The 50871-nt window shown below is 47.3% G+C and overlaps 5 protein-coding genes across 5 annotated transcripts; 1 reads left to right on the top strand and 4 right to left on the bottom strand.

The window, feature by feature from the left end:
* Positions 1-9355: 9355 nt before the first annotated feature.
* Positions 9356-10291, bottom strand: LOC102448530 (olfactory receptor 5BS1-like). The gene has a single exon (XM_006135648.2). The coding sequence runs from the start codon at positions 10289-10291 to the stop codon at positions 9356-9358; it is 936 nt and encodes a 311-aa protein (XP_006135710.2).
* A 5074-nt stretch (positions 10292-15365) lies between these two features.
* On the bottom strand, positions 15366-16325 carry LOC102448297 (olfactory receptor 10C1-like). The gene has a single exon (XM_025191026.2). The coding sequence runs from the start codon at positions 16323-16325 to the stop codon at positions 15366-15368; it is 960 nt and encodes a 319-aa protein (XP_025046811.2).
* An 8456-nt stretch (positions 16326-24781) lies between these two features.
* LOC102448046 (olfactory receptor 5BS1-like) lies at positions 24782-25726 on the bottom strand. Its single transcript, XM_014579803.2, is given in 1 exon segment — positions 24782-25726. A coding segment is annotated over 1 exon segment (945 nt).
* Positions 25727-31417: 5691 nt separating this feature from the next.
* On the top strand, positions 31418-47691 carry LOC102447544 (olfactory receptor OR9H1-like). The gene is made up of 3 exons (XM_006135645.3): positions 31418-31438; positions 33698-33704; positions 46757-47691. The coding sequence occupies exons 1-3, from the start codon at positions 31418-31420 to the stop codon at positions 47689-47691; spliced, it is 963 nt and encodes a 320-aa protein (XP_006135707.3).
* LOC102447794 (olfactory receptor 11A1-like) lies at positions 38200-39189 on the bottom strand. The gene has a single exon (XM_006135646.2). The coding sequence runs from the start codon at positions 39172-39174 to the stop codon at positions 38200-38202; it is 975 nt and encodes a 324-aa protein (XP_006135708.2). The 5' UTR covers positions 39175-39189.
* Positions 47692-50871: the final 3180 nt, after the last annotated feature.

Raw genomic sequence — 50871 nt, 5'->3', positions numbered from 1 at the left:
CAGTTAGCTCATCGTGGAAGGCAAAGAGCCTGGTCATGCCCTTAGAGAATCCATGTTGACCAACTTCTTCTCTTTCAAGTGCTTCAAAATGGATTCCTTGAGTACTTGCTCAATGATTTTTTTTTCTGGGGAAAGTGAGGTGAGGCTCACAGGCCTGTCGTTCTCAGGATTCCCTTTCTTCCCTTTTTTAAAGAAGGGCCCTACATTAGCCCTTTCCCCAGTTGTCCATGGCCTCCCCCGATCACCACGAGTTTTCAAAGATAAAGGCCAGCGGCTCTGCAATCACATCAGCCAACTCCCTCAACAAGCTTCAGATGCAATAGATCTGCTCCATGCACTTGCGTACCTCCAGCTTTTCTAAATAGTCCTTAACCTGTTCTTTCTCCACCCATTCCCCATGCTGTGCTGCCTACAGTAGCAGTCTGGAATCAGAGAATCACAGATCCTAGGGTTGGAAGTCCAAAGCAGGACCAACCCCAACTCAATCATCCCAGCCAGAGCTTGGTCAAGCCAGGTCACAATCTGTTTGAGAACTGTTGCTCTAGGACATTCTTTGGTCTGATGGAAGTTAGATACAGAAATAGAGGGCAAATAAATGATGTGGAAGCATCCTCCTACTGGAAGCAAATCTGGTCTGAGAGTGTAGAACATAATCACACAATGAACCAGATTAAAAACAAGTGGAAAACATAGTGCAAACACCACCACAAGGGAAGCAACCAAATAATCAATTAAATAAATTGGTCAGATAGGGTGTGTCTAGACTACAGGGTTTTGTCGACAAAAGTGGACTTTTGTCGACAAAACTATACCTGCATCCACACTGCCTTTGAGTTATGTCGACATAATGTTGACAAAACTCAGCAGTTTTGTCGACGTATGTAAAGCTCATTCTACGACGAATAACGCCTTTTGTTGACAGAGTTCTGTCGATAGAAGGCATTATTGCATCTACACTGTCCTTTGCGTCCACACTGTGATGTCGACAAAGCGGCTTGCTTTGTTGACAGAACTGGCTGTAGTCTATACGCTCTTTGTCGACAGAAGCTTTGTCGACAGAATCAGTCGACAAAACTTCTGTCGTCAAAACCCTGTAGTCTAGACATACCCATACTGAGAGGAATGAAAAATTGGAGCAGTCATGAGAAGGGGCTATGAAGATGGATAATGTGTGGAAAATTTTGGTGGAGAAATAAAGTGACCAACTAGTTTAGCTGTCGATGTATCAGCATCTCTAAAGAGAGCCAAAGTGAAACCATCCTATGGAATACACAGTAATGAAGTAATTATCTATAAAAGCTCAGCATAAACGCTACTAATGCCTTGGCATCGAGAGACAGTCAGGATTACAAGAAAAGAAACCAAGAGAAAAACTGAAGAAAGAATATTATAGACATGTAAGACCTACTTTAAGGACAAAAAGTCCAGAGAAGAGCAACACAAGTCCAGAGAAGAGCAACAAAGTCCAGAGAAGAGCAAAACTATTAAAGGTCTATAAACCATGGGCTATGAGGGAAGACTGCAGGAATTGGGATTGTTTAGTTTGGAAAAGAGAAGATGGAGAGGGGACATGAGAGCAGTTTTCAGGTGTCTAAAAGGGTGTTACAGAGAGAACAAGGGGAGGGGGGAAATTGTTCTCCTTAGCCTCTGAGGACAGGACAAGAAGCAAGGAGCTTAAACTGCAGCAAGGGAGGTTTAGATTGGACATTAGGAAAAACTTCCTACCAGTCAGGGTGGTTACTTCTCATAGGACGAGATTTACAGGGACGTTGAATATCGAGCCTGAAATAATGTCCTTGCTGTTAAGCCACGGGATAGCTATTTTGGGATACTCTAGTATCTCAAAATAGAATTGCAGTGTAGACGTAGCCTTGGAGAGAAGACAGAGAATGTGAATAACTCCGTCTTGGAGGGGAGCAGTTGTAGAAAACCAGAACAAGGACAATCCCAGCAGTGACTAGAGGATGTGGAGGGACGGACAAAGAGCTCAAGAACAGCTGAAGAGTGCAAGGCATCATGGTCAGTGAGTTCCAGCAGATAGCATTCTTCAGCAGTGTAAGAATGTGAAGGAAAATGAAAGGCAGATGAACGAAGTTGAGGATCTAAAATTCAGGAATTGGGCAGCAGGTTTCACAAAAAAACAGAATGCCCAAACCTACCCGGTCGATTCAGCCGGGATTTAAATGCAACTCACGGGGATACCTTTTTAACAATAGCTTTCTCCTTTTTAAGCTGAAAGTTTTCATATGTTGTTAACAATTTTTTTTAAAATCCTCCTTATATAATACGGAGGAACAATAATACGAATTATAATAAAGGACTTTGTCCAGAAAACATCCTCTACAATGCTGATGGGAGTTTATGGGATTTTTGTGCCTAAATCACTTAAATTACTTTGAAAAAACTCATTCAATGGGACTATGGACGCAGTGTTTGGGAATTCTGAATGTACTATGTATTGTAGAGCGTTTGTCCGTTTGTCTCTTTTGATCAAGAACTCCTCCGAACCGGAAAGAACTAATACCACCAAATTCGGTAAGCAGCTTACTCCAATCACAGCTTAAAACAATATGAGGGTTTGCTTCTGCCAAGATAATGGGATGTGTCTGGAATGGGATTGCTTCTCAATGGACCTTACAGAAAAAAGAGAAAAAACAGAAATTTGGAGTAGCGCTCTGCTGTTTGGGGACAGCTGAAGCAAAGCTCACAATTTGAAAACTAGAAAAAAATGTTATTGGAAACCAAATTGGCTCTAGTCATTTTTTTGTTGTTGTTCAAACATAGTGAATGATAAGAGTTTATAGGACTGAAGGAAAAAAATCACTTGATGGAATTCCCATTTTAAAAAAATTACTAAAACTAAATGGAAAAATTTTACCAATTTTTTTAAAGAAATCAGAAATAACAATTAACTTCCTAAAATAACACTGTGGTTTTGAAAAAATGCAATCATTTAAATAAAGCATGTACATTTTCCCTTAATTAAAAAAAAAACTTAATTGTATTATGGACCCAAGCAATGTCAGGTAAATCTCCTAATTCCATATATAAGAGAATCTCTCCTGCCATCTGAAAGTGAGTGGCTGTTTTGATTTTTAGTGGAAATGGAAGTCAAGCCCGTGTGAAAACTACGTTCAGTCTCAATCAAAATCTTTTCCTAATTTTCACTCCTCAGACAAACACACCAGTGGCTGCGTCTAGACTGACAAGTTTAGACTTGCCAGCTGTCTACACTAGCCACTTGAATTTTCTGCTTTTGCGGAAAAGTGTCCGTGCCAATCTAGATGCTCTTTTCCGCAAATGCTTTTAACAGAAACTTTTCCGTTAAAAGCATTTGCGGAAAATCATGCCAATCTAGACGTAGCCCAGTGAGATCTTGAGCCTGAGGATCAACACAGGCAGAATTCCAATGTGAAGACACAAAAGGAATAAAATTATTAATCTACTCACCTGCCACTTAAACATAAAAACCATACACGAACCTATATTGAGACTCTTCCAATTGGTGACTTTCTCTCGGCATTCCTTCTCCACCTACATATTGATTTGTCTGTCTGGTCTCTTGGTCTGCGCCTGGAACACCCAATGCAGTATTGTGGAATATCATCTAATGAGTCGATGGATATAACCTCTACACCCTGAAGTGAAGCCAGTCTGGGTATGGAGGGCTATCTGTGGAAGTAGAGCCCAGAAATTGACTATAAGACAAAGAGTTGACTTCCTGAGAACGTTTTAGGTGCTGTTTTGGTCCCCCTGGGAGAAGATCCCAGAAGTTCATGCTCTATAACAAGTTCCCATGCACTCTGGGCTGGGCTCTGTAATGCGTAAGAATAAGAGCAATGAGACTTGGATTACCACAGGATTTGGTATCCAACCTCAGCAACAGCCAATAAGAAAGCATGTAGTTGGGCTCATTGGGCAAATGTATGTCCCTATGCACATTAGGCTCAAAACGGCTGAAAAAGCTAGACACCTCAACCTCACATCATGTCACCTCCCCTAAGGTACTTTGTACCTTCTACCCATCCTCTATATAATGGCCACAAGAAGGAAACAGGACCACCTAGGCTTAATCTTCACTTATAAATAAATGTGGCTTAAGGAACGGGGGGAAATGACTAAGTGGCATTTCTATGTCAGAATAAAAGCTTTCGAAACAAGGGAGAAGATTTTTTGAGGAGTAATGTTACTCCTCAAAGGGCTTTGGTTCAAGCTACCTCTTCTCAGAGCGCTCTTCCTGGTTCGAATCAACTGTGATTCGAGCTAGCGGGTGAGATCTTGCTAATGAAGCGTGGGATATTTAAATCCCCGCATCATTAGCTATTTCGGTACACTACATTTGCATCTCTATCACGAGATAGGGAGCAAGTGTAGACGTACCCTAAGGGGGATAGGATAGAGGTCTATAAAATCATGACGGGAGTGGAAAAGGTGAATATAGAAAAGTTAGGTGAGGTGCCTCGGCAGGTTTGCAAAAGCACATAGTGACCCCATTTCTAACGCTGTTGAGTTGCTCGGATGCCTTTAAAAATCCTACTGGGCTCTCGGTGCTTAAATCTGGTTGCTGGCAAATGAGAAAACCTCACCAGGCACCTACCGGCAACTTCCGAGACCCTCGAAAACCTGGCCCTATGCAACCTGGTGAACATTGCACAGCAAAGCCAAGAATGTCTCTTACGTCTCCCAACATCTTTCTAACTCTGTAATGCCCCTTCCTCTTCCACACCGCCTACGGATTCACCGTGGCGGTCAAAAAGGCAAATAGGATGCTAGGAATTATTAGGAAAGGGATAGAAAATAAGACCCAGAATATCTTACTGCCCCTGTATAAAACTATGGTACGCCCACATCTTGAATACTGAGTACAGACGTGGTCTCCTCACCTCAAAAAAGATATTTTGGCCTTGGAAAGGGTTCAGAAAAGGGCAACTAAAATGATGAGGGGTTTGGAACGGGTCCCCTATGAGGAGAGGTTAAAGCAACTGGGACTTTTCAGTTTTTCAGTTTAGAAAAGAGGAGACTGAGGGGGGATATGATAGAGGGCTATAAAGTCATGAGTGGTGTGGACAGGGCGGATAAAGAAAAGTTATTTATTCGTTCCCATAATAGAAGAACTAGAGGACACCACATTAAATTAATGGGTAGCAGGTTTAAAACTAATAAAAGGAAGTTCTTCTTCACACAGCGCGTAGTCAACCTGTGGAACTCCTTGCCAGAGGAGGCTGTGAAGGCTAGGACTATAACAGAGTTTAAAGAGAAGCTAGATAGCCTTTTATGGACCTAACTGCCATGAAATTATTAGCCAGGGGATAAAATGGTGTCCTTGGCCTCTGTTTGTCAGAGGCTGGAGAAGGATGGCAGAAGACAAATTGCTTGATCATTGTCTTCGGTCCACCCTCTCTGGGGCACCTGGTGCTGGCCACTGTTGGCAGACAGGCTACTGAGCTAGAAGGATCTTCGGTCTGACCCAGTACGGCCGTTCTTATGTTCTACCTTATGAGGAATGAGGAGAGGGAACTGTCCAGCGCGTAGCCCTGTTTGGGTCCAATTTCTGTCATTTGCCTCCCTTGGATACAAACTCCCAGGCTGCCTAAGCAAGCCTGCGTCTGTGCTTTGCTTTCCCTCCAATTGCTTATAAGCATCATCACTGACAGCAGTTAAAAGGCACCACGCCGCTTCCTAAGCAAGTACATTTATTTTGTAGATGAAAGCATTATGGAGAAAAACACAGAGAAATCAAATTTCCTATTTGTATGTGACAGACTTACCAAAAGTCACCTGTGGAGCATCAGTAGAACAAAGTCCTTCCAACTCCTGCCAGGAGTGATGGAGGCTCCCCTGAAACAGGAGGTCCTGCCTGGTTGCTGGACCAAAGGAATTCCCTGGGTTGATTTTGACTAAAGCTAGTTGTCCAAAAGTCCTTTTTCGGTCTGTTAGGGTGTGTCTAGACTCCAGGGTTTTGTCGACAAAAGTGGACTTTTGTCAACAACACTATACCTGCGTCTAAACTACCGCTGAGTTCTGTCAACGTAACGTCAACAGAATTTGGCAGTTTTGTCGACAGCGGTAAAGCTCATTCAACGAGGAATAACGCCTTTTGTCGACAGAGTTCTGTTGTCAGAAGGCGTTATTGCATCTACGCTGTCCTGTGCGTCTACATTCTCATGTCAACAAAGCGGCTTGCTTTGTCGACAGAACTGGCTGTAGTCTAGACTCCCCTTGTCGACAGAAACTTTGTTGACAGATACTGTCCTCTGTCGACAAAAGCCTGTAGTCTAGACGTTCCCTTAGCCTTTGGGGAGTCCAGTTTGAACCACTATATCTGAGCCTTTCCGGTTGAGGGTATTGTCTGGAGTAAATATGCTGAATTACCACCCGTCTTATTCTTAGCTCCTGGAGCCCTGCTGTGGGGTCCAGTGAACAGTGTTGGACGTCTCCACAGTGGTGGCTCGTGAGAGCAAGACCAGTGAGTGAAAGGCTGTGAGTTCCAATCCCACCAGAATCACTTTACAAACTTTACATTACGGGTTTGCTCAGCTGGCGGCAATTGGCCTTTTCAGCCAGGCTGGAATGGCAGAGCTCTGGCCTAGCCAGTCGTCTGTCACACGCCTCCCCCCTTATGAACCTCCAGGCTCGGGCCTGCCTTGGCCCTCTCAGGGCCCCCTACTCTGACGTCTCAGTGCCTTAAAGCTCTCTGTCCTTGGGGGTGGCTTGCCCCCTTTTTCTTGGGGCCACTGTGGACCTGTCCCTTGCTCCAGGCTGGGCGAGCCTCGGGGCCCTGCTCTGGGGTTCCCCCTCCCTGGCCTCTCTGGTCCTTGCTAAGGGGGCCCGTTCGGGGAGAATCCCTGCTCATGGCCAAGCGCTGCCTCTGGGCTCCTTCGGGAGCCTCCTTCATTTCCTCCCCACAAAAAATGACAGTGGGAAGGGCCTGACCCATAACGTTCAGCACTTGCCCACAAGTCCTCACACAAAACACACCCCGTGGGGGCCCTTCCTCCAATACCCCTTCCACCTTGGGGGTCAGGGTCCTGCCCCCCTTTGTGTGGTACTATCTGTGCCTCAGTTTCCCTCACCTCTCCATCCGGGTTGATGTCTCCTTTTCTGGGGGCTTCCCTGGAGAGCGAACCAATGGCGCCTCCTCTCCTTGGGAGGGGCTAGGGCTACCCATCGCCCCCAGACACCCTTCCCGTCTGTCTGTCTGCACAGGGTTAGGACACCGTCCCGCTATGTGCCCTAGTTCCCCACACCTGTAGCACTGACGGCTACGCTTCTGTCTCCCTCAGGTGCCTCTTTCTTTCTCTCTGTGGCGGGCCAGTCCCAGTGCCGACCTACCACCACAGGGGATGGTAACTAGTCCACTACCCTCACCTGCTTCCCCCGGAATCAGCTCCTCACTTCCAGCGGCACCTGGGCTATGGGGTAGGACCTCTTGTCTCCATTGACACCTTCTAGCATCAACTATCCAGTGTGGCCGCACCAGACCCTTCCACATGAGCGAGTGAGCTGATGCAGAGTCCATTAACCCTCGCCAGGCCTTTCTCCCCACCCGTATCGGGACTCTGGGCAGACTCTGCCTCTTACCAGGTCCCGCCGCCTGAGCCCACCCACATCACCCCACATATGCAGAGTCAATGCTGTCCGGACAGTCTCGCTTCCTATGTCCTGCCCTTCCACATCACCAGCAGGCCATTGTTCCAGCTCCTCCGGGTGTTCCTTGGGGGTGCCTTCCTCTCCGGGCCTTTCCCCGGAAGGGGCTCCTCCGGCTTCCTCCCTGGGTCCTTGTCCCTGTAGGGTCGGCCTTCTCTCCGGGGAACCTCCACCTCGGGATACTCCTCCGCCAGCCTGAGCACTGCATTCACCGTTACGGGCTGACCCACATGTGGATAGTCTCCGGCAGGGCTTGCAGCAACTGCTCGAGTACAAGCGGGTCCAGTATTTCCTGCACCGTCCGTGTCTCTGGCCTCAGCCAGCGGGTTGGCCAGTCTGCTAACTTTTTGGCAAACGCCCAGGACCTCACTGCTGCTGTCCATTGTGCTGACTGAAACTTCTGCCGGTACTTTTCCATGGACAGACTCAGCTGGTTGAAAAAGGCCACTCTCACTGCCTCATAGCTCAGGGCTTGCTCATCCCCCAAAGTCATGTAGGTTGCATGAGCCTCTCCTGCGAGGTAGGGAGCCAGACACAGGGGCCATGTAGCCCTCTCCCATGGCTACCCTTAAAAAGCATCTGGGTCATCTGCTGGCCCCATTTTACAGAGTCCCAGGCCTGGTGGTCGGGTGCCATCCCCTCCCCTGGGACTCACCACTTGGACCTTAATGAAGTCCCGCAGGCTTTGCTGCTGCTCTGCCTGCCGGGTTAGCAGGGCTGGTCTCTCCGCCCGGTGGGACTGCTGGAAACTATGCAGGGCCTGCTGAACCTGCTCTTGCTGCTTGATGAGCCACTGCAGGGTTTCTTTCATTTTGGGGCTGCCGACCACTTTTGCTGACCCTGGATCCCACTACTGACACCACGTGTGGCAAAGTCCTTGCCCAGGCCCCTTGTCCTGGGGTCACAAATCACCAGGAGACCCTCTCTTGTGCAGTCACCCATGTCTTTTTATTGCTTGTGGAGCATCCTACCACCTTCTATTAACAGAGCTTGGTTTTCCCACCAGCTAACTCAGCTACCTCTCCTTCTGGCTGCGGCGTACACACTCAGCCGCTCTCTGGCTCCTCTCCCTTCACTTCCCCTCTGGCTGCCTTATCTACCCCTCTAGCTAACAAGGCCCACAGCCACTTCCATTAGCCCGTCAGGCCTGGGCTTGCTAAGCTGGCTGCATTTGGCCTTTTCAGCCAGCATGGAGTGGCAGAACTCTGGCTTAGCCAGCCATCTGTCAGAGGAGTTATTGGCATTAGCCACTGTGGGCAGACAGGACACTGGGCTAGATGGACCTTTGATCTAATCCAGTCTGGCTGTTCTTATGTATTTATGTCACCCTCCCACATGGAATTACAGCCATTAACCTGGCTCTCAGTGGCGCATTAACTTACTACTGGCAGCTCTCCCCAAGTTATTTCAGAAAACCGTGATCTCGATCATAGACATCATTTTAAAAAATCTAAAGTACTTCTAATGATAACTGCATGAGTGCCCATTCCCAGTTCATTATATGAGCTCAACTATGGAAAGAAGAAGTTACTCACCTTCATGCAGTAACGATAGTTCTTCGAGTTGGGTCGCTACGGGTGCTCCACTCATGGTGTCGGGCTAATCCTGGAGCTGCGGCACTGGGATGAGCTCAACACCATGAGTGGTGCATCCACAGGGACCACTTGAAAAAGAACTCTAAATTCTTCTGTGCCTCTTTATTGGCTAGCTAGTGAACATTAATACTATGACTTGAGTATATTTTCCGTAAAGCCATTTTCATGTCTTTATTTTTCAGGCTGTAGATGATGGGGTTTAAAAAGGGAGTTAAGATGCTGTACTGGACGGAGAAGAGTTTATTTAGAACCACAGAGGATGCCGCGCTGGGTTTCATATACTGGCCGAGAGCCGTCAGGTACAACAAACCCACCACGGTGAGGTGGGAGCTGCAGGTGGAGAAGGCTTTCTGCCTGCCTTCTGCGGAGCGTATCCTCAGGATGGTGGAGATAATACAAATGTAGGAGACCAAAATGGGGACAAAGGAGCTCAAGGCAAATATCACCACGGACGTGAGAAGAACCAGCTCGTTGGTGACGGTCTCGGTGCAGGAGAGCGCTAGCAGTGAAGGGAGCTCGCAGCTGAAATGATTGACTTCATTCGGGCCACAAAAATGTACATTTAATAGAAAAAGAGTGTTGACGAGTCCCAACAAAAAACTCATTGTCCATGCACTGGCCACCAATTGACTGCAGACCCGCCGGTTCATAATGTTCATGTAGTGCAGTGGGTCACATATGGCAGCGAGCCGGTCATAGGCCATCGCTGAAAGCATGAATCCTTCAGTACACCCCGACAGGATAATAAGAAAAATCTGTGCAAAGCAGCCGTGGAAAGAAATTGTTTGCCGCCTTGATAGGAAGTTCTCCAGCATCTTGGGCAGGATGACAGAAGAATAGAAGACATCCAGGAAGGATAGATAGAAGAGGAAGAAATACATGGGTGTGTTAAGTTGAGAATTGGTCCTTATGGCCACCATGATCATCATATTCCCCACTAGAGTAAATAAGTAAATTACCAAAAATAACAGGAAGAGGAAAATCTTGAGCTGTGGGTCATTGGATAGTCCCAAGAGAATAAACTCGGTCACGTTGTTTTGATGTTCCATTGGCTGAACTCGATCACATTGTTTTGATGTTCCATTGGCAGAATTCGGTCACATTGTTTGGGTGTTCCATGGGCTGTCGCACATGAAGGGTTGAGCTGTGAGAAGGGGAGAAGTAAAATGAAATTGACCAACATCCTCAGAGAGGTGGGACAGCTACAGAATGGGACAACATGCATATCATAAGAACATAAGAACCTAAGAACGGCCACACTGGGTCAGACCAAAGGTCCATCTAGTCCACTATCTTGTCTGCCAAAAGTGGCCAGCACTAGATGCCCCAGAGGAAGAGAACACAACAGGTAACCCTCATGTGATCCCTACCCTGTTGCCCACCTCCAGAGAAACAGACGCTAGGACACCATTCCTACCCATCCTGGCTAATAGCCACTGATGGACCTAATCTATCCAGCTCTTTTTTGAAATCTGTTAAAGGCCCAGTCTTCACCACATCATCTGGCAAGGAGTTCCACAGGTTGACTGTGCACTGAGTGAAGAAAAACTTCCTGTTGTTTGTTTTAAAATTACTGCCTATTCATTTCATTTGGGCTGTGTCCAGACTCAGGGTTTTTTTCGGAAAAAGTAGCCTTTTTCCGAAAAAACTTCACCTGCGTCTAGACTGCAGCCGTGCTCTTTCGAAATTAAATCGAAAGAACGCGGCTTTTCTTTCGACAGTGGTAAACCTCATTTTACGAGGAAGAACGCCTTTTTTCGAAAGTGCTCTTTCGAAAAAAGGCATTCTTGAATGCAAACAGGGGTTTTTCAAAAGAGAGCATCCAGACTGCCTTTCGAAAAAGCGGCTTGCTTTTTCGAAAGTTCCGCTTGCAGTCTAGACGCTCTTTTTCGAAAGAGGCTTTTTCGAAAGTATCTTTCGAAAAAGCCTCTTTCGAAAGAGGCTTGCAGTCTAGACATAGCCCCGGTGACCCTTGGTTCTTATATTGTGGGAATAAGTAAATAACTTTTCCTTATTCACTTTTTCCATATCTGTCATGATTTTATAGACCTCTATTATAATATCCCCCCTTACTTTCCTCTTTTCTAAGCTGAAAAGTCCCACTCTTTTTAATCTCTCTTCATATGGGACCTGTTTCAAACCCCTAATGATTTTTGTTTCCCTTTTCTGAACTTTTTCCCATGCCAAGAGATCTTTTTTGAGATGAGGCGACCACATCTGTACTCAGTATTCAGGCTGTGGGCATACATGGTTTTATAGAGAGGCAATAAGATATTCTCTGTCTTATTCTCTATCCCTTTTTTAATGATTCCTAACAGTCTATTTACTTTTTTGACTGCCGCTGCACACTGAGTGGATGTTTTCAGAGAACTCTAGACAATGACTCCATGATCTCTCTCTTGAGTAGTTGTGGCTAAATTAGTCCCCATCATATTGTACGTATGGTTGGGGTTATTTTTTCCAATGTGCATTACTTTACATTTATCCACAGTAAAATTCACTTGCCATTTTGTTGCCCAACCACTTTGTCTCATTAGAGAGATTTATGAAGCTCTTCACAGTCTGCTCTGGCAATTGAGTTGGAGGCAATTGAGTGTCTGTGCCACTGTTGTTTTCTTCCTTAGCACCCCCTTCCTCTTGATTACAGCCTCCTTTCATTGGACTTCATGCACCGAAACCCACCATGCCCAACTGACCAGGAATCAGAGACATACACAATATTAACAGGAAACAATGCAGACATTTTCCTGATTTGTCATGTATGAGAAGCCCAGCTAAGGGCTACGATGTAAGAAATGAATATAAGGTTGTAAACCATTGGGCTTGTGTAGTTTGGGAAAGAGAAGACAAAGGAGGGACATAATAGAGGTTTTCAGGTATCGAAAAGGGTGTCATAGGGAGGAGGGAGGGAAATTGTTCTCCTTGGCCTCTGATGATAGGACAAGAAGCAATGGGCTTAAACTCCATCAAGGTTGAACATTAGAAAAAACTTCCAACTTGTCAGGGGACTTGAACACTGGAATAAGTTGCCTAGGGAGGTTTTGGACTCTCCATCACTGTAGATATTTAAGAGCAGGTTGGAAAGACACTGTCAGGGATGATCTAGATGGTGCTGGGTCCTGCTGTGAGGGCAGGGGACTGGACTCGATGACCTCTCGAGGTCCCTTCCTGTTCTAGTGTTCTATGAAACCACAAACCGGTGACTAAATACCACTCGTCAACGACAGAGTCAGGAACCCACCCACCTGTCCTTGACTCCCATAACTCCTTAATGAAATGCCTTTGAACAAGGGAAACTGCTCAGCTGATTAAAAAAGTCTCAAACTCACCTGGGCTCCCTATGAGGATTGATGCCAATGGGAAGTTTCACCCAGACCCGTAAACGCATCCTCTGTCTTCCAAATCCGAAAGGAGACCGAATGAGTATGAGGCTTCCTTTCTCACGGTGAACGAGACACAATTTATACCAGAATAATGGCTCAGGTGAACAGCTGAAGTGATGTCCAGGTTCCTTGGGGTGTAGCTCCCTCAAGTGTCTCATGCGTCATATGTATTTTCACTCAGTAACTAATCACACCTTTTAATCTCCTCTGGTTTTTGGCTTGAATTAAAATTCTAGGAAAGACACAATTGGATTTTACTTACATGAAAGTATCACTGCTCAGATCCTCAGAGGGAGAAACCCAGTGTAGCCCCATCAACTTTGTTCTACACATGGCAGTCAGCTCCCACGTTAGTCTTTTCCGTCTACCTCCCATTTCCTAGGTAGTGTTACCCTCTCTTCACCACACCGTGCTCCTTATATTGCAGTGGATGGGGGTGTCTCGTTTTTGGGGGGATTAAGGGCTGCCCCTTAATGTATCATTTTCCCAAGGTCCACTTGGATGAGGCTTGCCCCTTGTTATCACCTGGATGCCAGGCAGATGCTGTTGCACATTCTTCCCAGCAGACTCGGCAAGTAGGAAAAAGGCGACATTGGTTGCTAATGTTTGCAGAAATGACCTTATCTCTCTCCTAACCTGTCCCATGAATGTCCCTGACTCTGTTCATCTGCCACTAACCTTAACTCCTGGCCTTAAAAAAGTCGCTCTGGGAAGCAAAGGATGTGAACAGTTTAATGGTGCACATGTGTGAACAGGGCATTCCACACATATGTGACCCCCATCCAGTCAACCCCCGCTTTGTGTCTGTCATTACAATACAGGTGGCTGCTGACTTGCAACGTGATTGGTTCCCGGGGAAGCATCACAAGTCGGGGGTGTTGTAACTCCAACTGTCATTTACAATAGGCATCATGAGCTGTCGTAAATGCGGGCCGAGGACATAAGTCAGGGGTTTTCAGTCCTTTCGGCACTTACAAAAATCGTTGTACGTGTGGGGGGTCACAACTCGGGCAGTCGCATCTCGGGGGTTTCCTGTAGTCATTTCCAATGCATAGAAAATTGTGGGACATGGTAAAGTGAAAAAACAAACAAACGGACTGTTGGTCTCTGCCAAGGAGTCTATATTTTATAATTAAATACACAGCACTTGAAAAGAGCTATAAACGGAACACTTTTAAATGTTTATTACGCTAGAACGTGGCTACTGAAAATGTTGCAGTATTCATTGTAAGTATTTGATATCATATTATTTAAAGCCATGCATCTTGTCAATTACCCCTGGTTTTTGGTATTCTTTCTTCCATAACATTTCAACATATATATAAAAGGTATTTGTGAGTAACTGGTGGGTGGCTTGGTGGCATACATCTGAAGAAGTGCACCTGACCTCAATATCGGTGCACAAGACAGAACTCACTCCGCTCATGGGTGGAAAACCTTAGAGGGAACATTGCTGCTGTTCTAATGCAACCTGCCAGCACGGACCTCTGTGCTTGTTTAAAAAGCAATGCAAGTGAAAAGCCACCTCCCATAGGGCTACGTCTAGACTGCAGGCTTCTTTTGGAAGAAGCTTTTTCAAAAGAGATCTTCCAAAAAAAACTCTTCTGAAAGCGAGCATCCACACTGAAAGTGCATCAAAAAAGCAATCTGCTATTTTGACAGATAGCATCCACACTGACTAGACACTATCTCGCATGTAAGCTGGGATTACTATGGGTGGAACGGCCACCAGGGCACCTGTCCTTTTTCCTCTTTCCTCTTCTCGTGAAAGAACTGCCTCTTTCCTGTCCATACGTGCCTTCTTCTGAAAGAGCTTGTGTGCAAAAAGGCTTCTTCCTCATATAAAGAGGATTACCAATGCTGGAAAAAACCCTCTGTTCTTTCAATTTTCTTTCCAGAGAACACGATTACAGTGTGAACTTTACTCAGGTTTTGTCGGAAAAATGGTTGTTTTTCCGACAAAACTCTGTAGTGAAGAGACACTTCCTGAGTAGTTGTATGACCCAGTCAGATGAGGAAGGCAAGCTCTCTGAGGGTGTGTCTAGACTACATGCCTCTGGCGACAGAGACGTGTAGATTAGGCTACCCGGCAGAGGAAAATGAAATCAGCTGTTTGTCAGCTCAGTGCGCTAGTCTGGATGCTCCACAGTCGACATCAAAGGCATTTGTTGACCTGCCTGGTATGCCTCATGGGATGAGATTTACCGGGGAGATCGACAAATGCCTTTGATGTTGACCGCAGAGCATCCAGACTAGTGCGCTGAGCCAACAAACAGCTGATCTGCACAGCACGGCAGCCATTTAAATTTAAATGAAGCGGGGACTATTTAAATAGCCATTTCATTTTCCTCTGCCGGGTAGCCTAATCTACATGTCTCTGTTGCCAGAGGCATGTAGTCTAGACACACCCTCAGAGACTGACTTAGGGAGACCTTCATAAGTGCCAGAGAATAATATTGAAATCTAGGCCAGAGAGCACTCTGGGAAAATGCATTCGACAGATAAAATACTCAACTCAAAGCAAGATGAAACCTCAAATGTGCACTGGGCTGACAGAACAGCAAAAAGCGAAGCCCAATGGACTTTCTGCAGACCTAAAGGGTTTACAACAAGTGAAAGTTTTGCAAAAGGCAAAATAGTAGTTAATAAAATAAGCATCCTCAGGAAAAATTCAGAAAATTGTAATGTTTCCCTCTTTTCCATTGTTTCAACTAACTTTCCTTTTCATTCCCTAATTTCTCTAGCTGTGGGAACAGATGCTCTTCTCCAGAGTTTTTCTGAAGGCTCCTTTCACCTCTTTGTTCCTCAGTGTGTATATTATGGGGTTCAAAATGGGTGTCACAACAGTGTACATGAGGGAAATCCAGTGATCACTCTCTGGCGTGTAGCTGGATATGGGTTTTAGGTAAGTTGAAAGGCCTGTTCCGTAGAACAAAGTCACCACTGTGAGGTGGGAAGAACAGGTGGAGAAGGCTTTACGCCTCCCCTCTGCTGACGGCAGCTTGACGATGGTGGAAATGATGAGGATGTAGGACAGGAGTATCAGTATGAAAGGGCCCATGATGAACAGCGCTGCCACAGTCAAGCCCATGAGTTCATTTTTCGATATGTCAACGCACACCATCATCTCTACTGGCCGGATGTCGCAGAAGAAGTGGTGGATGCGGTGGGATCCGCAGAAGGGCAGGCTGAAGAGCCACAGTGTCTCAGCTCCTTCTGCCAAGAGACCGATGGTCCATGACGCCCCCGTGAGCTGTACACACACCCGGCCGCTCATGATGGTGGTGTAGTGCAAGGGGTGGCAGATGGCCACGTAGCGGTCGTAGGCCATGGCTGCGAGGAGGCAACATTCTGTGAGAGCCAGGGTGGTGAAGACAAACATCTGGACCATACAGCCCGCAGTGGAGATGGTCTTTTGCTCCACCAGGAGGTGAACCAGCAGCTGAGGAACCACATTGGTGGTGTAGCAGATTTCCAAGAGAGACAGGTTGACCAGGAAGAAATACATGGGGGTGTGGAGAGAGGAGTTCAGCTTTATCAGGAGGATAATAAGCATGTTCCCCACCAGGGCAACTGGATAGGTGACCAGAAGCATCAGAAATAGAACAATCTGCAGCTCGTTAAGATAGGAAAAGCCCACCAGGATGAACCCATCGGCGATGGTCTGGTTCTCGCCAGGATCACTCACAGAATAGGTCATCTGCAGGGGTGAGAAAGGAAGAGACGCTGGAGCTGAATCTGTGGAACACCAAACACGTGACCCTGAATTGAACAAGTCAGGCTGGGTCACCATCCCTTGGGACCCTCCGCAGTAAAACCAGCTGCAGTACAATATGGGTCCTGGGGCGCTCTGAGCAGCAGGTACAAAGGGGTGTCGCTGTTATGATGTCAGTCTTGATCAGCCCCAGACGTGACCATATTGACTGCAGTGGAATTACAGCTGATTTACAACAGGTGGGGGATCTGATACATTGACTGCAAAGATCCTCATCAATTTCTACCAGCCAAGGAGTTTTACTATTTTCCTCTGCCCGGGAACGTAGTCTACCTCCTCAGACACAATTTTATGTCTAGATGAATGCTCAAAAAAAGGGATGAGTCTTTCCTTTTGTTTCCTTGTCCTTCTGGGAGTGTTATTCTGCTGTCAAGTTTGCTTAATGGCTACGTCTACACTGCAGGCTTCTTGCACAAGAACAGTTTTGCGCAAGAGTTCATGTGCAAAAGATCCTGAGCAAGAGCGTGTCCACATGGCCATGTGCTTTTGCGCAAGAGTGTCCATGGAAGCATGAATGCTCTCTTGCACAAGAAAGCTCTGATGGCCATTTTAGCCATAGTGGTTTCTTGCACAAGAAACTCCTGTTGCCTGTCCACACTGCCTTCTTGTGCAAGAGTTCTTGCACAAGAGGACTTATTCCTCGTGAGGAGAGGAATAACTCTTGTGCAAGAAGCCCTCTGTTCTGATGCTTTAATGTACATTTACTTGCACAAGATGCTCCACAAGTTTTTGTGCAAGAATGGCTGTCCTTGTGTAGATGTAGCCAATAAGATTTCTTCATACAGGGCAAAATTATCATCTCACACATAGGAGCCATGCTATGGTCCTGCAAATATTCCCACTGAGGGGGGCTGCTCCCAGGAGTAAAGTGTAAGTAGGGAGACCAGCATAGTTAAAGCCCTCCAGAGAGTGAAAAAATGCCAGGCCAACTCCATCTCCGATGGGCAAAAGCTGAAACCCAGGGAGGGCTGCTGACATTTCTGGCACTGACATTCTTCCCGAAATGAGAGAGGTCAATTTCAGTCAATTCTCTCATTCTCAGAGTGACATGGGACATGCATTGGCTTCTCTCAGTGACGGAAAGAAGAGGTCAGATTCTCATCTGGTATCAGTCTCACAGGGATACAGAGCCTTAGTGATTTACACCCGTTGAGGATCTTTTCTCATTCCTTGGCTGAAAAGGGTTTGGAAAAGGAAAGATCCTGCCTCGCAAGATGCGATTTCTTTTATACCAGATGTTTTAGTTTTCACAAGGAACTTCACAATAATGGGTATTACCCTGAAAACAACAGAGTTGAAATAAAAATGAGCAGTAACACATATAAACAGTTTGGATGCCCTTATCGCCTTCAATATGCATGAAATAATAACAAATTACTCAGGTGGAAACTGAGGATGAAAGAATGAAGATATTTAGGCTACGCAGTGAGTCAGCATTCCCAGAAATAGAAGTGGGGTCTCGTGAAACCAGATTTTGTGCCACAACCGTAAGAACAGTCTTTTGGAAATTCAACACACATACACAATCACACACATACACATTCTCTCTCTCTCACACACATACACACACACACACACACACGCTCTCAAAGGAATCAAACAGAGAAAATTGAATCAAACCATCAAGGCACTCTCGGGAGTAGCACAGTAGTACAATGGGCCCAGCACAGATCCAAAGGGAAGGGTGATCTCTCAAGAAGGAGCACTGGAGAAGAGGTGGAAATTCTTCTGCCTCTCTTTGGGGAACTTACATTGACATTTCTGAGCACAACCACAAAAGCCGCTTCAGTTCTGGCTGGAAAATGGAAGGTCTGATGGAAATTCCAATATTCCAATACATGTGCGGCGCGGAGTCCTGTGGCACCTTATAGACTTACTGAAGTGTTGGAGCATAAGCTTTCGTGGGCAAAGACCCACTTCGTCAGATGCATGTCTTTGCCCACGAAAGCTGATGCTCCAGCACTTCAGTTAGTCTATAAGGTGTCACAGGACTCCTCACCGCTATTGCAGATTCAGACACACCCGGCTACCCCTCTGATCCAATACACGTGCTCACCCTGAATCGCTAGGGAACTTTGGAAGAGAGAAAACTTTAATTCTGCTGCAGAAGAGTCAATATGAAACCTCATGGAAAATACAAAGTGTCCTCAACATCAATGTTTTCTCATGGAAAACATCAGTGCTGAGGAAACATTTATTGAGGTGGGATTTGTTTAATTGATGTGTTGGCTGGCAGTGGGAAAAGCTCTTTATAAATGGAGCAAAATACAGGACTATGTAGCCTGTATTTTGCTTCAGCTACACCAGACTACATTTTTATAAATGGAGACATTTACTCACCGTGCGGAACAGGGTCTGTGCAGGTTCTGGCCCCTAGGGCGTGAGTGATATTTTCACAGCTCTCCAGGGCGTCTGGACACTCCATGGAAAGTCAGGAGAACATGGAAGGAACTAAAGAAACACACATTAGCGGGAGGGAGGGATGAGATATATTAAACACCTCTTCACGCTGGAGCAACGGGTGCAGGGCATGCTAGAAATGGACTGTGTGAGAAGGGTTCACACTTTGCCCACCCACCCGACTGTGTCCAAACCAAAGAGAGGACCCACATCAAGGAATATCATTTCCCTTTGGATTCAATGAAGGAGGAGGAGGAGGGTTGGGGAGCAGAGGGGAGTAAGGACGAGAGGAGGAGAAACGAGAAACAAACACCCACACCACCACCACCTGCACCACAATAACACGACTAACACAAACCTTAAGTAGACGCAAGACAAGCGGAGGTGCCTGTTTGGGGTTAGCTCTCACTTTGTGGGGCAGTCAGGTAATATGGGGACAGATCTTCATATAGTGTAAATTAGCCTAACGCCCCTGAGATGTAGCTCACAACATGACCCATGATGGTTAATACGGCTGATTTGACAATAATAGATTCAGAGAAAAATAGATCAACTGAGATCTAATAGAGAGACTGTCAGCTGGATTTGAATAGATAGATAGATAGATAGATAGATAGATAGATAGATAGATAGATAGATAGATAGAGGGGGTGTGTGGGGATAGATAGATAGATAGATAGATAGATAGATAGATAGAGGGGGTGTGTGGGGATAGATAGATAGATAGATAGATAGATAGATAGATAGATAGATAGATAGATAGAGGGGGTGTATGGGGATAGATAGATAGATAGATAGATAGATAGATAGATAGATAGATAGATAGATAGATAGATAGAGGGGGTGTGTGGGGATAGATAGATAGATAGCTAGATAGATAGATAGATAGATAGATAGATAGAGGGGGTGTGTGGGGATAGATAGATAGATAGATAGATAGATAGATAGATAGATAGATAGATAGATAGATAGAGGGGGTGTATGGGGATAGATAGATAGATAGATAGATAGATAGATAGATAGATAGATAGATAGATAGATAGATAGATAGATAGAGGGGGTGTATGGGGATAGATAGATAGATAGATAGATAGATAGATAGATAGATAGATAGATAGAGAGGGTATATGGGGATAGATAGATAGATAGATAGATAGATAGATAGATAGATAGATAGATAGATAGAGAGGGTATATGGGGATAGATAGATAGATAGATAGATAGATAGATAGATAGATAGATAGATAGATAGATAGATAGAGAGGGTATATGGGGATAGATAGATAGATAGATAGATAGATAGATAGATAGATAGATAGATAGATAGATAGATAGATAGATAGATAGATAGATAGATAGATAGATAGGGTATATGGGGATAGATAGATAGATAGATAGATAGATAGATAGATTTGAAAAGAACCCATGCATCCAATCTACTCAGACACGCCCTCATGTTCTCAGCTCATCTGTGCAATGGTGACACAGCGAAGTTGTTGACAGGCAGGCCCCTTGGAGGCAAAGCCTCCGCCGTGTGAGCGAAAAGCCAACTTACTCTAGTGCGAGCAGAGCCCCTGGATTACGTACAGAAAAGTGACAGGAAGAAACCAGTAGCCTGGTCTTTCTCCCATCGCACAACACCCGTGGACTGCAGCAGGAGAACGACGGAGGGCTTGGATCACTTACTCGTCGTCTAGCTTGTGTAAGAAGAGACGTTGTGTCTCCTCGCTGAAGGGGCTGTGTGTGTGGAAGGGAGCAGGGGTGGTTTTATTTCATTCACGGGCTTCTGAGACCATGTCCCCGAAGGAAACTTCTTGTCCTATTCCTCGGAGGAAGGGCAGCGCTGCCTGAAACGGCAACAAAACAACCTTCATAGATGCAACAGCGCAACACTGCTGCAGAAACAGGAAACGCCATTCTGGGATGTATTAGCAGGAGTGTGGTGAGCAAGACACGAGAAGTCATTCCTCCGCTCTGCTCTGCGCTGGTTAGGCCTCAGTTGGAGTATGGTGTCCAGTTCTGGGCTCTATATTTCAGGAAAGATGTGGAGAAATTGGAGAAGGCCCAGAGAAGAGCAACAAAGATGATGAAAGGTCTAAAAATCATGACCTATGAAGGAAGGCTGAAGGAATTGGGTTTGTTTAGTTTAGAAAAGAGAAGATTGAGGGGGGACATGACAGCAGCTTTCAAGTACCTGAATGTTACAAGGAGGAGGGGAAAAATTGCTTTTCTTGACCTCTGATAAGAGGACAAGAGGCAATGGGCTTAAATTGCCTCCCACCACCACCTGGAGTGAACAGCTGTGTTCTCTCTAACCTTTTCCATCCATGTGTGGAATAAATTTTGTTACATGCACCAAAATATGTGTGGATGTGCACCACCAAAACCACATGTTGTTGGATGTGGACATTTTGCTAATCAGTTGTGACTCTCTCCTGGATTGCTAATTATATGTTTATCTTTCATTGGTGAGCAGAATAGGGATGAAATCAGAGTCCGGGTGCTCGCATGATGCAGCCACATGCATGATCTGAGGCAGAAACTGAAGTACTCTGGGGACTTTCACAGCAAAAACTGAGGTTCTGATGAGTTGAACCACCTACAAAATGGGGTGACAGACACGTGGGGGGTTTATTACTCACCCTAGGGCCAAAATTTGGGATTTTGGCTCCTAAATCCCTTTATGGTTTTGGGCCTATGCACCTCTAGAAAAAATGTTGAGAATATTGGTAGCCTGAAATGACCTTTAGGCTGGGGTTCTTGAAGGTGTCTAAACCACTTAGGCCCCATTGAACAGTCCAGCCTAACGATTATCTTCTGAATTTCAGAGATCCTCCCTTAGCCATTGTTCCCTAGGATACAATCTGAAACAACAGTACCTTTGTCCTCATTGACACTTGCTTTATTCAGAGGGACAAATGGACCTCCACCTTCGGGCAGTTGGGTTCCTAACTCCTTTCGTCTCCTCTAAAACCACAGCACAAGAGATTTCATGTATGTGATCAACGATGGGATCTGGGATACTTACTGGAAGTTCACTGACAGTAGGTTAGATGGGTGAGGAGGTCTACGTCATGGGTGGCCAATAATTTTTGCGGGGGAGGGGGCACCTCATGAATTTTGGTTCATGGTTGTGGGCTGGTTCCAGCCCCCAGAAGGGGTGGGGCCTCAGATGGAAGGGGTGGAGCCTCAAGCAGAAGGGGCGGGGCTTCCGGTGGAAGGAGACAGGGAGCACATGAAGGGTCAGTCGAAGTTTGGAGTGTCTCCTCCCCCCATCCCTACCCTGGTCTAAGTCATCGGTGAAATAAAAGTTGGGTCTCCAGAGTACCACTAGAGTCAGTCCCACGTTTTTTTGCTTATCCAATGCCTACATCTGGACTTTTGTGCCTAAATCCTAGTCCACACTGGTCTAACTCCCCTCCCCGCTAGCGTGAAAAGGGTTCCTGTGGATTTAGACAGGAATAAATAGAGGTCTAGATTCTGGACCAGCATCTCATAAGCCTCTGCCCAAGATTTCTGTAGCATCCCTCAAGGAGTTCCAGTTTTCCTTTCAAAGGAGAGGTGCTAAGATACAATGGGCAGCACGTTCAGAATGAACAGAATTTGAGCTCCATTTCTTCTCTGCAGTGCAATGTGATACTTATTGGGGTTAATCGAACAATCACCTCTCGCTGCCCACTATAGACCATTTCCTGGGGTCCCCTTTATCTTTTCTAGTAGGTATAATTATCCCTGTGGTACCTGCCAGGCATCCTATCCCTTTACAATTTATGGTCACGTTCCATTTTGGAGCATTTTGGATTTGCGGTTTCAAGATCACCTCTTGTGTACCTCATGGGACGGGCGAAGAATGAGGTTCACACCTCAGCTCTGTCTCTTCTATTTTTCCCCCCATCTACTGGTGGGCAGAGGTGACGACACAGTGTCTTTGGACTTTGCCCACACATATCAGTAGGGCTATAAAAATATCAAAAGTCCAATGGGCAAAGAAGACCCCCAAATTCTACCTCAGGAAAATAAATGAGGCTGAATGATGCATTATCTTTAGATCTGTTTCCTCCTCTGTAACAGCCAGTCTCAATTCATGTACCTAACTCCCTTAGTCCTTTTAAGATCATAGAATCATAGACTACTAGGACTGGAAGGGACCTGAGAGGTCATCGAGTCCAGTCCCCTGCCCCCATGGCAACCAAATAATGTCTAGACCATCCCTGATAGACATTTATCTAACCTACTCTTCAATATCTCCAGAGATGGAGATTCCACAACCTCCCTGGGCAATTTATTCCAGTGTTTGACCACCATGACAGGTAGGAACTTTTTCATAATGAAAAAAGATTAAGGGGGGACATGATAGAGGTTTTCAAATATCTAAAAGGGTGTCACAAGGAGGAAGGAGAAAATTTGTTCCTCTTGGTTTCTGAGGACAGGACAAGGAGTAATGGGCTTAAAGTGCAGCAGGGGAGGTTTAGATTGGACATTAGGAAAAAATTCCTAACTGTCAGGGTGGTCAAATATTGGAATAAATTGCCAAGGGAGGTGGTGGAATCTCCCTCTCTGGAGATATTTAAGAACAGGTTAGATAGACATCTGTCAGGGATGGTGTAGACGGAGCTTGATCCTGCCTTGAGGGCGGGGGGCTGGACTCGATGACCTCTCGAGGTCCCTTCCAGTCCTATTATTCTATGATTCTATGATTCTATGAACCTAAACCTCCCTTGCTGCAGTTTAAGCCAATTACTTCTTGTTCTATCCTCAGAGGCAAGGAAGAACAATTTTTCTCCCTCCTCCTTGTGACACCCTTTTAGATACCTGAAAAATGCTATCATGTTCCCTCTCAATCTTCACTTTTCCAAAGTAAACAAGTCCAATTCTTTCAGTCTTTTTTCATAAGTCATGTTTTCTAGACCTTTAATCATTCTTGTTGCTCTTCTCCGGACCTTCTGCAATTTCTCCACATCTTTCTTGAAATGTGGTGCCCAGAATTGGACACAATACTCCAACTGAGGCCTAATCAGCACGGAGTAGAGCGGAAGAATGACTCCTCATGTCTTGCTCACAACACTCCTGTTAATGCATCCCAGAATCATATTTGCTTTTTTTGCAACAGCATCACACTGTTGACTCATATTTAGCTTTTGGTTCACTATCATCCCTAGATCTTAAGCTTAAGATGTAACATCAGTTTTTTTAGAACCAACTAAATTTGACATTTTTCTGAATATAGAAGGAGGGTAAAAATCATGTTGCTAGGTTTATCTGGTTGAGTTATAGATCAGTTAAGAGGCAAGCAAAAATGTGGGTTTACCTAGCACGCCTTAGCTCAAACTTTACTCAGCGACATTTCAAAATCAGTCAAAATCCCATGTGTTTGGGTCTCTTGGAGTGCATCTACACTGTACCATACCCTGTACGTTGAGTATCTCATTTCAATGCTATTTTGAAATAGTTTATTTAATCATTTGGCTCTATTTACACAGCACCAAATTTTGAAATAAAGTGCTATTCCAAAATGTCTCTTACTCCTCGTAGAATGATGTTTACAGGGATGTTGGAATAGCGAGCCCAAAATAACGGGCTTGCTGTGAAGACGCGGGATAGCTATTTCAGGATACTCCGGTATCTCGAAATAGCGTTGCAGTGTAGACATAGCCTTCAGCATACCCAATCTTGATTTTCAAAATAAATGTTACCTGAACTCCAAAGCTTATATTACCTTAAGAGGAAATAAATCAAGATTGGGTATCCCCATAATGAGCCATCTCCATCTAATATAAAGTCACGTTGAAGCCAACTGGGATACTCCCTAAAATTTTGGCCCTAAATACTATGTTTGCCATTGTGTTTTTATCTTAAAAAAAACTGGCTGCCAATTTTGTACCAGCATAGACCAGTTGCATGAACTTAGACTAGCCACACTATCTGGTCCCCACAACTCTTTGACTGATAATTTTATTGAAAACGAAAGAAGCTAGAAATGGTTACATTGCACGAGAACCTTGGATTTTCCCTCGTATTCTTGCCAAAGCTGTTTTCACGTCTTTGTTTTTCAGGCTGTAGATGATGGGGTTCAACATGGGGGTCAAGATGCTGTACTGGATGGAGAAGAATTCATCTAGAACCGGGGAAACGACCGAGCTGGGCTTCATGTACTGGGAAAGGGCCGTCGCGAACAATAACACCACCACCGTGAGGTGGGAGCTGCAAGTGGAGAAGGTCTTCCATCTTCCCTCTGTGGAGCGTATGCGGAGGATGGTGGAGATGATGTGAATGTAGGAGACCAGGGTGAGGAGGAAGGAGCTGAAACCAAATATCACAGCGGAAGAAAGAAGAGCTATTTTATTGGCAAAGGCTGCCGTGCAAGACAGTTGCAGCAATGGCGGGACCTCACAGCTGAAATGCCTGATTTCATTGGGCCCACAGAAGTGCAATGTTAACACAGGGAGCGTGTTGATCAGTGAATACAAGAGCCCCATTGTCCAAGAAGCACCCAACAGCTGTCGTCTCACTCGTTTGTTCATGGTCCCCGCATAATGCAAGGGGTGACAGATGGCAGCGTATCGGTCGTATGCCATTGCGGAGAGGAGGAAAACTTCGGTACCAGCTGAGAGGAGGATGAAGAACATCTGGGCCAGGCAGCCACGCACAGAAATGGTTTTGTGCTTTGCTAGGAAATTCTCCAGCATCTTAGGGACGATGGCCGAGGAATAGCAGATGTCGACAAAGGCCAAATGGGACAGGAAGAAATACATGGGGGTATGAAGGTGACCATCAGCCCTTATCACCAGCATGATCAGCATGTTCCCCACCAGGGTGACTAGGTAAATAACTAAAAACACCAGGAAGAGGAAAAATTGAAGGCCCGGGTAATAAGAAAGTCCCATCAGTATAAACTCATGCACATTGGTTTGGTTTTCCATTCACATTTAGTGAGCTGCAAGAAGAGAAAAAGTATTGAAATTAACCAACATAATAACAGGTTATGAAAATTCAGATAGATAGATAGATAGATAGATAGATAGATAGATAGATAGATAGATAGATAGATAGATAGATAGATAGATAGGGATGTATGGGGATAGACAGATAATCAGACAAAAAGAGAGAATGGATGGATGGATGGAGAGGGAGTGGATGGAGATAGACAGATAGGCAGACAAGAAGACAGACAGATAGAAAAAACCCGTGTGAATTTTTGAAAATCCAGTGAACTTGAACAAATTCATATTTCTTGTTCAACATTTTAAATTGGATACAAATAGTGCGTCCTTTTCCATGTGTATTTACACAAACATTTTTATTTTAAAAATGACAACACCTTGTCTATTTATTTCTCCCATTTCTCATGTGAGCCAAAGCAGACAAATCTGTTTTTTTTTTGGTGGTGTGTATACACTTCTTTGTAGGGAAAACACACTTCTTTAAATGACGTTGAATGGACCACTCAAGGTCATCTCCCCTCAAGCTCATCTGAAGAAGTGTGTTTCCCTACAAAAGCTCATGACACTCTGTATATTTTTATTAGTCTCTAAGTTGCCACAGGACTACTCTTGCTTCATATTATTGTTATTTTTATAAGCACCAGGGGTCACCGAATGAGAATAAGGCCCTATTGGCCGTGCACTGCTAGTACTTTTCCACCTGCCTTTCCGTTGCTGGAGTCTTTCCTTGTGCCGTGCACCACAATTACTCCACAATCTGCCTGCCACTGGGGTGTGTAGCTACACAAGCAGAGCCTGACATACAGGGCCTGCCCTAGAAATGTGTCTGCTCCTGCCCTCAATAAACAGAGAAGGAAAATGTTATTTGACACACTTGGAATTCCGATACCTAGCGAGGTTGATTTCAGCATCAGACCGACCTTCATTACCAGGCTGAGGAATCTTGCAAAATGACAAGCCCTCGGCTAATAAATCCAAGCGTTTCTGACCAAGAAACTTCAGGCTGTGTAGCTGGGTTCCATCATCTGAAGAGGCCATTTGTGTGTGTGTCCTGTTATTCCAACATGAATTGAACCCTTCTGCAATAGCTTTGCAATTCCAGCTAGGTCCTTGGAAGGGTTCATGGGCTAGCGATCCGGCTGGTTGCCACTAAGAGAGGGAGATTCTCAGCCTCTCTCTAGGAAAGGTTCAGTGTTTGCAGCTAACAGGTTTTTTTGAAAGGAGCACACGTACAGAGAAGAACATCAGAACGGCCAGACGGGGTCAGACCAAACGTCCATGCAGCCCAGTGTCCTGTCTGCCCACAGTGGCCAATGCCAGGTGTTCCAGAGGGAGTGAACAGAGCAGGGAACCATCAAGTAATTTCTCCCCTGTCTTCCATTCCCAGCCTATGACAAACAGAAGCTGAAGACACCGTTCCTACCCAGCCTGGCTAATAACCATTGATGGACCTAACCTCCATGAGGAATAAAAGAAAAGCAAACTCACCTGTCTTCCAAAAAGAGACTGCAGACCTTCAGAATTGTAAAGCGTGCTCCCCAACATAGATAGGAAAATGGATAGATTGAAATTAATGTTTTATCACCATATAGCCCAGAAAGATAAATATTTATCTCTCCCTCTCTCAATCTATCTATCTATCTATCTATCTATCTATCTATCTATCTATCTATCTATCTATCTATCTATCTATCTATCTATCTATCTATCTATCCCCACACACCCCCTCTATCTATCTATCTATCTATCTATCTATCTATCTATCTATCTATCTATCTATCTATCCCTACACACCCCCTCTATCTATCTATCTATCTATCTATCTATCTATCTATCTATCTATCTATCTATCCCCACACACCCCCTCTATCTATCTATCTATCTATCTATCTATCTATCTATCTATCTATCTATCTATCTATCTATCTATCTATCCCTACACACCCCCTCTATCTATCTATCCTTGCTCTGTCTCCTTCTCTCTTCTTCTCCCTGCATCTCACAAATACAACATGTAACACTGTCTGCTACACTTGATTCTGAAGAAGCCAGCTCCCACAAAGTAGAGAGGCGACGCATGGCTATTGATCTCACTTATACCATTCTCTTCTCCACCCCTCTCCTCTTGCAAAATAAAATCTTTTCTTCCTCCCCCTCTAACAGCAGGAGGAGTTAATTGCGTCAAGGGGGGTTAGAATACTTTTTGGTTTCCTCTGGGGAAAACATCTCATGGGTAGGAATTGAACAGGGTTCTGGGTCAGTATTGAGTGAATGTTTTGCAGAGGTTTATAGGACAGATCCAGAAAGCTTGATATGCTTTGATTTATCGTATTTAATGGTTCATTTGTGTGTTCTGCACTAGATCTTCAGATAGGCTGTGTCTAGACTGGCAAGTTTTTCCGCAAAATCATCTGCTTTTGCGGAAAAACTTGCCAGCTGTCTACACTGGCCGCTTGAATTTCCGCAAGAACGCTGACGATCTCATGTAAGATTGTCAGTGCTCTTGCAGAAACACTATGCTGCTCCCGTTCGGGCAAAAGCCCCCTTGCTCAAATCATTTGCTCAAGAGGGCCAGTGTAGACAGCACAGGACTGTTTTGCGCAAAAGAGCCCCGAAGGCTAAAATGGCGATCGGGGCTTTTTTGCGCAAAACCGCGTCTAGAAAAAAAGTGCTTTTGCAGAAAAGTGTCCGTGCCAATCTAGACGCTCTTTTCCGAAAATGCTTTTAACGGAAAACTTTTCCGTTAAAAGCATTTCCGGAAAATCATGCCAGTGCAGACGTAGCCTCAGTGATGAGCAAGGCCAGATATCAATTGATACGTTTGATTTTTGGCGATTTTCTACGCTGCTCCCAGGGAGAAGCAGAGTCCTCTAACCAGCGGGCACTAGATTCATTCTTATATTGGCCATTTTTCTCGCCGCCCAATGACTCTTCTATTCCTTGGCCAGCGTGGAACAACTTTTAACTGGGGAGAGAGGAGAAGCCAGGCACACCCGACTATCTCACTGCACAGTGGAGAGGCAGTCACAATGGCGAAGGCAGAAGGCAGGAATCAAACGCCCGTCGTGGAACGGATCCTCTTAGGATTCGGGAACGACCCTGAACTGCAGCCCCTCCTCTTCTTGGTGTTCTTAGTGATCTACATTGTGGCTGTGGTTGGGAACCTCCTCATCATTGTGCTAGCGGTGGCCAATCGGCACCTTCACACCCCTATGTACTTCATCGTGGCCAACTTGTCCGCTGTGGAGACCTGCTACGTTTCCATCACCCTGCCCAGACTGATAGGCAGTCTCGCAACTGGGGACAGAACTATTTCTCTTCACAACTGCATTGTGCAATTCTATGTGTATATTATCCTGTCCAATGCAGAATGCATGCTGCTCACGGCCATGTGTTACGATCGGTATCTAGCGATATGTCATCCCCTCCGCTACGCCGCTCTGATGAACGGCCGGGTCTGTTGCCACATGATGTCATCATTCCCCTTTATTCGTCTTTGGTGAGGCCACATCTGGAGTACTGTGTCCAGTTCTGGGCCCCCCACTACAAAAAGGATGTGGACGCACTGGAGAGAATCCAGCGCAGGTCAACAAAAATGATTCTGGGGCTGGAGCGCATGACCTATAAGGCGAGACTGAGGGATTTGGGTCTGTTTAATCTGCAGAAGAAGAGTGAGGGGGGATTTGAGAGCAGCCTGCAACTTCCTGAAGGTGGTTTCCAAAGAGGCTGGAGAGAGGCTGTTCTCAGTGGGGGCAGGTGGCAGAACAAGGAGCAATGGGCTCAAGTTGCATTGGGGGAGGTCTATATGGCATTGGATATGAGGAAAAATGATTTCCCTCGGAGGGTGGGGAAGCACTGGGATGGGTTCCTAGGGAGGGGGTGGAATCTCCATCCCTAGAGGTGTTTAAGTCCCGGCTTGACCAAGCCCTGGCTGGGATGATTGTGTTGGGTTGGTCCTGCTTTGGGCAGGGGGCTGGACTCGATGACTTCTGAGGTCTCTTCCAGCCCTATTGATTCTAGGATTCCCTTCCCAGCTCTGCTCTGGATCTGATGAATCACTTTACGCTCTCTATAGCTCACATTCCTTGTATGTAATGAGGGGATAACGTCAACAAAGCCTCTGTTGACAAAGAGCATCTAGACTACAGGCAGTTCTGTGGACAAAGCAAGCCGCTTTTTCGACAGAGAGTGTAGATGGTCTCTTTACAAAAAGCACAGTGTGGATGCAAAAGCGCCTTTTGTCGACAGAACTCTGTTGACAAAGGCGTTATTCCTCGCAGAATGAGGTTTACCGCCATCGACAAAACTACCGAGTTCTGTCGACTTACTATCAACAGAACGCGGCGGTAGTGTAGACGCGACAAAACCCTGTAGTTCCTGTATGTGTCTGCACGGCCAGGAAACACCCCTGGGTGGCAGGAGTAGCCTGGAGCGGTGCCTGGGCCTCGGGCTGCGGGCATGTTTCACCGCAGTGTAGATGCCTCTGAAAGGCAGAAAGGTCCTAGAGCTTGGGTTGCACCTGGGGCCAGAATGTCTACACGGCACCGAGCAAATCCCTTGCCAGAGTCGGCCGGCCTGGGTCAGCTACAGGCGTCTCCTGGCAGTGTAGAAACAGCCTTGGAGGGCTGGATGCAGCCTCAGGGTGGGAACACAAGGGGGCGCTGCAGCTGTGTTACTCTGGGACTGGGGTAACTCCGGGGCTGTGGGGCAGGATGAACGGGCACTGGCAGAGGTGTGGGGTGGGTCCCAGAGCTGGGCTGGGTAACACAGGGGCCGTGGGGCAGGATGAATGGGCACTGGCAGAGGTGTGGGGTGGGTCCCAGGGCTGGGTAACACAGGGGCCGTAGGGCAGGATGAATGGGCACTGGCAGAGGTGTGGGGTGGGTCCCAGGGCTGGGGTAACACAGGGGCCATAGGGAAGGATGAATGGGCACTGGCAGAGGTGTGGGGTGGGTCCCAGAGCTGGGCTGGGTAACACAGGGGCCGTGGGGCAGGATGAATGGGCACTGGCAGAGGTGTGGGGTGGGTCCCAGAGCTGGGTAACACAGGGGCCGTGGGGCAGGATGAATGGGCACTGGCAGAGGTGTGGGGTGGGTCCCAGAGCTGGGCTGGGTAACACAGGGGCCGTGGGGCAGGATGAATGGGCACTGGCAGAGGTGTGGGGTGGGTCCCAGAGCTGGGGTAACACAGGGGCCGTGGGGCAGGATGAATGGGCACTGGCAGAGGTGTGGGGTGGGTCCCAGGGCTGGGGTAACACAGGGGCCGTGGGGCAGGATGAACGGGCACTGGAAGAGGTGTGGGGTGGGTCCCAGAGCTGGGGAACACAGGGGCCGTGGGGCAGGATGAACGGGCATTGGCAGAGGTGTGGGGTGGGTCCCAGAGCTGGGGTAACACAGGGGCCGTGGGGCAGGATGAACGGGCACTGGAAGAGCTGTGCGGTGGGAGCCCAGCGCTAGCATATCTGCACTTTGTACCAGTAAACTGTGTTCCCATTTCTCCATATCCACCTGCGCACCAATGTCCCAGCAGCGCTAGAACCTCAATTGGCCTTGGATTTTTATCCAAACAGAACCTTGTTCGTCTGTCTCTGCAAAGCCAGCGAGGAGCCTGGGACACCTTAGAGACTCACCGATTTATTTGGACACAAGCTTTCCTGGGTAAAACCCACCTGGTCAGATGCATCTGCCGAAGCGGGCTGTTCACCCACGAAAGCTCAGGCCCAAAGAAATCAGTTTCATCCTCGAGGAGCCCCTGGACTCCTTACGATTTTTATGGCTGGTGTGGAGAAGGTGAACGAGGTAGCAGGTTTAAAACTTCTTCCCATAGCACAAGAAGTAGGGGTCACCACATGAAATGAATAGGTAGCACGGTGAAAACAAACAAAAGGAAGTTTTTCTTCATGCAGTGCACAATCAACCTGCGGAACTCCTCGCCAGAGGATGTGGTGAAGACCAGGACTTCAATAGGGTTCAAAAAAGAGCTAGATAAACGTATGAAGGCTAGGTCCATCGATGGCTAGTAGCCAGGATGGTGTCTGTAGCTTCTCTCTGCCAGAGGCTGGGAATGGGCGACGGGAAGGGATTCCCTCTCCTGTTCACTCCCTCCGGGACATCTGGCATTGGCCATTGTTAGAAGACAGGAGGACACTGGGCTAGATGGACCATTGGTTTGACCCAGCCTGGCCGTTCTCAAGTTCTGTTCATACAGCCCTGCTCACTTATGCCAAGTCGCCCACAGCCCCCGGCACTCAGGGAAACACGTCTGGAGGGTCCAGCGGTCCGGACGGGCGCGTAACCAGAGCAGGCCGGGAGTTGCTCCCACAGCCCCGTCCGGAAATGTCCCGCGTGTGGAGGGGAATCCGTATGATTGTTCTAGGCCTGCTACAAACCGACATCTTTCTGCTCCCGCCCCCTGAAATTCAAGCCGCCCCAGCAACGCGATTCAGGATGCACCGAGGTGCCAGAAGAGGAAGAGCAAGAGGTGGATGGAGGACCAGAAACTGCCCCTTGTCCTTGTCCCTGCCCCCCAGGGTGCCAGCCTGGGGCTGATGAAGGGGCCTTGGCTCCATGCTGACCCCCCACACACCCCAGCTGTGTGCTGACCCCTTTCTATGGCTGTGGTGCGGCTCCGAGGCCCCGCTCAGATACAGGGAGCCAGGTTGGGGATGAAGCCGCACCACGGCCAGGGGGCAGGTGGGGTCTGTGCAGATCCCCCCTGCCCGGCCCCACACTGGGCTCGTGGTGGGGCCTCGGGGGAAGAGGAAGGGAGGGAGAAGGGTTTTCTATGGCACCAAGTGGACAGACCAACTCCCTCCTGTTTCAGCGCTGCTGGTTAGCAGCGACCAGCCTGGCTCGCAAACCTATTTCGTACGGCACCAAAGTGGGGCAGAGTCACCGACGGCCCCACGGATCCCAGGCGCTGGCGGAGCAGGAGGGTGTGGGGCAGGGCTGGGCCAGCAGGGGTCCATGGGAGAGGATGGAGGGGCAGCGGTGGAGCTGTGTATGGGGTGGGTGTGGGCCCAGAAAGGGGGCACAAGGCGGGGGCTGCAAGTCAGGATTCATATTAGGGGGCAGGGAGGAGCCTAGGGCTGGGAAAAGGGGAGGCTGTGGGTCGGGACTGAGGGGGACTGGCAGAGAAATGGGGCAGGGGCAGTGCAAGGCTGTGACAGGCAGGGGGACTATAGGGTTGAAATGTGTGTTGGGGGGCAGAGATGGCAGAGCACTGTGGGTAGCAGCTGTGGGGCAGGACTGAGGGGCACTGGCAGCTGTCTGTGGGGAGGAGGGGCGGAGATGGCAGGGCACTGTGGGGAGGGGCTGTGGGGCAGGCCTGAGGGCAGAACTGGGGGTCAGAGGCAGCCAAGCAAAGCCTGTCACGACCCAGGCACACTGGCTGATCTGGCACTGAGGCCTGCGAGCCGGGCGCTGCCTCTCTCCCTGCGGCTGGGCCAGGCTGCCTGGCGGACCCAGGGGGACCCTCCGGTGTGTTTGCACGTCCCTGTCCCAGCCTCCCTGCTCCCCCCGTGTCCCCTCCCTCGCTGGGATGCGGAGGGATTGATGAGCAAAGGAACCACCTGTCCCAGGAGCAGCGCGACCCCTGTCACTGCCCACAGCAGGGCGACCGGCCACAGAAACAAATCAGCCCCTTTCCCAGCCTAACTCTGCTCAGCGCCTGTGACTCTCCTCTCTAATCAGCCCCCCTGGACCTGCCCCCCCCCTGCATCTCCCAGCAACGCTCCCGGCTAACGACCTCCTGCGGGACCCGCACAATCACCCGCAACTTTGCTTCTGCCACCGGCCGTTAATTGCTGGTGAGGTTTGTCGGCTCCCTGGCCAGGCCCGGCTCTCAGCCGAGCATGACTGTCCTCAGAGCACCGACTAAGGCAGGAGACGTTCTAACGACCTGCGAGGGCCTTTGGGTCAATCCCTAGAGAGTCCCATTGGAGAGATTTCATTTTAGGAAGAGGGTTGCTCACAGGGATGGTTTTAACGAGCCCTTAACGAAGCGAGGAGTGTGTATGTAGTTAATTCTTGTAATGCTAAACGAGAGTCCATGAAATTCCAGCTGTACTGATCAGGTGGACAGCGGTGATCAGACCTATAGAAACATCTGCCCCCTTCAAGTCAAGCCCCTCACGCACCACGGACAGACGGGTCCTTGCCACGTCTCTGAGCTGCCACAGGGGACGGAGACAGCTCTGGTCCCGGCTGCCCTTAGCAGCGTCACCCAGCCGGCTCCAATTCCCACCTGCTGGGCCTCTGAGATTGGCAGCCTAGAGTCAGAGGGAAGAGACAATGGTGGCCTGAAATCGCGCTGTGTGTTAAAATGGACGTTAAAGTCCATAGTGGTAGAAATGCAGCCGTGTTAGTCTGGTGTAGCTGAAACAAAAGGCAGGACTAGGTAGCACTTTAAAGACGAACAAGATGGTTTATTAGGTGATGAGCTTTCGTGGGCCAGACCCACTTCCTCAGATCCACTATTTGATCTGAGGAAGTGGGTCTGGCTCACGAAAGCTCATCCCCTAATAAACCATCTTGTTAGTCTTTAAAGTGCTACATAGTCCTGTCTTTTGTTAAAGTCCATGATTGTAAAATGCGCCCACCCCGCCCTACCTGAGAGCACAAGAACAGCAGCATTGGCTCAGACATACAGTCCCTCCAGCCCTGGGTCCTGTCTGGTGCTGGATGGATCAGAGGGACTGAACAAACCAGGGTGATCACTGAATGACCCATCTCCTACTGTCCAGCCCCCGTTTGGGGCAGTCAGTGGCGCACGGGGCTGCATCGTCTCTGCGAGGAGAGATGGAAAACATGGCAATGGTTCAGCGTGGCAAAGAGACAATGAAGGGGGCCAGGACAGAGGCCTAAAAACCCCTGATTGGTGGGGAGAATGTGAACCGGGGATTGTTATCTCATCCTCCCCATCACACAGGAACTAGGGGCACCCCCTGACATGAACAGGTTTGCAAGTAACAAAAGGAAGCGTTTCTACAACCCACATACAGTCATCGGGGGTGTCACCGGCAGGGGCTGTTCTCCATGCTCGTGTGTGAAACCGGCTATAACTGTGACTTCACGACCCCCCCTGCCGGTGACACCCACCCACTGATTTCTAGACGATCCCTGATGGGTTTCTGTCCATCCTGCTGGGGAGCTAACGGAACATCGACTTTTTTAAAAAGGTCGAGAGGAGATCCTGGAAATTCCAGGTCATAAAGTCTGGTAAGCTGATCGAACCAATGATACAGACCAATAATCAAGCATCTTGATAAACATGATTGGCTGGGGAAGAAGGAACCCTGCTTTTGTAAAGGGAAATCATCTAACCAATGGGTTAGAATTCCCTGAGAGGGGCAACAGACACGAGCCAAAGAGTGAAGCAGGGAGAGGGTTGTACTTGGACTCTGAAAGTTGTTAAAAATGCACCTCGCTAAAAGCTCTTCACCCAATTAAATGGCTCTAGGCCTTCATAGCATGACCATGTTTTTTTGCATGAGGAGCAGAACAAATGTCAGGAAGAAGGGCTCGGACCAGGTGGCTACGCATGTGGGTTTGTCCGGGCTGGTGTGGAGTACAAGAAGGGGAGGTCAGGGCCCTGGCTCTGAGCCCCCTCTCCCCAAGGTGGATGGTACTGACTTATCCCGGTTCCTGTGCGGAAAAATCTGTTCTACGCTGTGTCCTTGTGAACCACTAACCCTCCTGTTCTCCCTGCCGACTGGGAATCACGTCTGGTTGCAGATGGGAGTTCAGACTTCTGCCTTTGTGGGGCTGGGGTAGCTTCCCTCAGTGGGACTCGCACCCAAAATTACCGTTCCCATCTAGGTATCAGTGTAGTGGGCCGGGAAACTGAGGCACACAGATGGGGTCACTATAGAACAATAGAACTGACATGCAATGTAACAAGGGGAATAAAACTCCCACCCCAGCAAGATAAGGTTCAGGGAAGAGCCTTCAGAGCTACAAACAGATTGAAGAGCTCGCCCAATGGTGTTTGACCAAGTCAGCCTTCTCGTTGATCTCCTTGAGTCTAAGTCTCTGAGTTCCCAGACAGGGTAAAATATTTGTAATGAGTCTTCAATCGAGCCGAGAAACGTCTAATGCGAGCCAATGGCTGGAAGTTGAAGCTAGACAAATTCGGCTTGGAAACATGGGGTTCGTTTTTACAAGGCATTTAATACGGCTACGCTGGACTCTTTGTCAGTGGCAATTAAAAAAAAAAAAGATCGGATGTTTTTCATTGATGATCAGCTCCAGGAATTATATGGGGGACGTTGTCTGGTCTGTGCTACATGGGAAATCAGATGACATGATCAAATCGTCTGGCCTTAGAATCTATGAATCCGTGATGTTATGAAGTGGTGCTTTGCCCTGTTACAAGAATGCTCTGTAGCTGAGTGCAGGTTGAACCTCTCTAATCCGGCAATACCTGTGGTCTGGCATGATGTGAATTAGCCAGATGCCCTCTTATCATGGGTGTGGCCAAGTTTCCTGCAATCCCATAAAGATTGTTTTCAGCCACCAGCCCTGGCTTTCAGGGTACGTCTAGACTACAGGCTTTTGTCGACAGAGGCTTTGTCGACAGATACTGTTGACAAAGCATCCGTCGGCAAAGAGCGTCTAGACTACAGCCAGTTCTGTCACCAAAGCAAGCCGCTTTGTCGACAGAAAGTCTAGATGCTCTCTTTTAAAAAAGCAGAATGTGGATGCAATAGCGTCTTTTATCGACAGAACTCTCTCGACAAAAGGTGTGATTCCTCATAGAATGAGGTTTACCGCCGACGACAAAACTGCCACGTTCTGTTGACTTACTGTCGACAGAACTCGGCGGCAGTGTAGACACAGGTATACTTTTGTCAACAAAAGTGGACTTCTGTTGACAAAACCCTGTAGTCTAGGCACACCCTCAGCGTTCTGTGCTGTGATTTAGCTCTGATTCACTCCTCAACAATGTCTACTCAGAGCCCAGTAAGCTGTGGAAGTGTTGGTGAAGCTGCTAGACAATACGGATCTCCCATGCTCAGGCAAATTCTCAGGATCCGCACCGGTCAAGTCCTGAGGGTGCCAGATTAGAGACGTTCAAGCTATACCTGTTAGTAGAGACTAGATTAGGTGCTAGTGGATTGCAATCAAGTACAGGCAGCTCCTTAGCCATAACCAGACCTCCCAAGGGGGGGCATAGGAGGCAGGTTCCCTGGGACCCAGAGACTCCAGGGGGCGCCGGAGCCCTGGTCTCCTTTGAATCACCACCGGAATGCCACATCGGGCGCTCTGCGTGGCTCTCAGGGCAGTGGGGAGGGGCATGCTTTGGTCTGGGTGGCACAGAGGGTTGGCTTCCCTTAGCCCCGCCCCTTCCACGCAAGGCTCCGCCCCTTCCGGGGCATGGAGCCTCCCCCTTATCCTTGCTCTGGACTGGGGCTTGTGGTGGCTGTCAATCCTACTGCCCATATCACGCCTAACTGTGAATTCTTTGCCGAGCTCTTTGTGGCAAAACGATAGCTCTGGCCGACATTTCACAAATGGGGGAAAAACAAGGCAGAGGAAGGGACTTTGGGGTGACATCGAAGATCAGAAAAGGGGGGATGCCTTTGGAAAAGGCAGCACTCGTGTGCCGGTTTTGTAGTAGCTAGTACTGGTGCTTTAAGCAGGAGACAAACTGGACTTAGCAGAATGTCCCATTTCAGAGGGGTGAGTCTGTTTCGGCCAAAATAACCAGGAGTCTGGTGGTACCTTAAAGGTGAACAATTTTGGCTTATTATGAGGCCATAATAAGATGGTTAGTCTTTAGGGTTGTTTTAGCACAGTGGTTCTCAACTCTTTTCAGTCCACGGACCACCAGGCCAATCAAAACATTTTCGTGGACCACCTCCTTTTTGAGACATGACAAAAAAGAGCAGACAATGACCATTTTGGTTTGAAATCTATTTCTTTCTAAGGGTACGTCTACGCTAGCCCCCTAGTTCAAACTAGGGAGGCTAATGTAGGCATTTGAATTGCAAATGAAGGTCGAGATTTAAATATCCCGGGTTTTATTTGCATTTTCCCATCCGGGCGCCATTTTTAAATCCCTCTAGTTCAAACTAACTGCCCGCGGCTACACACGGCAGTCAAACATTAACTCGAACTAAGTCCTTAATTCGAGTTAACTGTTACACCTCTGGAGAGAAAATGATTTGGAATAAAGGTAATTTATAGCTTAGTTTCTGTTATTTCCACTCCAATTCATCTGATGAAGTGGGTTTTGCCACAAGACTATTAGTTGTTTCTAACCACACCGGTTAGTTCACACACACAGCTTGTACCAGTTTCCTTATCTCAGTTTACTTGATTCCATACATGGATTCATCTAAAGAATAGAGTTAAACTTGTATTTTCTTACGCCTGCTTTCAACAACAGCAGGACTCTGAAAACAAAGAAGTCCTTTCTGCCCTCATGACTGAATGTCACGGTTCACACACACCATTTCATTTCACCCTACAAAAAGAATTGGTGAAAGTCAAAAAGTTCCTAAGAGTTTTCTCCAGAGCCTCCATGACCTCTTTGTTTCTCAGGCTGTAGACAAGCGGGTTGGCCAGAGGAGTCAGGACCGTGTAGAAGATGGAGAAGACTTTGTTCAGCTCTTGCAGCATCTTGGTTTTTGGTAAAATATAGACAACGACGAGCGTCCCATAGAAAGTGGTCACCACAATGAGGTGGGAGGAGCAGGTGGAAAACGCCTTGTGCCGTCCAGTTGGGGAAGGGATTCTCAGGATGACCGCTATGATGAAAGCGTAGGAGGTCAGGGTTAATAGAAATGGTGGCAATGTGAATAGAAAGGAACCCCAAAAGGTCATAAGTTCCATCTCGTGGGTGATGCTGCAGGCGAGTTTTATCACGGGGGCGACATCACAAAAGAAATGGTCCAGTTCATTGGGGCTGCAGAAAGTTAATTGTGACATTAAAAGTATGATAATGGTAACAACCACAAAGGCACTTAGCCAAGACCCCACTGTGAGCTGAAGGCAGAACCTGTCACTCATATAGGTTGAATAATGCAGGGGTTTACATATGGCTAAATACCGGTCGTAAGACATCACAGCTAGCAGGTAACATTCTGTACCTACTAGAGAACCAAAGAAATATAATTGCACCAGACAGCCAACAACAGAGATGGTTCTATCTCCAGTCAGGAGACCGGCCAGCACCCTCGGCAAGATGGTGAAGCTGTAGCAGGTCTCCAAACAGGACAAGTGCCCCAGGAAGTAGTACATGGGGGTGTGAAGGTGCTGATCGGCCACCACCAGCACCACGATGAGGAGGTTTCCAGCGACTGTCACCATGTAGATCACTAGAAACACGAGGAAGAGAACAACTTGCAGCACCGGGAGCTCCCCAAATCCCAGGAGGATGAATTCGGAGACGGGCGTTTGATTTCTCCACTCCATGTTGGCCATCATCATATCTAGGGAAAGACAAGCAAATCCCAACTTCAACCACATCTAAATTCCAGAAATGCTCAAAAGTTGTGAGTCACTGCTATATACCTTTGGCGAAGAGAAGAGTGAGGGGGGATTCGATAGCAGCCTTTAACTACCCGACGGGGGTTCCAAAGAGGCTGTTCTCAGTGGTGATGGATGGCAGAGCAAGGCGCAAAGAACTCAAGTTGCCACGGGGCAGGTCTTGGCTGGATATTAGGAAAAGCTATTTCACTAGGAGGAAGGTGAAGCACTGGGATGGGTTTCCGAGAAATATGGTGAAATCTCCATCCCTAGAGGTGTTTAAGTCCTGACTTGACAAAGCCCTGGCTGGGATGATTTAATTCGGGGTGGTCCTTTTTTGAGCAGGGGGCTAGACTCCATGATCTCCTAAGGTCTCTTCCAACCCTAGGAGTCTATGATTATTCTATGATTTCTTGGCCCGGTGTCCTGAATTTTGGAATAAATCATGCATCTTCTGCCAACTAAGCACCACCGGTAGGAGATCCAATAAGATCTCAAACATCTCAACTGAGAGGTGGTTTGGCAATCACTTTGCTTTCTGCTTTTCCTGAAAAATAAAAATTATGAAAAAGAAAATTATTGTTTGGGTCCACATTTTTTCAGGGCTTGTAGTTTGGGTTCTTCAAGAGAAAAAACACCCCCACCAAATGGAGCGGAATATTGGACATTCTCAGAAAATGTCCTATTTTAGTTTAAAAGGCCTTTTGCATCAAAAGGTAGGAAGAAAACCCTTGGTGAGGATTTTCACAATCAGTCCTCTGAGTGTTGACACAAAAGTTCAGGCGATTTGCTTCCCCTTCTGTCATACACTAAATCCAGGAGCGGAAAAATCCATGGCTGCTCATGGATTTTTGTGATGGGGGTGGAGCATTTACCTCAATAGATCAGAGTAGAATAACCCCAATTACTGTGGTAACAACATTCTCAGGGATCTAGCTACGCTTCCCCTGAATCACAGAACATGGGGGCTGTCCTGACTTTGGGACTCTGGAAGTAGCCTTTGTGTCTGACACCCCTTCTTCCCTATGGGAACCACCAATTCAGTGGCCTGGAAACTCATGTCATCTCCCCAAGACTCCTGCACAGCTCTTGGGCATTCTCCAGAACGCCTCTAGAGGTGTGGGCCCTCTGGTTTGCACCGAGAGCCAACACATGCATAGATGGAGCTCGTACGAGGTTCTAAAACCCCCTTGGCTCTTTACTTACTAGCAGAGTTCCCTGTCAGCTATGCTCTGGTGTGGCCACTCAGGAGAGCTTCAAATGCCACCCAGATAATTAACAGAGAGCCCACCGCTAGGTTTTGTTGCTCATGGTGGTGCACATTCGCACATGCCTCAATGCATATAAAATTATTCTGCACATGGAGGGACGTCTTGTCTTAACTCATGGAGAAGGCAGTCATAGAGCTTCCCAATTTAATTTCTGCCACCCCCCCATGGAAAAAAAAAGTTTCTTTGCGCGAAGAGTGTGTCAAACATTTATTGAGCTGAAATGGAAAGGTAACTGGATTTTCCAGAGAGATGTGTATATGGTCGCAAATATAACAATTGTATTCACAGTAACCCCATCGTGATCTAAGGCTGTGACCTTCCTTCTCATCTCATGGCAGCTTAATTGGTAGGGGGAAGAAATGAGCTGGTGGTAGCAGAAACAACTTTCTCCAGATTGTCAATGATGCAGGGTTTGGAAAAACACCAGGAGCAGAACAAAGGAACCAGGTGTTGGTAGGGGGACATATAAACTGAAGCACTCAGGGTGTGTCTAGATTTCTTTTAGGGCCTTTTTTCGAAAAATCTTTACCTGCGTCTAGACTGCTGTTCTTTTGAAAGTAAACAGAAAGAATGCGGCAGTTTTTTCGACCACGGAAAACCTCGTTTTACGAGGAAGAACACCTTTTTTCGAAAGTGCTCTTTCAAAAAAAGGCACTATGTGACGCATACTGTGCTTTTTCAAAAGAGAGCATCTAGACTGGCTGGGTGCTCTCTTTCGAAAAAGTGGCTTGCTTTTTTGAAAGTACTGATTGTAGCCTAGATGCTCTTTTTCGAAAGAGGCGTGTAGCCTAGACGTAGCCTCACTAAGCCAGGAAGACAAAGATTTGGGTATAAGAGGTAAAGCGAGAGAGGAACTTTTCTAGTGGGGGTCCTGGTCAGCTGTGGACCAGCCAAGTCAGAGAAGGCTGGTTGAGGTAGAGAAATCATAAGCGGCCAGCAAAGGATCCCAGACATCCAAGTTGTGTCTCGTACTCTGGAAAACTCTTTGGAGTGGAGAGAAAGCTGAGGCAGGAAAATGTGGATAGGTATGGTCATTATTTGGTGTAGCTTGATCTATCCCTCGTGGTAGTAAGCAATGTTCCCCAAATCTATTCCTTCCACGTAGCCACGTTCCAATAGACAGCTATTTTGTTACAGCATCATCGCATCAATCAGAATTTCATACATCGCTCCAGGGTCCCTTCTGGCCTTGGAATCTAGGAATATCGGTATTGTTATTTCCCAATCTGTTTCTATCATTCCAAAGCAGAAGAGGGAGAAAAAGGTTGCTTTACCTTGAAGACCGACCAGCATGAACGTGAATCTCTGATCTAATCTCTTCAGTCAGCGTTTCGGAGAGCAGAATTCAGGTTGCACTCTTGACCATCCATCACCATCTTCATTCTCTCAGCTGTGGTCCTGATGGTTTTCCTGATGCAGCACTAAGAAGCCCGTGTCTCTTCTCAGTCAATATTTATCCTTCACATGAGAAGAAGGCATCTCCCTGGGCACTTCGCTGGATAAGTGCTTGAAATAAGTCAGTGGGGGCGGGCGGGAAGCTAATCATATCTATAGTCCCTGGGCAATATCAGTAGAGATGGGACTGGAGTTATCATCTAAACTCAAAAAGAAAATTAAGGAGTGAGAAGAACTTCTAACTCAGAGGATGACTTTGTATTTATTAGGTAGATTAGAATAATAGAATACTAAAAAAGGAAAGGCCTTTGAGAGGTTATTAAGTCCAGGTCACCAAGCACCAGATTATCCCTGATAGATGTCTATACAACCTGTTCTTAAATATCTCCAGAGATGGAGATTCCACAACCTCCCTGGGCAATTTATTCCAGTGTTTCACCACCCTGACAGGTAGGACTTAATGTCCTACTTAAACCTCCCTTGCTACAGTTTAAGCCCATTGCTTCTTGTCCTACATGACAGTTTGGGTAATTCTCAACCAATAACTCAAAACCATGAAACTACATTTAATGGAGGGCTTGTACATATTTTCTGATCATGCATTGATTTCTGGGTCAGTCTTTCCAGTCTTTCTGTGGACATCTGCTTTCTCCTCTCCTTGATGCTTTCCTGGGCTGGGATGCACAGCGCGCCATCGCTTGGTATCACAACCTTTTACTCCTGCTGACTCTTCATATACATGGGGTGATATTTCTCATGCTTGATGACTTTCTGATTTACTAAATCGAACACAGAGGATGCCCCAGTTGGCAGCCGGTGCTCCTGCTCCTACAAGGAGTAAGGGGTGTGTTCGCTCCCATCTACCTCCTTCTGTCGGGTTGGCAGGGAAAGTTGAATCGAGGTACATCGACTTCAGCTCTGTAAATTCACATAGCTGGAGTTGCGTCTCTTGATTCGAACCTTCTCCTTTAGAGTACGTCTAGACTACATGCCTTTGTCGCCAGAGGCATGTAGATTAGGCTACCAGACATAGGAAAATGAAGCGGCGATTTAAATAATCGCCGCTTCATTTAAATTTACATGGCTGCTGCGCTGAGCCGACAAACAGCTGATCAGCTGTTTGTCGGCTCAGCGCGATAGTCTGGACGCGCGGGTGTCGACATCAAAGGTATTTGTCGACCACCCAGGTATATCTCCTGGGATGAGGTTTACCTGGGTGGTCGACAAATACCTTTGATGTCAACACCCGCGCATCCAGGCTATCGCGCTGAGCCGACAAACAGCTGATCAGCTGTTTGTCGGCTCAGCGCGGCAGCCATGTAAATTTAAATGAAGTCGTGATTATTTAAATCGCCGCTTCATTTTCCTATGTCTGGTAGCCTAATCTACATGCCTCTGGCGACAGAGGCATGTAGTCTAGACGTACCCTTAGTGTAGACCTGGCCTTAAGTCTGTGGCCCACGAAAGCTCATCACCTAATAAACCATCTTGCTAGTCTTTAAAGTGCTACATAGTCCTGGTTTTTGTTTCAGCTAGACCAGACTAACATGGCTACATTTCTATTACTATTTCATTAAAAGCTAGATTTTGAAAGGCATTTAAGTAGGATTTTCAAAAGAATATAGGTCTTAACATCCATAGATATTGGTACCCATTGGAGTTAAATAACTAGGTGCATTTGAAATCCCGCTATGCACTTAAATATATTTAAAAATCAGCCCTACATGCCTCTGTGTATCTTTAGCTTCCTAAATACCTTTGCAATTCTGGGCACTCTTGAAAATGGGATTTAGGATCCTAAGTCACTTAGTTGCTTTGGAAAATTTTAACCATAGGCAAAAAATTACAAAAGCAAGAAAATAAATGTGGGGTCCCAAATCCTCATTTATGTGATCGAGGATGAGGATTTCCAAAAGGATGAATTCAAACTGGAACAGGTACAAAGAAGGGCCACTAGGATGATCCGAGGAATGGAAAACCTGTCTTATGAAAGGAGACTCAAGGAGCTTGGCTTGTTTACTTTAATCAAAAGAAGGCTGAGAGGGGACATGATTGCACTCTTTAAATATATTAGAGGGATAAATACCAGGGAGGGAGAGGAATTATTTAAGTTTAATACCAATGTGGACACAAGAACAAATGGATATAAGCTGGCTAGTAGGAAGTTTAGCCTTGAGATTAGACGAAGGTTTCTAACCATTAGAGGAGTGAAATTCTGGAACGGCCTTCCAAGGGAAGTAGTGGGGGCAAAAGATCTATCTGGTTTCAAGATTAAACTAGATGGGTTTATGAAGGGGATGGTTTGATGGGATAACAGGATCTTGGTATCTAATTGACCATTCATTATTAGTGGGAAATAGGTCAATGGAGGGATGATAGGAGTTACTACAGAGAACTTCTGGGTGTCTGGCTGATGAGTCTTGCCCACATGCTCAGGGTTTAGCTGATCGCCATATTTGGGGTCGGGAAGGAATTTTCCTCCAGGGTAGATTGGCAGAGGCCCTGGAGGTTTTTCGCCTTCCTCTGTAGCATGGGGTACAGATCACAGCTAGAGGATCTCTGCATCTTGGGGTCTTCAAAGTATTTGAAGGCTTCAATATCTGAGATATAGGTGGGAGGATTATTCTAGGAGGGGTGGGTGAGATTCTGTGGCCTGCACTGTGCAGGGGGTCGGACTAGATGATCATAATGGTCCCTTCTGACCCTGGAGTCTATGAGTCTATGAGATGCTTTTGCGCAAAAGCACAACTCTTGTGCAAAAGCACATGCCTGTGTAGATGCTCTCTTACACAAATACTTTAATGCAAAAACTCTTGTGTTAAAAGTATTTGTGCAAAATCTTGCCAATGTAGACGTAGCCAGAATGTATAACAGAAAAAGAAGGGAGAGGGAAAAAAGTACTTGTCAATTGTAGTGTGCATGTTAAAGAGGCTAATTGAGGGGGATAGAAATGTCCCATACTTAGATTTTGATGTCAAAGTGAACTCCTTGGAGTGGTTCTTAGGGTGGCAGAGGCTCTAGGGAAGGGAAGAATGAAGAGTAACTTAAAGGCTCTCACCACAATAGAGTCATTTTCCCAGATCTCACCATTCACAGCTCTTCCCTAGACCCCTGTGTTCCAGGCAGATGAAACGCCCGGGATGTGTCCGGAGACAGGTGGAGAATCACGGCACACCCTGGTTGGCTTAAGAAAAATAGCTGTTCCTCCTCTTACAACATTTTCACCTCTGGTTAGGACAGGATCCTGTCCTTGCTCCCCACTCCGGAATCCCATGGAGATCCCAGATCTGTGCCTCTATGCTGGTCACGGCAGGCTTGGAGCTGAAAGATCCATGCACCAAGTCCCATCTGGGTGGGGAAGGGGAGCTAAGCACAGACTCCCTGAGCTGTCTTGCTTCCAACTCCAAACTCAAGCTCGAAGCAGACTGGCAAAAGAGGATGCAGAGGCTTTTGACTCATTATTCTTTTAGCCCTTGGGTAGGTCTCCTGGAATTTCAGTGCAGCATTTCAACAGCCAACCAACTCCCAAGCCAGCCATCGATACACGACCTATGAATCCAGGGCATACACCTAATTTCCAAGTCCTGATTCTGATCTCTCTCGTTCTGCTGTCCAGCAGGCATCTCCCCACGCAAAGTTGATGTCGTAAAGAACAATTGAATTGGGGTCAGAATGAGACTACAGCAATTTCTCACCTGAGGAAAGGCTGTAAGGTTGGGCACATTGTTTTTGGAGCAACCTCAACACTCTGCCTTAGCTCCCTCCACTAGTATTCTGTGTATAAAACATCTCCCTTTCGAGCACAGCTTGAGAAGCCAGTCTCTGTGTTGTTCTGTGCATCTTAATTAAAGTTCTTATTCGGCAAAGCACTCGGGGGCCATATTTTTAAAGTTATTTAGCAGCTAGAAGGATTTTCAAAAGCCCCCAAGCAACAAGAACTCAAAGGCAGCAGGCTGGTGAATGACTCTAAGCTAGGCAGACAGGTAGATATGCTGGAGGGCAGGTATAGGGTACAGAGTGACCTAGACAAATTGGAGGATTGGGCCAAAAGAAATCTGAGGAAGTTCAAAAAGGACAAGTTCAGAGTCCTGCATGAGAAGGAAGAATCCCAAGCATTGTTACAGGCTGGGGACCGACTGGCTAAGCAGCAGCTCGGCAGAAAAGGCCCTGGGGATTACAGTGGATGAGGAGCTGGATGTGAGTCAACAGGGCGCCCTTGTAGCCAAGAAGGCTAATGGCATATTGGGCAGCATTAGGAGGAGCATTGCCAGCTGATCCAGAGAAGTGATTATTCCTCTTTATGGGTACGTCTAAACTACGTGCCTCCGTCGACGGAGGCATGTAGATTTGTGGATTTGGAAAAGGGAAATGAAACCGTGATTAAAATAATTGCGGCTTCATTTAAATTTACATGGCTGCCGCGCTGAGCCGACAAACAGCTGATCAGCTGTTTGATGTCGGCTGGGGAGCGTCCAGACTAGCACGCTGAGCCGACAAACAGCTGATCAGCTGTTTGTCGGCTCAGCGCGGCAGCCATTTAAATATAAATGAAGCCGCGATTATTTAAATCGCGGCTTCATTTGCCTTTGCCTATCTGTCTAATCTACATGCCTCCATCGATGGAGGCATGTAGTCTAGACACAGCCTATTAGGCTCTGGTGAGGCCACATCTGGAGTATTGCATCCAATTCTGGACTCCCGACTATAGATGGGATGTGGAAGCATTGGACAAAGTCCAGTGGAGGGCAACGAAAATTATGAGACGTCTGGAGTATTTGACTTGGCCTCAGAGGATAGAACAAGAAGCAAGGGGCTTAAACTGCAGCAAGGGAGGTTTAGATTGGACATTAGGAAAAAGTTCCGAACTGTCAGGGTAGACAATCGAACGGTCATCACTGAATTCATCCTCTTGGGATTTGGGGATCTCCCTGAACTACAAACCCTTCTCTTCCTGGTGTTTCTACTGATCTACGTTGTGACCGTGGCTGGGAACCTCCTCATCGTTGTGCTCGTTGTGACCGACCCGCACCTTCACAGCCCCATGTACTTCTTCCTGGCCAACTTGTCCTGCGTGGAGACCTGTTACAGCTCCACCATCCTGCCCAGGCTGCTGGCCAGTCTCCTGACTGGGGACAGGACCATTTCTATTAGCAGATGCATTGCACAGTTGTATTGGTTTGCTCTCTTGGCTTGTACAGAGTGTTACCTCTTAGCAGCCATGTCTTATGACCGGTATTTAGCGATATGTAAACCTCTGCGTTATTCAGTGCTTATGAACGTCAGGTCCTGCCTCCGGCTTGCAACTGGCTCATGGCTCTGGGCATTTGTGGCTAGTACAACAGGGGTATGTTTGATGTCACAATTAACTTTCTGTGGCCTGGGGGAAATCGACCATTTCTTCTGTGACCTGAACCCATTGATTAAATGTGCTTGTCATGGCACCGAGCTGATCACAAGGCTGAGTTTCATACTCACCTCCATAGGTGTCCCTTTCCCATTTCTATTAACTCTCGCGTCATATATTTGCATCATCTCCACCATCCTGAGAATCTCTTCTGCCACCGGGAAGCAAAAGGCCTTTTCCACCTGCTCCTCTCACCTCACGGTGGTGACGCTTTTCTATGGGACTATAACTATCGTCTATATTATCCCGGACACTGACACTCTGAGAGACCTCAACAAAGTCTTCTCTGTCTTCTACACCGTCCTGACTCCTCTGGCCAATCCGCTCATCTACAGCCTGAGAAACAAAGAGATCAGGCAGGCCCTGAGAAAGATCACCCATAAACTGGTGGTGGTCAAAGGAATTTAGAAGGTGTGATTGACATAGGCACGAATCCATTGGGCTGAACTAGCTCATGCCCGTTGGAGTTTTCAAGGGGAACATGAAGGACATACAGTTTTGGGATGGCTGGATTCCCATCAAATACCAGAGCTTCTATTTGCTGTAACAAATACCTTTGGGTATGTCTACACTACAGCACTAATTCGAACTCACTTAATTCGAATTAGTTAATTCGAACTAAGCTAATTCGAATTAGTGCATCTAGACTTAAAAACTAGTTCGAATTAGCGTTTTGCTAATTCGAACTAGCATGTCCACACTGAGTGGACCCTGAACCGGGGTTAAGGATGGCCGGAAGCAGTGCCGGCAGGGCATCAGATTAGGACTTAGAGCGTGGAGCTGCTGTCTCAGGCTAGCCGAGGGCTGTGCTTAAAGGGACCCAACCCCCACCCCGGTCAGACAGTTCTCAGGGGTTCCCCGCTTGCAAAGCAGTCCTGGCTTGGAGAGCCCTGAGTGCCCACACTCGGCACATCACAGCACTTGGCCGGCCGTCAGCCCAGCTGCACTTGCCGCAGGCTGCCATCCGGGGGGGGGGGGGGGGTCAATCGAGGGGCTTCAGGAGAGCTTCCACCCTGAGGAGCCCACAGAGCCAGCCCAGTCCTCCCCATTGGGGGCTCGTACCCCATTCCTCCCTCACCTCCTTCCACTTACCCCTCCCTAGCCCCCCTTCCTGATGTACAAAATAAAGGACACGTGTGTTCAAAAATAGAAACTCTCTTTATTTAACAAAACTCAGGGACACTGGGAAAAGGAGGTGGGACAGGGGAAGAGAGAGGGTGGGAGAGGGAAGGGCAACTAAAATGATCAGGGGTTTGGAACAGGTCTCATATGAAGAGAGGCTAAAGAGACTGGGACTTCTCAGCTTAGAAAAGAGGAGACTGAGGGGGGATATGATAGAGGTCTATAAAAGCATGAGTGGTGTGGAGAGGGTGCATAAAGAAAAGTTCTTCATTAGTTCCCATAATAGAAGGACTAGAGGACACCAAAGGAAAGGAATGGGTAGCAGGCTTCAAACTAATAACAGAAAGTTCTTCTTCACAAAGCAAATAGTCAACCTGTGGAACTCCTTGCTGCAGGAGGCTGTGAAGGCTAAAACTATAACAGAGTTTAAAAAGAAGTGAGATAAAGTCATGGAGGTTGGGTCCATGGAGTGGTATTAGCCAGGGGGTAGGAGTGGTGTCCCTGGCCTCTGTTTGTGGAAGGCTGGAGATGGATGGCACGAGACAAATGGCTTGGTCATTGTCTTCGGTCCATCCCCTCCAGGGTACCTAATGTTGGCCGCTGTTGGCAGACAGGCTACTGGGCTAGATGGACCTTTGGTCTGACCCAGTATGGCCATTCTAAGCTCAGGGCTCAGGGTCGGGGGTCTCACTGGTCCACCTTGATTTTCATGCAAACCTGCTCCTGGCTGGCCAGGCTGGCAGCTCTCCTGCCCTAGACGGCCACTTTCCTGTGCCTAGTGCAGAGGTCGTGGATGAGGTCCACGATGTCCGCACCAGACCAGGTGGGCGCCCGCCTCTTGCGGACCTGGGCAGGCTCCCAGGAGCCACCAGCCTAGTCCCGGGAAGAGGCGGAGGGCTGGGTGGCAGTGGGTGGCTGGCTCGTGCCGTGCCAGGTGCAGGGTCTGCTGGCTGGGTGCTGGCAGGCTTGCACCTGGCACGGGCACCGTAGCCAGCCCGTGCCCCTTTAAGGGCTCTGAGGCTGGGAGGGGGGCAGACGAGTTTCCCTGGTGGTGCCCAGAGTGGCCACCAGGTAAAGCTGGGGAGGGCTAGCCTCCCACTAGTTCAAATTAAGGGGCTACACACCCCTTAATTCGAACTACTTAATTCGAACTAGGCGTTAGTCCTCCTGGAATGAGGTTTACCTAGTTCGAATTAAGCGCTCCGCTAGTTCAAATTAAGTTCGAACTAGCGGTTTGCATGTGTAGCGCCTAACGTCTGTGAGTTCGAATTAACTTTGTAGTGTAGACATACCCTTTGTGGCCACCAGTGACACGGACCAATTCTTTTGTGGCTTCACGGCAGAGATGAATCTCTTCTGCAGTGGCCTCACCCGGATGATTTGTGACCTTCGTGTTCTCTTCCATGAACCCCCTGCCCCATTTCTATTGAACGCAACTTTCTACGCTTCTATCAGCACCACATCATGAGAATCCCTTGCACAAACACAGGCCAAAGGCATCTTCCGCCTGTTCCTCTCACTTCATTGCGGTTACAATTTTCTATAGCACCTGACAGCTGGTTTACTACCAAACACTGTTGCACTAAGAGACTGAATAAAGAGATCTCAACCTTTACATTTTCAATGGCGCCTTCCAAACCAGCAAAAGGATTTTTTGCACCATGTCGTAGGCCACTTTCACATTTCCTCCCAAGAGCACATGAGAGGTTGGGATTTTCCAAAAGTGCCCAAGAGATTTAGATGCCTGTTTCCAATTGAATTTAAAGTCACACTTCTTGGTGGTTAGGGCACTCGTCTAGGATTTGGGAAACCTTGTTTCAGGTCCCTGCACTACTGCTTCCTAGGCACTGGGCAAATCATGAGAACCCAAATCCACACCTAGCTGCTATGTTAGAACCTTCAAATTGACATCTAGAACCAAAGAGATCCAAAGAACTCCTTTTCAGCTGCAACTAAACTCTGGAGGCACCTAAAGTTCCTACACCTACATTTTCCCCATTCATATTTGCATGGTGACTGAGTTTCTCTTGAGGTATATGCACATTGCTACATGAATTGGAATAGCTGCCACCCATCTCACAGCGAAGCCATAGCAAGATACCCCCACTCAGCATTGTGCTGTCTCTCTACAGTCTTGCACTGCTCAAGTCAAGCAGTACAATTTATCAATTGCTTCACTATGCCATTGATGGAAAGTGGACACACACCTGCCTTTGTAAACCGGTGCAATTTACCAGACACTTCAGGCAAACTCACTTGGAAGGATAAACAAGTCAAAACATTTAGGGTACGTCTAGACTACAGGGTTTTGTCGACAGAAGTTTTGTAGACTGATACTGTCGACTAAGCTTCTGTCGACAAAGAGCGTCTAGACTACATTCAGTTCTGTCGACAAAGCAAGCTGCTTTGTCAACAAAACCCTGTAGTCTAGACACAACCCTACATGCAATAACACCTTCTGTCGAC

Source organism: Pelodiscus sinensis, chromosome 30 (genome assembly GCF_049634645.1).
Source record: "Pelodiscus sinensis isolate JC-2024 chromosome 30, ASM4963464v1, whole genome shotgun sequence".
In the NCBI taxonomy this organism is placed as follows: domain Eukaryota; kingdom Metazoa; phylum Chordata; order Testudines; family Trionychidae; genus Pelodiscus; species Pelodiscus sinensis.
This window is presented reverse-complemented; position numbering and strand designations above follow the sequence as displayed.

Bases quoted from the DNA above. Each gene is read 5' to 3' on its own strand.
- LOC102448530 (XM_006135648.2), bottom strand. From the start codon at position 10,291: ATGGAACATCAAAACAACGTGACCGAGTTTATTCTCTTGGGACTATCC.
- LOC102448297 (XM_025191026.2), bottom strand. From the start codon at position 16,325: ATGACCTATTCTGTGAGTGATCCTGGCGAGAACCAGACCATCGCCGAT.
- LOC102447544 (XM_006135645.3), top strand. From the start codon at position 31,418: ATGCATCTGCCGAAGCGGGCT.
- LOC102447794 (XM_006135646.2), bottom strand. From the start codon at position 39,174: ATGATGATGGCCAACATGGAGTGGAGAAATCAAACGCCCGTCTCCGAA.